The sequence below is a fragment of the Lagenorhynchus albirostris genome, chromosome 19 (assembly GCF_949774975.1).
Source record: "Lagenorhynchus albirostris chromosome 19, mLagAlb1.1, whole genome shotgun sequence".
NCBI lineage: Eukaryota > Metazoa > Chordata > Mammalia > Artiodactyla > Delphinidae > Lagenorhynchus > Lagenorhynchus albirostris.
The window spans coordinates 21819102-21890193 of record NC_083113.1 but is presented as its reverse complement, the minus strand read 5'-3'; the positions used below and the strand labels follow the sequence as shown (position 1 = coordinate 21890193).

Genomic DNA, 71092 nt, shown 5'->3' with positions numbered 1-71092 from the left:
AGCTTATCAAGGGAAGGTCCCCTTGATGCCCTTGAAAACATGGCTGTGACCCCCTAGAGCTCCTAGCACATGAGCATGGTCCTATGATCCTATATGCAGCGTGTGGGCACCGTGCTCAAACTTAAAATTTACCTGGGGTGGCTTTTACATTTACTTCTCAAAACGACTCTGGGAAGTCTCAGTCTTGTCTCACAGTGGAAAAAGACCGAGACTCAGAGAAGGTAATTAACTTGGACAGGGCCACCCAGCTAATACATGGAGCAGAGTCAACAATCCAGGAGGCCACATAGAGCCCTAATAGTAGAATATTAGGCACCAGTGACAAACTAAGAAAAGAAAGAATTCTTGGATCAGGATGGAACGTTCCCAAAAGTCCTAAATCCACACCAAGAGAGCAGCCCCAAGTGTAGGGGCTGGGTGGGCCTATTCGGAGATTAGACTCTGGGCATTCCCATCCAGACACCAGTCCCCTGGTTCTAAGGGAGGGGTGGTCCATGTAAGTAAAAGCCCGCCCCCTGCTCCCACCTCCACCTCTTATGCTTAATTATCAGGCACTTAATGTTAATACATGAGATGTTGGAAAGGGCTAGATGAATGGGAATGAAAGAAATCCCAATGTGGTCTCCCATCAGTCTTTCTGGTTGCTCTTAACTCTATTTTCTGGAGAGGATCTGTTGTAGTCAAGCTCCAAACTAGTCATTTTTTACCACCATCAGCAAAAACACACAGTACTTAGAGGCCAGCATGGGCCCTTGTGCGATCCAGGCAGGAGGCAACCCATGGGGTGGCTATTCCCCAAAATTGAAAATGGCTCTGGAAAGCCCTGCGGGTTTCTGTATACCAGCCTAACTACCAAGGTCCCAAAAGGGAAGGGAGGAAGGCTGGAGCCTCTGGCCATCTCCTGACTTCCTTCCCAGGACCCCTGAACCTGCCAACACCAGGCCTTAGCCCAGTACCCATACTGGGTAACTTCATCTCCTCTCCCCATGGGGCAAGCTCCCTCTGTATACCAGGGAATCCTGGGGCCGAGAATATGCCCATGAAGCAGGTCTCACCCGCCACACAGGGGATTATCTCAAAGCAGCAGGAACAATTACTCATTGGCATGGAACTGGGAGCCTCTGGGGGCAGCACACACTGCTGTACACATCTGAGGTTGCTCTCCAGATGGTCTGGGGTCCACTGTTCTCAGCAGAGCCTGATACCCCTAGGGCTGTAGTATCATCTTGACCCAAAACCAGGCTGCTTCTCCCTCCACTCCTCACACAGTCCTGCAGGGACCAGGCAGGAACAAACTGGGGACTCCAACTGGGGGTCCCTGGGGTGGTGGGGCAGCAGCCTAGAAAGCACATGCCCCTCTAAAAGGACAACCCCACTCAGGTTATAAGTGGGGTAGAAGCAACACCCCAGACAACTACATGTTACCCTAATGGTGGAATTCAGGCAGCAGCAGCAGGCTAAGGAGAGAGACAGTTAGGGGTAGGGATGGCTGAGTTTTGACACATGAGAAGGAAGGACCCATCACGCCAGAACTTCCAATTTTTCAATTTTTATACCAAAGTACTCAAATTTGTAACAGTGGCAACTAATTTTAAAAGCTCTAAATCTGTCTGGACCAAATCAAACAAGTACACAAGTTGGACTTGTCCTCGGGGCTACCATCTGGCTTGTGGGCTGGCTAGTGGCAGGTCCAAGTAATATACCATCACCCCAATAATGATAATAGAAGACAAGTCTCACTTATTCACTTGCCGCCATTGACATCAGTTTATGCTAAATCAACCCAGTTAGGTAGGGTCACTGGAACTTTCAGTGCCTCGCACCTGGTCCATCCCAGGTGTCAGCGGTGCTGGGGTGGGCGGGTCCACACATGCAGACACCCAGCCCTGCCCAGCCTCTCCACCCTCCTTCCAGAAGGCTGTCTTCTGGGGATGGAGGATGAAGTCTTCCAATGGGAAAGCTGAGCCAACGTTGGAGAGCCAACTGTCCAGAAGTGGGGTTCCCTGGAGACAAACTTCAGCCAAAGGGGGACGGGAATCAGTGGACAAATGCCTCAACCTGCTGGCTTTGGAGTGACAATTCTGAGGGCATTCTGCATGCTACTTTGCAGGGTCCCCAGCAGGAGGGAGCCTCGCTGCCCACTGCAACAGCCAGCTCAACAGGACACTGTTCACTCCCTTTTCCTCTTCCTTCCTCTCACCCCCTCTCCACGCCCTCACTCCTGCTTCCTGGCATCACCTCCAGGTGCTTGCCTGCACCCAAGTTCTTCAGTCAGTCTCTGCTTTCAGAGGAATCCAAATTAAGACAGATGGTTTGCAGATAAAGACGCTGAAGCTCAGGGAGGTTAAGTAACTTGCCCAGAGCCACTCAGCTGAGAAAGGACAGAGCTGGGGTTGAATAAAGACAGGCTGGCTCTCAAGTCCTGCCCTTAACCACGGCCCACTGTCTCCTTAGAGAAAGTCAGCCAGTCCCTTTGGCCTCTCTCCCTCTAAGCCCATGGCCAGTTCTCACCTTGTGAATCTGAACCCCTTGGTATACCCAGGGGAAAGTGTCAAGAATGTAGCACACCCACCAAAAAGCAAGAGTGTCTACCCTGGAACTGGGCAGAACTGGTCCACTGCACACCCCAGAGGGTCCAGGAAGAGTCCACTGGGAGACCCCACGCCCATGGGCTCAGGACACTGCCCCAGGCACCCTGGGAACTTACCTGCCTGCTCCCCCTTAGGAAGGGCCCACAGCACCCTCTAGGGACCAGCAAGACCCATTCGAGCCTGGAAAATCAGAGCTGAAAGAGGCCTGGAGGGCCTGAAAGCCTCTTTGCTCTACAGACAGAAAGGCTGAAGCCCAGACAGGGGCCTACTCTTCCCAAGACCGCCCCCCTCACCTCCACCCCAGGTTCTTGATGAACAGAAGGCACATAAAGAAGGAGTTCCAAAGGCTTTGCTTTCTCCACTACAGGGAGAGGCGGGCTCCTGCTTCCCGGGACTGCACACTCTCTCAACTGGGAGGGAGGAGGCCAGGCAGGCCACAGCCTGATCGCCTCAGGGGCATGCCAGGGAAGCCAGGCAAAGTTGGAGAGACAGGGTCCTGGGCACAAGGAAGTCAGGGAGGGAAGTGAGGCTTCCCTCCCTGCAGAAGGACCCCGGCTAGGAGCCCAGGCCTGGCTACAGAATTGGCTCTGGCACCCTCTGTGGAGCCCTGGGCCCACAGGCTCCTCCTGCATCTGTTTCCCACGTACCCAGCAATAACCACAATACCAACTAAGCTTTCCCTTGATGCAGGCTTTTCCTGCATCACAACAGCCCAATGGCTCACTGCTGATTTCCCTATTTTAGAGCTGAGGAAACTCAGGTACAGAGTGGTTACGAAACTCGCCCAAGGTCACACATCCTACCCACAGCCCTGTGGGCTCTCTGATTCCAAAGGCCATGTGGGCTCCCTTTATTTTTAGAAAAGATGGTCTTAAAAGGAGACTCAAGTCTAGCACTTTCAGGTTCCTTAATCTGCTGGATATGGAAGAAGGAAAACCCTAAAATGTCTGTGTTGAAAGCCTGTGCAGACAAAACAGCCAACCCTGAGCAAAAGGGGCAGAACACAGGCTGAGGCATCCAAGGGGGCAGTGAGTGACAAGCAGCCAGGCCAGGTCCCAGGATGCACAGGTGGACACGTCACTGGGCTGGGAGCTAGGGGGGCCTCAAACCTGGAATCCCTGGGCCTGAGCCCTGGGTTTGCCTGCAGACCCCAGGCCAAGCCACACCCTGAGGCCTAACGGGGTAAACCCACCTAAGGGCCTGAGCCCAAGCAATGAAGTCTCGGCGGCATGAGAGCAGAAGAGTCGCTGTGGGCTGCGGAGCCTAGGGCCACACTCCACATCCCTAGGAAAGCAGAAGGTCATTGCCAGAGGGGCCTGCTCCTGGCCCCATACACGGCCACAGCAGAGCAGAACTGCTGTCGGCCACACCAGCCACCTCAGGGCTGTGAGTGACCTGCACGGCCTTTTCCCATGGGAGTGGAGACTTCTCCAGCTCTCCTACACATCCAACCCCTGCAGCCACGCCAGCCAGGGTCCACCATCCATCAGGGTCCAAAACGCAGTCACTGACCTCAGTCAGGAGAGAAGTCAGCCCAGCCTCTGCTCTCTGCCCACCCTACTCCCCGCCCTCCGCCCCGCCCCCGCACACACAACCCGAGCATTTTAACCCCTTCACAAGACACACACACCCAGCTCCTTTGGGGTCCAGCCCCTGGAGAGAGTGTCAGTCCTTCCCAGGCTTGACTGGCCCCTCCCCCACAGGGTGGGTGCAGATTCTAAGAAGGAGGGGAGGGGCTTGAGGCCTCACAGGCGCCCTCACCGTGGGACTGGAATCCCTCTTCTCTGCCTCCGGGCCTGGAGCTCTGTTAGCCAGGGCTCCGCACACCGCGCCCCACACTATCACCTGTTATCTTAGCCTCGGTCCAGAAAAAAGGAGGGGAAGACGAGGAAACTGTCAGCTCACACAAATGAATCTCATCCATTTTGGTGAGGCCCTGTGAGTGGCCAGGATAGCTGTGCTGTCCCCGTGTTCCTAGCGAAAAGCCTGAGGTCAGACAGGGCCACATTGCAAAGCTGGGCCTGGAGCCCAGGCTCCTGACACCCAGATGCTTTGTCCCTCCCTCCTGTGTGCCCCGGTCATCACTTGGTTGTTCACACATCCATTCAACAAATGCTTGCAGAGCACCCAGGCCAGACCCCATCAGGCACTGACCGGCGCAGCTTGGATTCTAGCTGGGCCTCTGGACCGCCTTCTCCTTGGGGTCTCAGTGCCCAGAAAAGCATGCATGGTGCCTCTGGTCTGGGTCTTTCCCATTGGACCAGTCTCCCCACATGGCTCCAGCTCAGAACCAGCCCAGGGAGTTCTGGTTTGCAGAGACAAAGCCAAGGAGAACATCAGCTCCTCCATGTGAACAGGAGAAACCCTGATTTATTTCCCGGGTGGGGAGGATCTTGGAGGTGCCGTAGGAGCTCTCAGGAGGAAATGATTTCATGTCAGGGTGTTTCACTGGCTGGGCCACAGCGCACAGATTTACTGTTCCAGGAAGAACGGGAACAAGGACTGTGATAAACTGTAGGCCGGAGGCGACCAGAAGAGGTATGTGGAGAGAGCTTGGCATCAGGAGAGATGTGTGGAAATTTCTTGAAAACAGAAAAGAGCCCTAGTTTAAAATATACTAAATAATTCCCACCAGCATATTCCCTTCCCACTGTGCTCCCAGGAACACTCTTCCACGTCCTCCCAAAATCTGGAGAAACAGCAAGCCAGAGAGCCCGCCCTCCCAGGGGCCCCTCAGCACAGCGTTCCTGGCTGCTCCACGGCCTGGGGAAGCGACACTGACCATTATTTCACCGCAGAGCCTTTCCGTGTACCTAGCACATGCTTAGCGCTCCCACACACTAGTATTTATTGCCCACGTGGAGGCTCTGAAGACGGCATCTCTATTACCCCCATTTCCCAGGTGAGGAAACTGAGGTTGTGAGAAATTAAGGAATTTACTCAAGGTCACAGGACTTGGTTCATCTGACTGCAGATTGATTCTTCAAAGTGCTGTACCAGGCTGCCCCCAGCAGTGACCAAAGTGGCCCAGGATGAGGACCCTTACCTTTGAGAGTACTTAGGAGTCTCCCTGGGTCAGGATGGATGCTTGAGCGAGGGGGGCAGGGAGCCAACAGGCATCTTCTCCGTCCCTCAGAGCCCCTCAGTGTCATACCTAATCCTTCCCAAAGTCCATTCTAAGCCACCACTACATTTGATCCTGAGGAAGGAAAGAAGGTCTGTCCAGCCCCACTTTGTACATGATGAGGGGGGAGGGCCAGGGCCTTCCGGCAGAGTGGACACCATGCCATGCCTCTGGTTCCAGGCAGTGGAGAGGAGGTATGGGGGGACTGCGTGGGCCCTGGCCTGGTGGAAAGTGGGGTGGGAGCCCTAGGCCAGGCCACAGGCAGCAGAGGTGGGGATGCCTGGTGGGAGCCTGGCAGGTGGGGGCTCCAGGCGCTCCCAGCCTCTCTCCTGGCCTCATTTCCCCAGGTCGCAGCTGTGTTCCTTACATTCCTAGGGCCCGCTGACTGACTCTGATCTACCTGGTGCTGCCAATTCCAGCTCTCAGGTGCCCCACAGGGAAGTGGAGTAGTGGGGAGCCTCTCCTGGACCCATCATCCACTGAGCAGCTCACCCTTGCCTGCCCTGGGGCCTGGGTACTGAGGGAGGGCAGCGGGGCTGGGAGAAGCAGGGTGAACAGCCCGAGCCCGTGGGCCTGGGCACTAGGAACCTGAGCTCTTATCCCTCCTGGGCTGCCAGCTCTGGCTACACCCCTTTCCACACCCACATGCTCCCTGTCAGTGCAGGGGCTGCCAGATGGGAGGTCCTGCCTGGCTCCCATCTGCAGGCTGGGTTTCCCAGGAGCAGACTGGAAGACTTGGCCCAGCCAGGCTGGCCTGAGCAGGACCCCCTAAGTCAGAGACCAGAGGAAAACACCCTGTCTGGTGGAATTTGAGAGGCCAACAACCACTTAAATATGCCTGAAATGCACCATCTATGCATCATTTCTTTGAGTTATGCATGAGCCACCAGGCCCCCTCAAGCAGGAGGCCTCCGGTGGTGTCTCTTATCCAGCAAGATGGAAGGAGCAGCCCCCAGAGAGGCATGGGAGGAGGGACTATTCAGATGGGGAGAGAGGGAAGACACCTCAGCCTTCTCTCACCTGATCCTCCCTGCAGCCCTGCCAAGTCTGTGCTCATATTTTCACCCACAAATGGCCACGATGGAGAGGCAGCTGGAGCCAGAACTCAAATCTGGGTCATCTGACTTCTGAGCTCTTTTCCCACAAAGAACTGCAAGGAAGAAAGGATGAACAATACAGTAAAACTGGAAGTGAATAATAAATGTTTAATTTTTAAAACTTAATCCTTTGGAGCTTTTAAATTCTTTTAAATTTAAAACTCTCCCACAAAACTCTTGGATTAAATATTAATAGATTCTGCATGCTACTTAGAAAAGAACAACAAAGAGCTGTTCATATCACCATATCCCAAGCTATGGGATCCATCCAAAAGGAGACTCAGACGAAAATTAATAGCTTTGCTTGGTTTCATTACTAAACAAGAATAAAAGTAAATGAACTGAGCATTCAATTCTATACATTAGAAAATAATAGGTGAAATGTAGCATAAGAAAGGCAGAGAAAGGAAGAGGCTTCAATAAGCAGGCTTCTGTCCTAACCTGAGAAGGAGGGATATCCAGGTTCCCACTTCATGTAAACATGGACGCTTTGCATAAAATAAAACAATATGGATGCTTGAGAGTATTTTGTAGATGATTTTACCAATAGAATCTGTTGAAATACACATTGTGGGATACTTCCTTAGATTAAAACTGTTTTCTCTGTAAAATATTAAATAGATGCAGCCCTTCAATATGAGGACCAGACCAGACCTTGTGAATGAAGGTTACCAACCCGTATCCAGAATGACCCAGATCCAGCACTTTCTCTTGCTTACACTTTCTCTCTCTCTCTCTCCCCCCACACTTTAACTCCAGCTATCAGATTCAAAAACTAAAATGTCCTACATAAATGGTTCTTTATGACCAATACAGATTAATTGAAAAGGTGAATTGATGTTGATGAAAATGTTAAGGTTAATTCATGCTAGTAACTAATAATGATTAAATATTAACGTTATATTTTTTTTACAAAAATGTCTATGGGGCTTCCCTGGTGGCGCAGTGGCTAAGAGTCCACCTGCTGATGCAGGGGACACGGGTTCGTGCCCCGGTCCGGGAAGATCCCACATGCCGCAGAGCGGCTGGGCCCGTGAGCCATGGCCGCTGAGCCTGTGCATTCGGAGCCTGTGCTCTGCAATGGGAGAGGCCACAACAGTGAGAGGCCCGCAAAAAAAAAAAAAAAAAAAAAAAAAAGTCTATGGGCAGAAAAGACTATAATGAGGGCAGAAATTCTGAATCAGGTTCTACAGAAAGTCCAAAATGAGTGACTTTGAAGAACACAGCATGTTGCATGCATGAGTTTGAGGAAGGACCTCGCCAAGTTAATGCCGCCTCCCCTGAGGGCATCCTGCACCTCCAGCACTAGCCCTGTCCTCAGGAAAGCAGAGCAAGCTGGCTCCCCTGCACCTGTGAGCATAAGTCACATGATTAAAGACCATGCATCTCCTCTTGGGCTTCAGTGTTTGTGATAACGGCTCCTCTTCCTGCAGCCTATGAACTGCCAAGGGCAGAGGCCAGAAACTGGGGCTCATAGGACCCTCCAGGAAGCCCACTATTATGTTAAGCGTAACGTAAGTACACATCAAAGAATAAATTCTGTAAAACTTTAGCACGACTGGAAAGATTCCACCCCTAGCATAAACAAGGCCAAAAACATAGGAGATGATGAGGAAGGAGGAGAGGAAGAGACAAAGGGACAGAGGAAGGAAAGGAGGAAAGAAAGCAGCTCATTGTAGACAGATGGCTACCAGCGTTTACTTTGGACATCTCTGCCAATCAAATCTTAGGATCATTCAGTGTCCACCTCCACATTCCCAGGTCATTCTCATCCCATGAGATCTGGCCTGGGCCCACAGTAATGATTATCTCTATGATACATACATTTCCATATTTGACTATAATTAAATTAATAACTATTTTATTTTTTACCAGTTTTATTGATGTGTAACTTACATACCATGAAATTCACAGAAACTACTTGTAAAGAATGAATAATGAGCAATTAGGAGCTGAGCAAAGTTATTGGGCGAAAAGGAGCTCTGTGAAGTTGCTTGGGGACGTGCGATTCAGACACACATGGAATCGGACCCTCACTGAGGAGCGGCTTCTGTGCACTGGACCCTTTGATGACCTTCCTGAGCAAGAGCAAGGGCATGTGGATTCCAGGAGGCAGATTCATGTTTCCAAGAATTCCAGACATTCCTGCAGGTTGAAGAGCCCCATTTCATTGCACAAATTATTTCTCTGAAAGCTGTTGAAAGGGATTGAGGGCTATAATTAGAATAATGCCCTGCAGGATTACATTCACAAATGTAATTGCATAACCGTTTAGAGGTAAATGGCGCCAAGAGAGGACAGAGTTTCTCAGGAACGCAGGGAGGGAAGGTACAGGCACTTCTTGTGGAGCAGCCCCTTCCTGATGCCAGCTGAGCCAAGAGACAGTGGAAGATGAATCTGAAGATCCCTCACTCCTGAACCAGCTTGTCTTGGGCATCAGTCCACCACAGACTTCTCAGTGATGGTGTTATCGAACACAAGTTCATGTGCCCGATGCTCAGTGAGGCCAAACAAACCAAAATGATGGAATTTGGAGCAGAGAAAGGTTTATTGCAGGGCCGAGCAAGGAGAATAGGTGGCTGGTGCTCAGAAAACCCTGAACTTCCCAAAGGGTTTCAGCAAAGCATTTTTAAAGACCAGGTGAGGGAGGGGCATCCCAGGGTATGGGATCAGTTCATGTACAATTCTCTGATTGGTTGATGGTGAGGTAACAGAGTGGGTAACATTATCAATCCTTAGGCGCATGTAAGTCTGGCGGCTACGTGCTCATGATCATCAAATGGTTAATTTCTTCCATTTGATGGTGTCTTTTAGCAGCTGGAAAACTCAGGAAATACACATGAGATACTATTATCTGGGTACAGAGAGAAGCTACAGCAGAGGATATGGGGGAGGGGTCTGACCCAGGAAGCCCCAGAGGGTCCTGTTTGATTATAATGGGGAAACATTCAAATATGACCCAAACTGGAGTTTTCCACCAGCTCCCATTAAACACACCTCAAAAGAGATGATGGGTTTAGAATCCATCAGCTGCTTCTTATTGTGCTCATAGAAACCCCATCTGTGGCACATACATGGTTGCAAGCACAGTGCACCTACCTGGTCACATTTGGAAGGTACATAGAATCTGTTGTCTCTCCCCTGAAGCCTGGGGAGTATTCAACCCTTTGGAGATTCTCAAGCACTGTCTAGCTGAAGATAATGGATTGTTCCTATTTCATAACCGAGATCAACATGGTGACCACACACCTGGGCTTCCCAAGAAGTCCTGACCTCCTATCGCTTCATTCTATCTGCCGTGCATTATTCATATCTATTCAATGTGCCATGATTTCCATAACTTTGTAAGGTAGTCCGTATGTTTAAATGTGCAACTAAGAAAAATACATTTTGTTGGTCCAAGTGTCCTAAATTTTGGCCCAGAAAAAAAAAAAAAAAACATAGCTGTATAAGTAGACCATAGTTTTGAAAGCCATGACAATAAATCGTATTAATTTGGTCCCCATTAATGTGGAGTATGTGCTAATCCCATAGGCCTAGGAGGAAGCTTAGCTTTGAAGAAAGAGTTTGCTTTCTAAGCAAAGAAGGATGTGAACAAACCACAGTAAGCATAACCTACTTAAAAGCAGATGTTGTTCTTAAAGAAAAAGGTGCACATTAAGTTGTACCTGCTTGGGAGTCCTAATCTCCCAGGTCACTCTTCACTTTAGACATCAACCGACCCTCCTACTGCGGAATTTGGAACTCCAGGTCCCTCACCCATTCCAGCAGGCAAGTGCTTCCTCCAATACTGAGTTAAGAAAAGGATGTGCCCCTGGAGATCCACTGAGGCCCAGAGAGGAGAAGGAACCAGCCCAAAGTCACACATCCTGCAGTTCCACCCAGTTGTTAGCACCTCAAGCTTTGCCTCACACAGATCATGGTTCTAATCTCAGCTCTGTCTCCTGTGGTGTCTCTTAATGGTCTCCTTGTGCTCACCTATGTAAGGCAGATGAAGGCTGGAGCTTCCCCACCCTCTGAGGTCCAGATAAGATTGGTCCAAACTCCAACTCCACATTCTGTGAAGTGATCGCCCCAAGATCTCTGCAAATCCTGTTCCACTGCACAGCCTCTGTTCCTACTGCATCAGCTCTGTCAACTTTAATAATATAATAGTCAGATATTTTACCACCAAAAGCAAATTTATTTGGGAATAGCCAGAAGAATTGCAATTGGGGATATGCAAACTATGGTAAACCATAGGCAAATCCAGAGAACAAGGAAAGGGAGCTGGCTTTTATAGGGAAAAGGAAGGAGTTGGGAGGGGCTGTAATAACCAGAGTCCATTGAAGGAAGCTGGGAGCCCAAAATATGAAGGCTTCTCATTGGTGGGGCTGCTGCAGTCTCAAATTGGCTGGGCTGTCAGGGTGGAGAGAAGTTTCCTTCTTCCTGCTTGATAGTAAGGTGGGTTACACCTTCTTGTCAGGATGTAGGCATCCTGGGGGGGGCGGGGGTGCGGGGCGGGAGGCTATGACAGCTCCCTCTACAGGCCTTCTTGACTCCAATTTTAGCTGAGGTTTCTTTAATTCCACAACTCCAATGGAATGCCTGGCTCATCTTTGATTCGCACACACCCACTTGCAAATGTGCTAGGCTTTGCTAAAGGGAGTTCTCTTAGGTTAGGTTCCCTAGCAGCACAAGAGGGGGCCAGATTTTGCACCCCCTTTGTCATTCAGTCATCTGCTGTGGGGAGCAGGGGTGTGTAATCAGCTTGGGGCAGTTCCCCCGAGAGGGGGCAGCAGCTAACATTCACAGTTTGGGGGTGGGGGTGTGAAGCAGCAGCCCAGTAATCCTGTAGCTGGGTCTGGCCGGGCACCACCAGCATCTGAGACAGGGATGACATAGAATGGTGCTCTGAGGTTTCCGTCACAAAAACACAGCTCCGTGCTCAGCATCAGACACCCAGTTCTTACAGTGTCCCAGGCCCGCACCTCAGGGTGTCCCTCAGCCACACGACTCCACCTTCATACCCTCCTGCCCCTTTGCTCCTGTTTTCCGCCCCTCTTTCTGCTATTTCCCCTCCCTCTCTGGAAAAAACAATTTTCATTTTCTTCTGTAGAACAGCTTAATCATTCTTTTATTCTTCTGTTGCCTGAGCTGCTGCTAACACCCTCTGTATATGGTGACCACCATCCTGGTTCACCAGTTTTAGGACTAAAAGTCCCACATCCCAGAAACCCCTCTGCCCTGGGCAATGGAACACTTGGTCACCCTCCAAACTGCTCTTTCAGCCACTGTGACTTATCAAGGCTCCCTCCCAAATGGACATTAAGTTCGGTGTTTGCTAACATGGCTAATCATCTTTTCTTTGGGATCAGGAATGAGTGGTGAATTACATCAAATGCTGCTTCAACCTGTATTAAGAGACTCACATGATTTAATCTGCCAGTGAAGTAATCACATTAGTATATTTTCCAATGTTGAATGGTCCCCTGTTGCCGGAATAAGCCATAGTTGAACACACTATATGTTTCTTATGATCTCATTCTTGATTTGATGATATAGTAATATTTTGTAGGTAACTTGTTTCTAAATGAGGTTCATCTACACTTTTCTTTTGCTGCCTGTGTCTGATGTTGGTGCCTGGAATAGACTCACCTTGTAAGCTAAGCTTGGGAACCTTTCCACTTTTCTCACACCCACTTCCTTCCTGCTCAGCCTGAGCACATGAGTGAAAAATGAAAGAAGAGAGATATTCAAATATATAACACAAGATATTTTCCTCAAGATGAAGAACTTAATTTTTGCACCCAAAAGGCACAACATGTTCAGGAAAAATTGTGTTAAAAGTGATAGATATCAAGAAACAGAATAGTTAATAAAGAGAAATAATTCTTTGTGCATTCATAGAGGAAAAAGTCATTTTCAGGAGAGAGGTTCATGAAATCATACTGGGTTCAGACTTTTCCTCAGCAATTTTCAATCCAGTGGATAAGAGAGAAATGTCTACAAACTGCAGTGAAAATGTGAACCTAAAATGCTATGACCATTCAATTTGTCATTTGAGCAAAAAGAGCAACAAACATTATGAAAGAACATGAAGGGACTCAGTAAATATAGCACCCAGGAACTTTTCTTTAAATATCTAATTGACAGTTATATATAGGCAAAGTATATCCAAAGGAAAAGGAAACTGGAGAAATCATGATATTAGGGGAAACAATATAGAGAGGTGGGAGGGGTTGGTGTAACCTGGGAGTCTCTAGAGCATAGCTGAGGAAAGGCAGCTTTAAAGGCAAGACTGTATATGTTTCAGGTTGTCCTTGAAATATAAAATCAAGAGACAGGCATTTCTTAGCATGGAGAACGCAGGCAACACAGCACCAATGATTCTTGAAAAGAAAAAAAAAAGCTATTTCACAATAAAATAGAACATCAAAATAGAAAAAAAAATTTAATGGAAAAATAATGAAAAAATGACAAGCACTGAATATAATAAAATATAGAAATAAGAAACCCTGTAGAAGAGAATTCAAAAGTTATAAGCATAGACAAAGTAAAAGAATAATTTTGTGAATAAAAATTGGCAGAGAATCTTCAGAAGAAAAAAAATCTGCTAATTTCCTCATCTTTTAGAATCCAAAGGCAGCTCAAATTGTCTAGAACTGAAACATCCTTAAAATAAAATGACTCCCAGCTTATATTGTTTTTTGTAACTTTTTTTCTTAATCTGAGGCACTCTTTTAGGAATGATGGATTACGAGGTAAAGAAATATTGTTTCCATTTCACTTCAGGTTCTTCATTGCTGCTATTAAATTCAAGTAAAATCTGACAATTATATTTTTAAATAGCATGTTGAAATAATCTCATTTTATCAAACTTTATTTATGAATCTGTACATGTTCCTAGAGAGATATCTAGAATGACAACCACCTAATTTTAACAGTTATGCCTGGATGGAGAGATGTTAGCTCACAAACAGGACTTCTCTTTTCCTCTTCTTTTTTTTGGCCTCTCTCTTTTGCTTGAATTGTTTGTGATCATGCATTATCTTTGTGAAATCAATAAAGCCATTATTCTTAAAGGAAAGAAAGCAAGAGAGAAGGAGAGGGAGGAAGGCAGGGAAGGGGGATGGGAGGAAGGGTTCGGGTATAGAAATGTGACTCAAATTGGTTGATGGCACTCACTCCTACAAGTACTGCTAGAACCACTGGGGAAGGGGAAGGGGGTCTCTTTCTGCTTGAGCAGCTAACCTGGTCAGATGACAGCACATAGACAAAGGGGGCATCCACGTGGGGGAGCATGCAAGGGGATTAAGCTCAGAGAGAGGAAGGCAGATAAACACATAAAAATAGACAGCAGTTGAGCCCCTGGATCAAGCCATGCCTGAAACCTAAGCCTTCTGGTTACTGAGTCAACAAATTTCCCTCCGTCTAATCCAGGTATATAATGATTTTCTACTGCGTACAACTGCAAGCATTCCAAAAAAGCAGGCTCCGAAGGCCCTCCTAGTTTAGATTTGGGAATCCCTTTAACCTCTAAACACCTCCCTGCTAAGCTCCTGCCAGTACTCCTGATTAAGTCTCAGCTGCACATCCTGTTCCCAAGGCTAATTGTCAAGTAAAGCAGTAGTAAGTGGCAGAGGCCCACTGAGCTGACACTGAGGTGGAATAGGAGGCTGCATGTGACAGTTCCCACATGACCAAGACACCACTCACCAGCCTCATCTAGACACTGCCCTGGCAGGCCTTACTCTGCCTCAAAAGAACTTCAAGGGAGGACTTCAGCTCTCCCACCAATTTCCAGGAAGAAAATTCTGGGGTGGAAAGCAGGAGAAATTTAGGCCAAGCATCAGTTTGAAGGTGACTTTGATAAAGATCCAGGCTGACTTCCCCAAGGAAGATGGTCCTGTGGGAGTGTTGCGTGCTGTCAGCCGCAAAGGCTGCCCTTGGTGAGGACAGTGAGTTAGGAGCTCGAGGCTCCCAAGGGTCCCAGAAATTGAGGAGGGGGGTGAAGGTGAGAGGCACCAGCCTGAACTTCCTCCCGTGGCCTGCCGAGCCCCACACTGCATGCAATTCCTGGCTCCCTCCCTGCTTTCCTTGACTTATCATAGGGGCCTACCGCTACCTCGGAGTAAAGAGCTGAAATCTCAGAACACCTTCAGCCTAGCCCCCGGCCTAGCCCAGTGCTCAGAACTGAATGAACAAATGAATGAGTGAATGAATCAAGCAGGTTCTGTGTACCTGGCACTATTCTTGGCTCTGGAGATTCCAGAAGTTTAAAGCAGGCAGGGTCCCTGCTCCATGGTGCTCACATTCTTTCAGATCACACATCTAACTGAGAGAAAGAGGCCATCTGGACAGGAGCCTGGTGTTGGGGACATCAGACCGCCTTGGGCAGTCTCTGCCAGTGAGAATTGCCCAACCTTCTAACTAGTGCCAAATGTTTCCTGTCCAAGCCAATTTCTTCAAGTGTCTGCCCCAGGAGACAGGGGCAGCTTTCCCTGAGCAGCAGAGCTGATGCAGGGAAACAGAGGGAAGAGACTTGGGGACAGGAGCCCAGGAGGAAGCAGCCCTCTTCTTTCCTGAGATCCTATGGTGACAACTCAATCTGGTCTCAACTGTCTGTTTCAGCAATGGGCTTTTCCATAGAGTCCTCACGTGCAGATGAGTGTCATGATCCATTTTACTGGAATCTAGAACCCACTGCTATGGCCAGACTTGGGTGTGACACTTCAGGGGGTTAGGGCTGGGGGGGGTGTCTATTCAAATAAGTCCCCTCTTCCCCGGCAACCAGCCCTGGGGCTATGAGGCCAGAGGAGCAGGTCCTGAGGGACCCCTTCTGCAGGGCCACAGCATCCCCCTCATTCTCTGTTTGTATGATAAGAGGGCCACTCAGGTGCTCAAGGTCAAATAAGTTCAAGGAATTTCTATGCCCATCCACAGAGAGAGAGAGACAGCTGGCCGACCCTCCCCTTTAAAAAGTGAGTTGTGCGAGCTTCCCTGGTGGCGGAGTGGTTGACAGTCTGCCTGCCGATGCAGGGGACGCGGGTTCGTGCCCCGGTCCGGGAAGATCCCACATGCCGCGGAGCGGCTGGGCCCGTGAGCCATGGCTGTTGAGCCTGCGCGTCCGGAGCCTGTGCTCCGCAATGGGAGAGGCCACAACAGTGAGAGGCACGTTTACCGCAAAAAAAAAAAAAAAGTGAGTTGTGCATCGAAGCATCCGAGATGTAGTGGGGGAAGGGATCTTGCTCCCCAACTCACCAATGGAGAAACTGAGGCCCAAGGACGGGAAGTGATTTCCCAAAGGTCATGTAGAACCTCCTCTGTGGACTCCTGGCCCAGTGTTCCTCCCTGTGCTGCAACCTGGAAGATGGTGGATCTCTTCCTCTCATACTGAAGTCACTAAAACAACCCAGTTGTCAAAAATATCAGGTGCAAGAAGAGGCAAGAAGATTACATGCAAAAAGTAGCAAAATTTGGTGATTCTCCAAAATTTTCTAGTTATTTGAAAACTACTCCCTTCTCTAAAATTTCCCCATGCCTAACATGTTACCAAATTTTTTAAAGTCACAGATCAAATTGTTTCTGATATTTATTTTCAGAAGCTCCATGTCAGAAGTTGATGTTAATATTTCGTGAGAGACAGGCACAGTGGAACAAATGCAAAATCAATGTCAACTGTCTTCAGGGAACTACTCGAGATTCCAGACATCAGAAAAGCCTGATGCAAGCAGCTGAGGAACGATAGCCCCACAGAAGCATGGGAAGATGGAAAGGGAAAAGATCGGTTTCCGGTCAAGAGAAATCCTTTGATTGTTAAAAACAAAATTAGTGAGATTAGGCCATTTCTGAATGATTCTTCCTTCTTTAAAATCCTCAGCCCAAAAACAACACATTATAACACATTCAACACATTTTGAAGCAGGATGGCATGTGGTCAGACAGCAGGAGAGACTTCCTCAGTAAAGAGATGTGGAGTTCAGGAATAAGAAATCCAGTGAGGGGCTTCCCTTGTGGCGCAGTGGTTGAGAGTCCGCCTGCCGATGCAGGGGACGCGGGTTTGAGCCCCGGTCCGGGAAGATCCCACATGCCGCGGAGCGGCTGGGCCCGTGAGCCATGGCCGCTGAGCCTGTGCGTCCGGAGCCTGTGCTCCGCAACGGGAGAGGCCACAAGAGTGAGAGGCCCGCGAACCGCTAAATAAATAAATAAATAAATAAGAAATCCAGTGAGGCTGATCAGTGTGAATGCCCATTAGCCCAGGGCTGGGGAACCGCACACGATGGCCTCCCAGGGCACTTAGAAGCCAAGTCTTCCTAGAAGGCTGGCTCGGCAGGTATACAGTCAGAAGCCAGCTCTGGGAACTCGGGCACAGGGAATGGTTAGAAAGGACCTGAGGACTCACAGACTCACCAGTGAACCACCTGGGCTTGGGAGATGGGCCAAGGTGGCTCCAGAAGTCCCAGCTGCAGGACGCACGCTCCAGACCTTAGTGGGGACCTAAGTGTGATGATGGCAAGATGTGTGTGAATGGGGAGCGAGGCGCAGATTTCAAATCAAGGGAATTCTGGCCCGTGGGTGTCCTCATCACAGCCATGGACCGTCTGGCAGCCACGCCCCATACAGCTCTGTGTGCTCCAGTTTCCCTGCGTGTCAGCGACATTTGCTGGCCGGGCACACAGAGCATCCCCACCCCACGGTCCCAGCTCCTCCATCTGTCCAGATCAGGGTCTCCTCTCCCAGACAGTGCTGAGTGGGTGCCATGGAAGGTTAACCGACAGCTCCCCCCCGACACCATTTCCTCTAACCATGTGTCCCACGGCAGTTGAAGGGGCCACACCTCTTGTCCCCTTCGCTCTCTTTTCAGCCTGGTTTCCCTGAGGACTGCCTCAGTCCTTGATTGGATTGGGAGCTGCCTCAGTCAGAGAGCCCTTTGGTCGTAAATGATGTTCACTGAATGGTTGAATTGGAGCAGATCTGCCAGGACGGGCTGATCTGCAGGACGGGCCGCAATGCTGCTGCATCCATCAGGGGTACAATGAGCAAGGGAGCCTTGGTGGCTGGACGAGGATGTCTCAATGTGGGTTGACAGGACCCAGGGTGACAAGTGACAGAAACACAATCCAAGCCAGATCCGGCAAAGAGGGAGGATGTGTGGGCTCAACGGCAAACCCCAGGAAGGGTGTGAGTCCAGAGGGGCCTTGGGGATGACCTGGGTCCTCAAGACTCTGCTCCTCTTCTCACTCTGGCTCTTCCCAGGTGAGCAGCATTCTGTCAGATACGCAGCCTCCACGTGGCTGGACCGTGGTAGCCACAGCTGCCGGGCTCACAAACCCCCAGCTTTCGTAGGGATGACGGGGTGGGGATGGGGCTCTTCCCTTGGCTCCAGATCGAAAATTCCTCCTGGCTTGCTGGCTTGGTTCGCATACCCTCACCCCAGGAACTGCACGATGGAGCGAGGGGAGAAGTTCTCCCAAAGAGGACGGGTGCTATTGTTAGAAAAGAGGCAAAGGTACCATCCATCCAAGCAAAGTGAAGGATGCCCATGAGAACCGGACTCCAGCACACACTGAGGAACCAGCTCCATCAGGGCTCCCACACTGGCAAGAGTTGGCCCTGGGTGTCAGTTATACACCCTCTATTATCTGGCCAGGGGCTTTTCCTGGCTCCATCCCAATCCATGGAGCTGCTGGCAGCAGTGGAGAGTGGGTAGTGGGGCTCCCCTCCCCACATGTGGTCTGAACAGGGCCCTCAAAGCTTTACTGTCAGCTAAACACAATCAGCTCGCTAAGCATGTGTATTCGCCAGCGGGAGCCACCACGACAAAACATCACAGACTGGGGGTAACAGACATTTATTTTCTCACAACTCTGGAAGCCAGATGTCCAAGGTCAAGGTGCCAGCAAGGTAGGTTTCATGCTGAGGCCTCTTGTGGTTTATAGGCAGCTGCCTTCTCTGTGTTTGCTCACATGGCCTTTACCCTGTGCTTAGGGTGGGGAGAGAGATCTCTTTTCCTCTTCTTAAAAGGACACCAGCCCTATAGGATTAGGACTCCAAACTTATGACCTCATTTAACCTTATGACCTCCTAAAGACCCTATCTCCAGATACAGTCACATTGGGTATTGGGAATTAGAGCGTCAGCATATGAAGCTGGGGGGCCCAGTTGGGTCCATAGCAGCATACCAGGCACCAAAATGAGTGGGGGCAGTGGAAGATGCCTGAAGGCAATGTGTTCCTTATGCCCTTCAAGTCCCAGGCACTTCCCAGCCCTGGCACCAGGCTGAGGGCAGGTACACCTCTGAGTACACTTCCAGGCACACGGTCATGCGGTCAGACCCCGCCCTACAAGTTGTCCTCCATCCTCTCCAACACTCTGACCACCCATGAAGCAGACCTGAGCCAGGGCTTAAGCTCCAGTAGTTCCGTTAGGGACTGGCAAGGAGCAATGCAGGATGTGGTAGTGAGCAGGTTGCTGCTGTGGGCAGCCCACTACAGACTGCAGACCACATGTCAGAGCTGTCCTACCCAAAAGGTGAGGAAGTTGGGGTGTTCATCCATCAACGCCCACTTGTCACTGCTGAAGGCTGCTCCTGGGGGCATCAGTTCCTGTGTATCTCCAGGCACGTGCTCCATGGCTAGAGGGACAAGCAGGCAGAGTGGCAGGTACCCACAGCAAGAAGCTGCTGGTGAGCAAAGCAAACATGAGTGACAAGGAGATACAGGCTGGTCACTACACTCTCCAAGCAGACACCTCTATGGGGAGAAGGTAGGCACCCCACAGGGCTTAGTCTCTATGGACAAGCCCAGGCCTCGTTCAAAAATGACCAAAAGCCACCATGGGGACCTGGGCGCCTCCCGAGGACTCCTGACCTCCTGATGCGAGTGTAGGAAGCCGTGTGCCCAAGTTGGCTGCTCACAAGTGTCTCTTCCCTTCCCGGGTCTGTGTGCACAGCGGGACCAGGACAAAGACTCAGTCTACCAAGTTAAATCAAGTTAGATAATTCTCTTGTCTGCATCATAATTTACTTTCTTCAGAGGAGCACATTATGGCAAAATGTTGGGGAATTTTTTTAAAGAGAAGCCATTTTTCTCCCTAGTTTTATTTTTAATGAGCTAAGTGGTGCTAGTTTTTAAATTGTAAGAGAGAAAATACACACACACAGAGTAGATGACAATTTTAATTTTCAACAATTGTGATTGTGAATAAAGCTACTAATGGCTTCCACAGTGGTTCATATTCATTTGCCTAAAAGCCAAACCCCAAACTTCCATATTGAAGAATAAAAAGATGACTTGGACCATTTAGTGACGGTCTTGTGCATCTCGCCAGCCCTTCTCTGGAAAATCATTCTGTGATATACCCATTTTTCAGAATCATGAGATGTACTGGGGACCTTTACTGGGAAGTGGAACAGTTTGGGGGAAGAGGTTAAATTTAGACCCTCTGGCTCATGACCTGAATCAAGCATAAATTGGGGCTCGGCCATTCCCTGCAAATGATACTCCACTGCCAAGAATATGAAATGCTCCAACACAAAATAATCAGATGGAGGGCAAGCGGCAACCAGCATGCTGTGGGCTCCTTTAAAAACAAGCCCCATGTTCCCCAACTATCTATTAATAGCTTTAAAGAATCTGCTCCTAATTTGGTCTTCTCAAATCAAGAAATCTTCCCTTCGGTTCCCTCCAGGGCCCGGAGGAAATCAATCAGTCAAGCAACGAAATTTATCAAGCAACAGGCACACTGTGGCCCAGAGCTCGGAGCTGTCTGCAGTCTGACCCAAGCCATCCAAAAGCCCAGGTCTGCAGGGAGCATGCACCCTTTCTCCAGCCCAACATCCTTCATCCTGCACACTCAAGCAGTGCAGAGACCACTAAGGGAGACCCCAGTGTTGGCAAGGCCCACCCCCTTCAGTACCCAAGAGCCCTCTGCTCCATCTCCAAGGGTCGGCTGGTGCACCAGATCCTGACTCCGAGCATAGCCCCCATTGGACTCTGCCAGTAACAGGCAGCTCATTGCTTCTCGGGGTGATTCTTCTCATCCCTGAATATCTACGACTATTAAACACACCTAAAACCCATCTCCACCAGTAGGTCTAATTCTGCTCTCAGGGGCCACGTATAGCAGATCAATTCTTCCTATGATAGTCCTTCAGCTATTTGAGGAGAGATGTCTGCCTGTCACTACAACTCCTCTCCAGCTTTGATACCTGGGTAGCAGGGGGCTGTTATGGACCCAATGCCAAGACAGGACAACTGAGTCTAGTGACATAAAGAAACAGGGTGGCTTTGCTTCATTTCTGGGCAGCACCCCCGAGTGTTCATGTATCCCCCCTCCACACCCCTCCTGCAGTCCCACACCTGCAGCTCACCTTCCCTGCACGCCATGCTCACTCCCACCCAGGGACGTCGCCAGCCCTTCTCTCCACACAGCATGATTTCTCTAGTTTCTACATTGCCATGTAGAAATAGTTTCCCATCTTTCAGGTCCCAGGTCCACAAGCAGCCTTCCCCAAGCTCCCTGCTAAAAGGTACCCCCCATCATGCCCAGGCACACCCCTCTGTTTTTAATTCTCTATAGCAGTGAACACTATCTGCTTTATTTTTCTTCCTTTTTATTCACGTGTTTATTATCTATCTCCCCCTCTAGGATGTAAGACCATGAATAAGCACGGGGTAAGAACTCAATAAATGGTTGTCATTTGAATAAAGAAAACAGCTTTCCAGGCAGAACAAACAGCAGCTGGAGCCAAAGCGCCCAGAGAAGCGGTAGAGCCTTTTGATTCTGAGCACGGGCTTTGAAATGAGAAAGATTCAGGTTAGCCAGCTGTGTGGCCTTGGGCAAGTTACTTGACCATCCTGAGTCTCAGCTTCTGCACCTGCAAAGCGAGGACAATAACAGCACATGCCTCCCATTGCTATGAGTGACGTGGTGTCTGGGGAGCATTTGGCAAAATGACAGTTCAGAACAAACTCTCCACCTATGGGGCTATGGTGAGTAGTGGGGGTGCCCAAGGAGCCCTGCCCTGTGGAGGGAGATGAGGCTGGGCTGGGCAGTGCGGAGGGGACAGCACGGTGGGAGGAGCTACCCAGCCCGTGGAGCTGAGGGTAGAAGAGCCAGAAATAAATGCCACCACTGAAGCCCAGACTAGGAACCCAGCCCCGACCCTGTCAGCTGTTTCCCACACTTCTCCTTTTCACCCCTTGGAAGAGCCTCAAGCCCACTGGTGGCATCAAAGTCAGGGAACGTGGCTAAAGGGGAGCAAATCCACAGCCATCTCATCTGCTGCTCACATCCCCCAGGAGTGCAGAGGCCAGTGAGAAAGGAGCCAGGCCCAGCACTTCAGACAGAGCCTTCAGCACCCCTTTCAGGAGGCTCAACGCCCTCCCCCTTGGCCAGTGTTGGCTCCCTATGGGCAGGGCTGTGAGAGAAAGTGGAGGCCCTGGAGAAACAGACTCCCTGAGGGCCCCGCCTCCAACCTCCCAGGCCCAAGGCCCCCCACAGGTCCTGGGCCAGAGCCAACGCACTTCCGTTGATCCCTGCTTCCCCAGGACACAGCCAGGATTGTCTGGCCTGCTGCAGGCGCCAAGCCACAGCTGAGGGGACAAGGCCCAGCTGTTCCTGGAGACAAGCAGGCAGCTTTCTTTCCACAAGAAAAAAGAACCTGTGTCCCCTGGGGGAAGGAGAGGAGCAGAAGGGAAGGGGCCAGGGCAGACCCAGGCGGGGCTGTAAACATCTCCTCGGGGTCCCCACTGTGCCCTGGAGCAGGGCCAGGAAGGGGAAGGCAGCAGGGGTCCTGAGCAAGCTTCCCAGCCTCCTCACAGCCGTGGGCTCAGCCCTGCCGGGGGCCAGACAGCATGCCAACAGGGTTGAAAGATGAAACTGTGAGCACACAAGCAAGGGCTTCTAGAAGGGGGGGCTCATTTATGCTGGGCCTTATTAAAATCAGCAGTAGCTTCTATTTAATAAGTAATTTTTAACTGGGGATAAAGACCTGGACAGATACTGCCGGAACTCTTCCAGTAGGAACTGACAGAAAACTGCACTCCAACTGGAGTGTACAAAGGAGGGTAATGGCCATGGAATTGAGGAGTCTGGGGGTGCACCTCCTTCCAAGTGTGGCTGCACCAGGGACTCGAGCAACTTCGTAGGATCAGCTGGATGTCTGCTCTGCCTTCCCCCCAGAGGGAGGTGGCTCTGGCCATCTTCACAGCCCACCATTCTGGAGAACAAGGAGTGCTGCCCTCCCAGTAACTCTGGCCAGACTCCTTGTCATGACATGGACATTACCTCCAGCCAGGGTCCTGGGCATCCCTGGACCTAATCTTGTGATCAGGAGCCAGAGCGTTCTGATTGGCAAGATCTGAGTCACATTTCTACCTCTGAAGCTGGGGAATGAGGTTAACTCCACTCATCCAATAAGGATAGGCCGTGCAAGAAAAGGCCATGTGGAAAAGCTGCAGGTTTTTTCCTTTAAAAAATCAGCCATTGGCTATAAACGTGAACAGCACGCCAATATCACCCTTCCCCACATGGAGGGGGAGGGGTTGGGGGGTGCAACCTGCAAGAGTAGAGGGAATGAGGCTAACATGCAGAGAAAGAGCCTACAGAAAACAGACAAGAGTCCTGATAAATCCATTTGTGTCCCTCAGTCAAGCTCTGCCTGAAAGCCATTCCAGTTATGTGAGTCAACAGATTTCGTTTCGTTTGCTTGTTTTAAATAGTGTGAATTGTTTTTCTGTCACTTGCAACCAAAATGAAAGTACGTTTAAATGCCTGCCCCTCCCACCTAGATGGTGAGCTCCGAGATGAGACAAGACACCATATCTTCTCCATCTCTGTACACCCACCACCTAGCACAGGGTTTGACATTGAGTAGATGCTTAAAGAGTGCTTGTTGGACTGGCCCCAGCAGGCTGTTGGGCGAGGCCAGGTTGTGTCGCTAAGGAGCTGGAGGCCGGCATCAGCCTCCCTCAGTGGAAGGAGCTCCCAAATATGGCTGCTGCCAGGATAAGCCCCAGTCTCCCCGCCTCAACCGGAGACCTTGCAAGACCAGCAGGTGCAGCACGTGGGATCTTCATTGCTGCCTGCGGGATCTTCAGTTGAGGCATGTGGGCTCTTCGTTGCACTATGTGGGATCTAGCTCCCTGACCAGGGATCAAACCTGGGGACCCCTGTACTGAAAGTGTGCAATCTTAACCACTGGACTGCCAGGGAAGTCCCTGTTTGTTTCATTTTTAAAAATAGCTATTGGCTTCCCGCTTCGCCGCCCCACCTGCTCTCCCGCGGGCTCCACCGGCCTTCGGACTTCTCCGCGCAGCACAGCCTAGTTTGGACACCTCCCTCTAATGGCGGGAAAAGCGTTGGGGACCCGACTCCGGATAGTAGCCGTGTGGAGGACAGGCTCGTGGTGCTCCAGCCAGGCATCAGGCCTGTGCCTCTGAGGTGGGAGAGCCAAGTTCAGGACACTGGTCCACAAGAGACCTCCCAGCTCCACGTAATATCAAACGGTGAAAATCTCCCAGAGATCTCCATCTCAATGCCAAGACCCAGCTCCACTCAACGACCAGCAAACTACAGTGCTGGACACCCTGTGCCAAACAACTAGAAAGACAGGAACACAACCCCACCCATTAGCACAGAGGCTGCCTAAAATCATAATAAGGCCACAGACACCACAAAACACACCACCAGATGTGAACCTGCCCACCAGAAAGACAAGATCCAGCCTCATCTACCAGACCACAGGCAATAGTCCCCTCCACCAGGAAGCCTACGCAACCCACTGAACCAACCTTAGCCATTGGGGACAGACACCAAAAACAACAGAAACTACGAACCTGCAGCCTGTGAAAAGGAGATCCCAAACAGTAAGTTAAGCAAAAGGAGAAGACAGAGAAACACACAGCAGATGAAGGAACAAGGAAAAAAAACCCACCAGACTTAACAAATGAAGAGGAAATAGGCAGTCTACCTGAAAAAGAATTCAGAATAATGATAGTAAAGATGATCCAAAATCTTGGAAATAGAATGGAGAAAATACAAGCAACATTTAACAAGGACCTAGAAGAACTAAAGAGGAAACAAGCAATGATGAACAACACAATAAATGAAATTAAAAATACTCTAGAAGGGATCAATAGCAGAATAACTGAGGCAGAAGAACGGATAAGTGACCTGGAAGATAAAATAGTGGAAATAACTACTGCAGAGCAGAATAAAGAAAAGAATGAAGAGAGTTAAGGACAGTCTCAGAGACCTCTGGGGCAACACTAAATGCACCAACATTCGAATTATAGGTGTCCCAGAAGAAGAAGAGAAATAGAAAGGGACTGAGAAAATATTTGAAGACATTATAGCTGAAAACTTCCCTAATATGGGAAAGGAAACAGTCAAACAAGTCCAGGAAGTGCAGAGTCCCATACAGGATAAATCCAAGGAAAAACACACTAAGACACATATTAATCAAACTATCAAAAATTAAATACAAAGAACAAATATTAAAAGCAGCAAGGGAAAAACAACAAATAACACATAAGGGAATCCCCATAAGGTTAACAGCTGATCTTTCAGCAGAAACTCTGCAAGCCAGAAGGGAGTGGCAGGACATATTTAAAGTGATGAAGGAGAAAAACCTACAACCAAGATTACACTACCTAGCAAGGATCTCATTCAGACTTGATGGAAAAATTAAAACCTTTACAGACAAGCAACAGCTAAGAGAATTCAGCACCACCAAACCAGCTTTACAACAAATGCTAAAATAACTTCTCTAGGCAGGAAACACAAGAGAAGGACAAGACCTACAATAATAAACCCAAAACAATTAAGAAAATGGGAATAGGAACATACATATTGATAATTACCTTAAATGTAAATGGATTAAATGCTCCAACCAAAAGATATAGATTGGCTGAATGGATACAAAAACAAGACCCATATATATGCTGTCTACAAGAGACCCACTTCAGACCTAGGGACACATACAGACTGAAAGTGAGGTGATGGAAAAAGATATTCCATGCAAATGGAAATCAAAAGAAAGCTGGAGTAGCAATTCTCATATCAGACAAAATAGACTTTAAAGCAAAGACTATTAGAAGAGACAAAGAAGGACACTACGTAATGATGAAGGGATCAATCCAAGAAGAACATATAACAATTGTAAATATTTATGCACCCAACATAGGAGCACCTCAGTACATAAGGCAAATACTAACAGCCATAAAAGGGGAAATCGACAGTAACACAAACAAAGTAGGGGACTTTAACACCCCACTTTCACCAATGGACAGATCATCCCAAATGAAAATAAATAAAGAAACACAAGCTTTAAATGATACATTAAACAAGATGGACTTAACTGATATTTATAGGACATTACATCCAAAAACAACAGAATACACATTTTTCTCAAGTGCTCATGGAACATTCTCCAGGATAGATCATAGGTCACAAATCAAGCCTTGGTATATTTAAGAAAGTTGAAATCATATCAAGTATCTTTTCCAACCACAACGCTATGAGATTAGATATCAGTTACAGGAAAAAATCTGTAAGAAATACAAACACATGGAGGTTAAACAACACACTACTTAATAACTAAAATATCACTGAAAAAATCAAAGAGGAAATCAAAAAATACATAGAAACAAATGACAATGAAAACACAACGACCCAAAACCTATGGGATGCAGCAAAAGCAGTTCTAAGAGGGTAGTTTATAGCAATACGATCCTACCTTAAGAAAAAAGAAACATCTCAAATAAACAACCTGACCTCACACCTAAAGCAATTAGAGAAAGAAGAACAAAAAAAACCCAAAGTTAGCAAAAAGAAAGAAATCATAAAGATCAGATCAGAAATAAATGAAAAAGAAATGAAGGAAACGATAGCAAAGATCAATAAAACTAAAAGCTGGTTCTTTGAGAAGATAAACAAAATTGATAAACCATTAGCCAGACTCATCAAGAAAAAAACGGAGAAGACTCAAATCAATAGAATTAGAAATGAAAAAGGAGAAGTAACAACTGACACTGCAGAAATACAAAAGATCATGAGAGATTACTACAAGCAACTATACGCCAATGAAATGGACAACCTGGAAGAAATGGACAAACTCTTACAAAAGCACAACTTTCCGAGACTGAAGCAGGAAGAAATAGAAAATATAAACAGACCAATCACAAGCACTGAATTTGAGACAGTGATTAAAAATCTTCCAACAAACAACAGCCCAGGACCAGATGGCTTCACAGGTGAATTCTATCAAAGCTTTAGAGAAGAGCTAACACCTATCCTTCTCAAACTCTTCCAAAATATAGCAGAAGGAGGAACACTTCCAAATTCATTCTATGAGGCCACCATCACTCTGATACCAAAACCAGACAAAGATATCACAAAGAAAGAAAACTATAGGCCAATATCACTGATGAACATAGATGCAAAAATCCTCAACATAATACTAGCAAACGGAATCCAACAGCACATTAAAAGAATCACACACTATGATCAAGTGGAGTTTATCCCAGGAATGCAAGGATTCTTCAATATATGCAAATCAATCAATGTGACACATCATATTAACAAATTGAAGGAGAAAAACCATATGATCATCTCAACAGATGCAGAGAAAGCTTTCAAGAAAATTCAACACCCATTTATGATAAAAACCCTCCAGAAAAGAAAGAGGGAACTTTCCTCAACATAATAAAGGCCATATATGACAAACCCACAGCCAACATCATCCTCAATGTGAAAAACTGAAACCATTTCCACTAAGACCAGGAACAAGACAAGGTTGCCCATTCTCACCACTATTATTCAATACAGTTTTGGAAGTTTTAGCCACAGCAATCAGAGAAGAAAAAGAAATAAAGGGAATCCAAATTGGAAAAGAAGAAGTAAAGCTGTCCCTGTTTGCAGATAACATGATACTATACATAGAGGATCCTAAAGATGCTACCAGAAAACTACTAGAGCTAATCAATGAATTTGGTAAAGTAGCAGGATACAAAATTAATGCACAGAAATCTCTTGCATTCCTATACACTAATGATGAAAAATCTGAAAGGGAAATTAAGAAAACACTCTCATTTACCATTGCAACAAAAAGAATAAAATATCTAGGAATAATCCTACCTAAGGAGACAAAAGACCTGTATACAGAAAATTATAAGACACTGATGAAAGAAATTAAAAATGATACAAATAGATGGAGAGATATACCATGTTTCTGGTTTGGAAGAATCAACATTGTGAAAATGACTCTACCACCCAAAGCAATCTACAGATTCAATGCAATCTCTATCAAACTAACACTGGCATTTTTCACCGAACTAGAACAAAAAATTTCACAATTTGTATGGAAACACAAAAGACCCCGAATAGCCAAAGCAATCTTGAGAAAGAAAAATGGAGCTGGAGGAATCAGGCTCCCTGACTTTAGACAATACTACAAAGCTACAGTAATCAAGACAGTATTGTACTGGCAAAAAAACAGAAATATAGATCAATGGAACAGGATAGAAAGCCCAGAGATAAACCCACGCACATATAGTCACCTTATCTTTGATAAAGGAGGCAAGAATATACAATAGGGAAAAGACAGCCTCTTCAATAAGTCGTGCTGGGAAAACTGGAGAGCTACATGTAAAAGAATGAAATTAGAACACTCCCTAACACCACACACAAAAATAAACTCAAAATGGATTAAAGGCCTAAATGTAAGGCCAGACACTATACAACTCTTAGAGGAAAACATAGGCAGAATACTCTATGACATAAATCACAGCAAGATCCTTTTTTACCCACCTCCTAGAGAAATGGAAATAAAAACAAAAAATAAACAAATGGGACCTAATAAAACTTAAAAGCTTTTGCACAGCAAAGGAAACCATAAACAAGACCAAAAGACAACCCTCAGAATGGGAGAAAATATTTGCAAACGAAGCAACTGACAAAGGATTAATCTCCAAAATTTACAAGCAGCTCATGCAGCTCAATAACAAAAAAAACAAACAATCCAATCCAAAAATGGGCAGAAGACCTAAATAGACATTTCTCCAAAGAAGAAATACAGAATGCCAACAGATACATGAAGGAATGCTCAACATCATTAATCAGTAGAGAAATGCAAATCAAAACTACAATGAGATATCATCTCACACCAGTCAGAATGGCCATCATCAAAAAATCTACAAACAATAAATGCTGGAGAGGGTGTGGAGAAAAGGGAATCCTCTTGCACTGTTGGTGGGAATGTAAATTGATACAGCCACTATGGAGAACAGTATGGAGGTTCCTTAAAAAACTACAAATAGTACTACCATACGACCCAGCAATCCCACTACTGGGCATATACCATGAAGAATCCATAACTCAGAAAGAGTCATGTACAAAAATGTTCTTTGCAGCTCTCTTTACAATAGTCAGGACATGGAAGCAACCTAAGTGTCCATCAACAGATGAATAGATAAAGAAGATGTGGCACATATATACAATGAAATATTACTCAGCCATAAAAAGGAACAAAACTGAGTGTTTTGTAGTGAGGTGGATGGACCCAGAGACTGTCATACAGAGTGAAGTATGTCAGAAAGAGAAAAACAAATCCCGTATGCTAACACATATATATGGAATCTAAATAAAAAAAAATGGTCATGAAGAACCTAGGGGCAAGACGAGAATAAAGATGCAGACCTACTAGAGAATGGACATGAGGACACGGGGAGGGGGAAGGGTAAGCCGGGACAAAGTGAGAGAGTGGCATGGACATATATACACTACCAAATGTAAAATAGATAGCTAATGGGAAGTAGCCGCATAGCACAGGGAGATCAGCTCGGTGCTTTGTGACCACCTAGAGGGCTGAGATAGGGATGGTGGGAGGGAGGGAGATGCAAGAAGGAAGAGATATGGGGACATATGTATATGTATAGCTGATTCAGTTCGTATTAAAGCAGAAACTAACACACCATTGTAAAGCAATTATACTCCAAGGGAGATGTTAAATGAATGAGTAAATATTATTAATGATGATGAAGTTTTTGTCACTGTCCTCTGCAAACTCCTAGAATTTGTAGAACATGTTCATCTATTTCATTGCACCTGAACATACAGCATCTTCCCCAGCCCCCACAATGTCTCTGGGACTCAGGTGGGGCAGCTGGCCTGGCGCCCTTTCTACAAGAATGAGGGCTGAGGAAATTACCCAGCCTTCTTTCCTCAGGGACTGTCATTTTTTGTGTGCCGATTAAGATGTCTTGGAGAGGCCCGTTCACGTTACTAGAGAGCCACCTTTTGGACAGGTGGTGTCCGTGCCTCCTCAGAGGGTATCCCATCTCCAGGGTCTCCCTGCAGAGCTAGTGAGGCACACAGGCACCCATTGATGTGGGGCTCCTGCAAAGCAAGGCAGGCAAAGCATCGGACATGTTTTAAGAGTGAGACGGAAGTTGTTAGCTCCCATTTTAATTTAACAAGCCCAATTTTATAAATAAGAGTAAAATTTCCCAGGCTATTATTTCTAATTATGCATTTACATCAATTCACATTATGCGGCTGATGAAATGTTAATACCAAAGGCAATTTTCTGCTGACGGGTGGCATGGAGAAGAGCTTTCTTCCCATTACAAGTCAATATTTTTGGAAATAATTACCGAGTTGCTCACCAACGTCTGCACTGACTAACCCACAGCCCCCAACTGGAGATACTAAGAGGGGAAATCCCCCAACGGAGAAAGGAGGAGGAGACCAAGTACAGGAGGAGCTGAGCCAGGGACCCTGGACAGCTCCAATTGCTGGCCTCTGCTGGCAGAACAGGCTTCCCTCAGCTCTACCCAGTACCAGAGCTGTGCACTTGGCTTATGTTACTAAATCGCTCCAGAACTCAGACTTTTCATCTGCATAATGGGAATGATAATAGTAACTCTCCCATACGGTGTTAACGCATTCATGCCTTCATTCATTTATTTGTTCAGGAAGAATTTATTGCAGATCTACTCTCTGTTGGTACTCAATAAATGGTAAGAATGATTATGAGGAAAAGAAGGAAACGCACTGGACTTCCTGACAGACCAGGCTGGTGGGTGCCTCTCAGTCCTAAGTGACAACACATCTCAGGACTGACGGAGCCTTGCAGGAAAGAGCCAGAGGCCCACCCTTCAGCACAAAGACCCAGCAACTTCACAGAGCTTCTTTCACAATAGAGGCAAATGCTAGGTGCGGGAGACCTCAGCATGGTCCAGGGATGGCCAGGCCAGTTACTGAGACAGAGATGACCACCACATTCGCAGCAGACCAGGCTTGTGGAGGGAAGTCATGAGCCTCAGGTGGACATCATGAGGATCCTTTGTGACATCTACATGGAAGCCCACAAAGACAAAGGACCACCTCCATCTGAGCCAGAGAAGAGGGCCTGGGACCAAGTTGGGCGGACTCCAACTCAGCAGCTTGGCAAAGATGAGCAGCCAACAAGGAGACTGAGGGGGTGTGGCCAGAGCAGTGGGAGGGAAGCCAAGAGACAGTGTCGCAGAAGCCCAGGGAGCAGGTGCTTCAGGGAGAAGAGCATGCCAAGCCATGTTGAATGTGCTAGAAGGTCCAGATTAGGACTAAACAGTGTCCCTTACATTGGAGAATCTTGAGGCACTGAGGTATCTTTTTGGGAGCCATTGCAATGAAGGGGTGAGGCCATGCTGAGAAGGACTGGGCAGCAAGGACACAGACACAGAGCTGCCCCAAGGAAGGGAAGAGAGAGGTGGATGGTGGCCCCTGTGGGCCTCTGCAGGAAGGCCTAGGAACAAGACATACCATCTGCCCTCCCTAGCCTGAGACCTTCCATCCCAGGAGCGGGGGCACAAAGCGGGCAGTGCAGGACCTATAGGCCAAGTTCCTCCTTTCTGTGTGTGAACCCAGCTTCCTCACCTGTAAAAGGGACAGGAATTCTAGACACAGGGTTGCTGGGAGGGTGAAACAAGGGAACAGAGCCTGACTGGCACCAGCTGCACTTCCCACCCCTCCAAGGCCACTGCTTCCCTGCAGCCAGCACCTCCCCAGACAGTCTTTGGGCTCAAACACTCTGGCACCAGCACAGGTAAGAGGCCTAAGCAACTGAAAAAAGAAAAAAGCCCGATTCAAGAATAACATTCTCACCTGAACTTGAAATGGAGAGAAAATTCAGGTGAGTCTGAAAACTCCACGAGTGCCGTACCTCATAGATACCTCCGGTCTCACAAGCGTCCCCACAGCTGGTACAAGGGTGTCAGTGTCAGTCCTGCGTCAGTGTCTCCACAGTTCCAGTGGGAGGGTGAGGGCCACATCAAAAGTGTCTTGCCTCTGGGGCCTCGGCTGGGACTGCTGATGAGGCATACTGGACCCCGGGGTCACATTTAGCCTGAAGACCCCGTAGGGTTTATTTTTGTTGTGAAATCAACTTTTAAAAATTAGATTTTTCATAAAAACCTGGATTTCTAGCTTCATCTAAAACACTAGAACATCAGGCCTCTCAGGGTCTGCACTGAGCAGTGCCCCCCACCAAGGTGGGTTGCCCTGTCCTGGGTACTCCCCAGCACCTCTGGGACCAGCTGCCTCACCCCTTCCTCGTCTGCCTGGCCCCGCAGGCCGGAGAATGCACATGCTGAGCTTCGGGCCTCCAAGAGAGGCCTGGGACTCAGCATGAGGGATGAGGGAGTATCCATGCTCTGCAGGCAGGTGGGCCCTCTTCTGGCCACCCCAAGCCTGTCCAGAGTCCCCATCCACTCCCCCAACCAGAGCCGCCAGGCACAAGATGGAATGGCCCAGAGGAAGGAGGAGGAAGGGAAGCTGGCTCAGATTTGCAGTCCTTGGAGAGAGGAGAACCATTAAAAGGAGAAGAGGAAGGAAGAAAGGAGTGAGCTAGAGTCAAGGGAGGGAGAGAAAGAGGAGGAAGTGAGGGAGGGGGAGGGGAGGCAGGACAAGGAGAGCAGAGTCTCCTGCTTCCTGTTCGCCAGCCCCCTGGCCACAACTTGCCTCCCTGCCTATGTGTGTACCACACAAATGCTCCACTTGCACACACACTGTGCACACACTGTCTGGGCATAGGCACACCATTTACACACACCCATGCTGTCTGCTCACACCAGCTGTCACTCATCCAGGCAAACGCTGCCCGTGCGCACAGAGGGCAGTCTGTCTGTGCACAAGTGCCCCATCCACACACACAGACACACACACATCCTCCCTGCACATAAACACACCCAGCATGTGCCTACCACCCCTGTCCTGAGGGCGCAGCCTGGGACTCCAGTCCGTGGAAGAAGGGTTGGGGTAGGAGGTCAGGCCCATCGGAGACTTGTGGAGACAGAGGCTGCAGGATGTAAGAGGACGCGCACAAGCGATAGGGCCTGGCCATGCTGAAGGCGGACGTGGGGTGGGCTGCCGCCCCAGTCTGAAGGCCAGGCCCAGGACTGCAGGCAGGTGTGGGGAGAGCCATGTTCCTTCGTCACCCCACCCCGGGTTACTCCAGGTGCACGCTGCCATTCTTTCTTACCACGGAGCACTGCCAGCTCCTCAACCAGAGCGCCAGACCTTTCACAGCTATACCAGCCCCTCAACCTGGCCACCCTGGTCTCCCTCCACCACCCTCAGCCGGGTGGGCTCTGGAAGCCCTCCTACCTCAGAGAAGGCCCACAGTGGATGCTGCTGCGCTCCCGTGGGGCCAGACCTCCCCGTCCCCGCACCAGGAAGCTCCACACGTACTCAGAGCCCCTGCGCCTGCTCCTCTGTGTCCAGGCTTGATTTTCCCCCACTGGGCCATGCACACAGCAGGTGCTCAGTAAACGCTTGCCAGGCTGAGCTGAGTCTCTAAATACCACCTCTCTAAATGCCACGGCACAAGATCAAAACCTGACAAAAATTCTTGCACCCATACTCCACCCTGGAATGAGTAGGACTGGAGAGGGCAGGGCCAAGCCAGAGAGAGGAGGAGAGGGGCACAGGCTAGTGAGGGTCGGGGCCTGGGGTCTCCCCAACTCAGACCTCTTCCCAAACCAAGAATCTCATTCAACAGTTTTGTTTTGGTTTTTTTGGAAAGAGAAAAATGACATTTTGAAACATTACTGTGAAAAATTAATTTAGGTCTGAAGCATCAGAGACATTTTGTAAACAAAACCAGGGCATTTTGTGGCTGGCCACTGCCTGAGTTTAACCCCCCAGGTGCCTTGGCCCAGCCATGAGTCCCCACAGGGAGAAGCAGCCGCACCCATCCGAAACTGCTCTCCTGGGGAAAGTGCGGCCTGACTCCAGAGCCCAGGGGGACAGAAAAGTAATCACACACGTTCGAAGACTTGGCAGCCCCTGGCTCCCCAGGCAGGGTGTCCTTTTGTCAGCTTCGGACAGGAACACAAATCTACCTACCATCACTCTGGATTGGCCTTGATTGGATCAAAATCCCATTGGAAAACAGGGGTGGGGAGACAATAAAACCTCCAGAATTGATATTAAACCACTGACATTTCACAAACCGAGCAGCACAATGGCAGCTGCCAGTCTAACGGCAGGAGGAACTCTAAAGGGGCAAGTCAGGCATGAAGGTCAGCGCTGTGCTGTGGAGCCTCTCCCAGGCCCAGGCGTTAGCACCGAGGGGGCTAAGGGCTTAGATGGCCAGGGTGGGAGCTCCTGCATGACAGATCTGTCCCTTCTGCACCCTGTCTGTGCGCTTCCCCAGGTGCACCCAGGCAGGGGACGTGAGCTGACCTCCGGAGTCTCCCAGACCAGACGCTCTGAGGCTCTGAAACCAAAGATGATGTTGAACTCAGAACTTGTGCCCATTCCCTACTGTACCTACTGTAGCCCCAAAGTGGGGAGGGGCCACCATCTAGTATGAAACCGGGAAAGGTCCTTCAAAAACAGCCTGGCTCTGAAATTCTCCGCGAGCCGTGCAACTGCCCGAGCTTCCTGCCACATGCCAGGCAAAGTGTCCAGGCAGGTACAGACAAGCGTTCTTTTTCTGCAGATAACTCCACTTGGGCAGGAGCAGGGAGGCAGGCTGAAATATGGTGCCACCAGGACCCTGGCACCGGTCCCTGCCGCTACAGTGAGCCCTCCGGTTCACTCCCAGGCTCTGCCAATCCCAGGCACAGACCTTCGTGTGCTGGCCTTGAGGGGAAGCAAGAAGAGGAAGCTCTGTCCAGAGGTCAGGGAGCCCAGGAATTCACTCCAGAGATGGCATATCCCCTGCTCCCTCTCAGTGCCCCCATGCTGTTGGCAGACGTCACCGATCCATGACAGCACGCTTCCCTGCAGAACCCGGCTGTGCACCCCTGCTCTCCTCAATCAGAGCCCCAGCAGGCACCACCACCTCACAGGAGTCAGCCTGTGAGATGAGAGCAGGTCTAGGCCTTCCTGAGAAGAGAGCTTAACCCAGGCACGATGGACAAAACGCAAGGGCAGCCAAGGGGAAGGAAGAGACCATGAAGAAGGCTTACTGGAGGAAGAGGGTCTGGCTGGCTGGAATCAGCCAGAAGAGTGGGGTGGACAGGCAGGTGAGCAAGCCTGAACTGCTCTGGCAGGACCACAGGGGGCTGTGAAATGGGACTCGAGTCAGCATCCTGAGCTCAGCCTTGGGGCTTCTAGGTGGGGCCAGAAGTGAGCCTTCCCCCAGATCTGCAGGGGCTACCTCAGCCCAGGATGGTCTCAGTGATGGAGAGCCCTGCTGCTTCCCCTCACCCTTCAGAGCCAGTCACGACACCAAGTCCAGCACCACTTCAGCCCACCCTGCAGGAAGGGAGAGGGAGCCGCCAAGCACCCGGGAGCCTCCTGTGGGCCACAGTGCCTCTCATTGGCCCCAAGGCCCCCATAGGGATGCTCTGGGCTGAAACTTCTAGGTGGTGGCTCAGAAGGATGTGGAAGGAAAGATGCCAACACCTTAGGGACCTGGAAATGAAGCCATCTGTAAGCCAAACTGGCATTTCCTGAGTGGCTCCTGAGACCCAGAAATGCAGAGGATACCGGACCATAGTCATCAGCATAAATCCCCCACCATGACAATTCACAAAGCTGCTTCCCAGACTTCAGCTCATCACTTCCCACAGCAGCCCCAGGAGGTGGGGATCCTGGTGACCTCTGACAGGGGGAGCCGAGGCTCAGCTCAGCATGGCAGAGAAACAGCCAAGATTCCCAGCTTTGACCATCCCATCACTGCCTCCATAGCACTGTGCCCCAGGCCTCTGGGCTCTGTGCCTGTCTTGGTTCCCTGACTACATGACGCCGGGTCTTCAGAAGGCTGACTGGTCAAAGGTACTGGGAGGTCACCAGAGGGGTCACCTCTGGCCCCCAACAGCATCTCCAGTGGAACCATCAAACAACATCTCGCCAAGGGGGAGATTCTCATGGGTCTAGAGAAAGCATTGGAGCCAGAGACCTGGCCGGCCCCTGGTCATTATTAGCCAGCTCCATGTTTTCTAATCACCATCCTCACCATTAAGGTGAAGAACACTCATGGAGAAATGAGAGTTTTATCTCAAGCAGATCGATCCACTCAGATCCATCTGCCCCAGCCTCTTAATTCTCCATAATGTCAAAGCAACTTTTGGTTAAGTATACAGTCTGTCCTGTACTAAATTAAACTAATAGATCCAGTGGGAAATAAAACCCCAAGTGTATTGCGAATATTAAAAAACACACAACTCTCCGTGGGTCTGTAAGATTTACTCTGGCAAATAATTATGTACATAACACACACAAAGGCTATAATAAAATCCATTAGAGGACACTCAGCTCTACTTATCACCTCCCCCAATAACACCATCCCTCCCAAGTGCCCAGGCTCAAGGAGAGCCAGTCAAGACCCTGAAATCCCCCATCCAACATTGTCACAACACCGAAGTCAGATAGGCATGCACTTTAAAATGTGAACTGTTGCTGTTAGTACTACATCCCAGGTGCTGAGTGATCTGCTGTAAACACTTTATCTTAAAATCAATCCTTCTATTCACCCTCTGCAGTCAGCACGGCTGGTATACCCTTTTTACAGATGGGAAAACTGAGGTTCCAAGAGGGCCAAGGCAAGACCAGGATCTGAACCAAAGCCCATCTGACTCCATAGCCCTGGACACCACCTTGCTCTGCTTTGTTTTGTTTTGCATTTGTCTTAATTTTCCATTGAGCAATGGATAGCCCAGGCCATGAGGATGATGCTCATCAGAGATGGTATCTAGAGGCCCTGGAGCCTGCCCACATACTACTATTCCTGCCAACTCTGGCCTAGCACCATGGGCATCTCCATGGAAGGTGGGGGAGGGAGAGCAGATAGGGCAGAAATTAGAACCCATATTGCAGTTGGAGAACCCGAGGCTTGAGGGCTTTCCCAGCCAAGCCCAGAGGTCCAAAGATCTCAGCAGGTCAAGGACCCAGGAAGGATAGGGTGAGGCACTCTGCTGGGGACTCGGGCACCATGTGGTTCACCTGAAACCCTCACACCTTTTTTGTGCCAGGTGTGCTGCTGTTTTGTCAGAGCCAACTCTCAAGTGCAAAGGGAGTGGAGAGAAGAGAACAGTGACAGGTGAGGACTCATCAAAGGACCCTCCTTGGAGCTGTGTCCAAACAAGGAGCGGTCTGTGGCAACTGCCTTGCACCTGCTCCCAGCTTCCAGAACTTGTCCATCTTTGAGACCTCCAGTTTCCCTGCTCCCACCCCTACCTCATGCTGCCATCAGGGTCAGATTTCCTCCTTGTCACCTCCAAGCCCAAAGCCTTAGCCTGTCCTGTCCCTCAACTCCACCCGATGATGCTGTCACTGGACTCTTCTCTTTGTCCCCAGACCTGCCACCTCCCATCCTTGCACAGGCATCTACTTTGGGATGCTGACGCATCCAAACCCTGCCCCCACACTCAGTCAAAATCCTGCTCTGCGCTCAGGGCTGAGGAGTTCAGGAAGTCTTCCCAGGTGGGATCCACCTGCCACCTCCCTGAAGGTCCCCTGCCAGGGCTGGGGTCACTCTGGACTGGATTTGTATCCCCACTGGGCTCTGAGCCCCACTCTTCTAGGCCCAGAAATCCTTACTGTGGCTACAAGGCCCCGCATGCCCTCACCTGCCTGCCCCGCCTCCTAGCCCCACCTGAGCCCCTCATTCACCACGCTCTGCTGCCTCATACCCTCCAACCCCCTTTACCCTACCCTTGGCCTCGGCATTTGCCATGCCTTCTGCCTACAGCACCCTTCCTCTCCCAGGTCTTTGCCTGGCTGACACTTCACATCTTCCCTGACCACCAGGACTCCCACTGTGTGTGTCTGTGTGTGAGAGCATGTTCGTGTGCGGGCTGTGGGCTGCACGTTACACATCACTCGCTGAGAGGATAAGGCTTAGTTTTTGTTTCCTCTTTGCGGGTGTGTCTCTGCCCCCTTCCGGGCTGAAATGCAGGCAGGATGAAATGTAGGCAGGATGCTGTGGGCTCCCCAGCACTGGGCACACAGTTAAATTGGTGCCCACAGATATGCATTGGCTAAATGAATGATGAGGTTCTCAGGACACGTTGGCTAAATAAATGTTTGAGGTGAAACAGGCTCTGCCTGGAGTTTCTCTCCCTTATTCCATCTCTCCAGACAGTCTCCAAGTCCCAGCAATCCTGTCTCTGACAAGCAAACAAATAGCCCCAGGCTCAGGGAACCCAGCGTGGTGACACTGACACAGCATCCATGGGCCAGACCCTGGGGCCTGATAGCTATGGGTTCCCAGCTTCTACCAACCCAGAACAAGCTGACTGCAAGTCAGGCCCACTTTGTGGTGTGCACACAGGCAGGGGCGGGCTCACCTCCCTGGCGGCCATGAGGCCTGTGAGAGCAGACAGTCCTCACTTGCCTCTGTGCCATTCAGGGGCTGACGCCCCACTGTCTTTCTCCTGGAATTCAGGGCAAAAGAGGGCAACAGGAACCCGAACTGTGAGCTTCCTCACTTGCCCTCCCCGCCTCGGAGGCACTCCATCATCAGCTCCCTCTCATCATCCAGGACAGAGACCTCCAGGGCACAGAGAGGGCCACGCCACTGCCACCCCCACCACCCCTCAGCTGCAGCAGCTGACCTGAGGCGTGCCCTTGGAGGGGAGTCTCCTGGGGCTAGACTTCAGGCCTTTATCCCCTGACACTAATGGCAAGTGAATGACTAAACTGGCCAAAAATAAAAGTTCCCATAAATCTGATCTTTTCCTTTAAGCTGTAGGGTACACAGAGTGTGGCCGGGATTATTGATGGAAAAGTTTATGGATGGACTGAATCTTAAAATCAAAATACATTACGCAAAATCAATGTTGCTGTACATGGTATGGGGAGGACAGGAAAGGTCAGCCGAGAGAAGACTATCGAAACCAAAACTCCAAGAGGGCCTGAACATTAAAATAAATTTTGAAAGTGAGTTCCAGGAAAACCATTTACTCAGGGCTGTAATTTAAGGGTGCTTTCATGAGAGGCTGGGCAGTCTTTCTAACTAGCGCTTTTGAAGCATCTTGGAGAGTCCGGTGAATTCATCCACAAAATGGTATTGACAAGCACTGCATACCTCAACTCACAGCCCGATCAGAACAGCGTGTGCTGATGGTGGGCGTGAGTTAGAGAGCTGAGGATGGGCACAAGCAAGCCCCCCGGCACTGCCGGACCATGGGTCAGGTGGGTTGAGTGATTATTGATCACATTACAGGAGGGCTCACCTCCAAGTCCCTATACACAGTGATTCTGAAGGCATTTCAGAGCCTGTGGATGGAGAGAGGGAGGGAAAAACCTTGTAGCCCAAAGGATGGTTGTCACTACCTACTGATGAGCACTCAGGGCTGGGGATGTAACGGTTCTGAAATGCTCTCTCACAAATCCATCTGTGGGAAACCAGCTTCATTTCACATGGCCAATATTCCCTCTAAACAGGGCATCTTTGTGGAAACGCAAGGGACACTGGCAGTTGGTAGAGTTGAGTAGCTGTGTCCCCAGAGAGTAGTTTTCCTTAGGAGAAGCAACACACATACTTCATCACAGATGCCTTCCTTAGAGCTTCCAACTGAGACCACATCCCACCCTGACTCAGTGAGAAGGAATTGGCTTCCTTGCAGGAGCGGGGGCCAGCCAGGCATCGGCAAGGACTGGTGGGGGCTGCTGCCTGTTTTCAGCTCACTGATCCTCCAAATGGCCAAAGGGCTATAGGTGAAAGAGACAGAAGTCCCTGCCCTGCCCTTCAGGAAAGCAGGAGCAAAGCACTGCTTCTCGACACTTCCTAACAGTGCTCCTGGTTCCTACATTCACGGAGCCCTACGTGTGGGTCAGCCCCAGCTAGGAGTTAAAGACACAGAGAAGAAAGATGCAGCCGTGGCCTCACAGTCTACGAGACAGGACAGAAGAGCAAACAGACCCTTTCGATACAGAGCTGCTGTGCACCACTGAAAAGCAGGGAAGAAGATGCACAACTAGCTCAGACCTCACCAGGCTGCCATCAGTCAAGGCAGAGGGGCCTTACCTTCTATACCAACTCCAGGTACAAGGACCACAGTCTCACCTGGGGTAGGGGTGTTTGGGTTAAGAATTAGGACCCCAGAGTAAGACAGACTTGGGTTGAAGCCTTACTTAGCTGTGTGACTTTGGGCTAATTCCTCAAGCTCTCTGAGCTCAGCCACCACATCTCTAAGATGGGTAAAATCACAGTGTCTACCCACTGTTATAGGGTTTAAATGAGCTCATTCATTCACTCCACAACTATTTACTGAGTGCCTACTGTATGCCAGACCCTATTCTAGGTGCTGGAGATACATCAGGGAACAAAGCAATCAAAGAGCCCCACCTGAGTAGAATCTACAGACCACAAACAAGAAACACCATAAATAAGGATATTGGATCGTATGTTGGAAGGAAGTTAGTGCTAAGGAAAGGAGAAAAAGAAGAGCAAAGAGGGATTGGGAGTGCTGGAGGTGGAGGGTGGAAGAGTGCAAATTGCAATATTAAAATGGTGGTCCCAGCAGGCCTTATTGAGAGGTGACTTCTTAACAAAAATCAGAAGAACGTGACAGAGTTAGTGAACCAGGTATCCGAGGAAGGATCATCCCAGTCAGACGAAACACCTGGTACAAAGGCCCTGTGGGTGGGAATACACCATGTGAGTGGTATTGTAGGAAGGAGGCCAGTGCGGCTAGAGGAGTGTGATCAGGAAAAAGACAGAAAACATGAGATGAGGACAGAGGAGGTGGAGGTGGAAGGCAGATGGTTTGACCTTATCAACCACTGCACGGTCACTGATGTTTGTCCTGAATGAAAAGGGAGCCGCTGCAGGGTTTTGAGCAGAGGAAGAATAATCTGAATTCTGTTTGAGAAGCATTGCTCAGTTGTCATGTTGACAACTAATGCATGGAAAGTGCCTGGTACATGAAGAGTATGTAAAAAAGTATAGCTATTATTCTTATTAATAATAACACCAACTCATGCAGTGGGAAAGAAACACCTTACCCCACAAGGTGGTACAGGTTTACAAGATTCACAAACCTTAAAGTAAGCGAGGTATAACTCCCTCTAGCTGCAGGAATTCTCCCCATGCGCATCCCTGATCACTGGCCATCCAGCTTGACTTGGAGCTGGTATCAGGACAGGAGATCGCTGCATCTCCAGGCAGGCCACTGCACAGCAGGCAGCTCTTGCCATCATAACCCTGCTTGGAATCAGCCCCCAAATGAATCTGCTTTCCTAGAATCCCACTGGTGTCCTGAGTCTGTGTAGTACAGTGCAAGTCTGCCCCCTCCCTTTAGAAGTTGAGGACAGCAATGGGGCCCTGCAGGGTTTTACATTAAGCGATCCAAGGGTAGTTTCTAAAGGAAGGTGGAATTATCAAGGGAAAGTCCCCTCTTGGGGTGTGGGGGGTGCGGGGAGTTGAAAGGGCAGAAGGCAGCTGGCAACTGCTTCCTTGGGGCACCTGGAGAGAAACTGTAGGAAGAAAAGGAAGTCCCTAGACATTCCTCCCTTCCTAGCCAGAGACCTTGGCTAACAAGGGCTCAATAGATGAGCAACAGTGGTCTGAGTGGGTAGGAATGACTCCTTGGCCCAGATGAGATGCTGAAACCCAGGCCTAGGAGGGGTAAATGGCCCTGCCCAGGGCACCCCGCTGGTAAAGACATGGCTTAGAAAGGGCCTGCGGCTTCTCCCCCCCCCCCCACCGTGAGCATCCTGGACCAGGTCAGCTGCTGGAAAGTATTTGCCCAGTCGTTTTCCTTCTCCTTAGCTCTTGGGGAGCCCTCTGGCAGAGCCTTCAGGAAGGTTAGTGAGCAGGGATAGCAGCCTCGTGAATCTGCAGGAGCTCCTCTCACTCCAACCTTAGGTCAGAGCTAAGAGGTTAGAGACCAGGGATAGCGACAGAGATACTGAAATCCACGGACTGGGGTCTCCCTTGAGGAAGGGAAGCAATAGAGAGCCAAGCCGAGGTGTGGGAGTCGCCCCTACAGCAAGGTGCCCCTCCAAACCACAAGCCCACCCCACGCTTCCCTTTGGGGACCAGACTGCACCCCCGTAGACGGCTGAGGAGGGAGAAGGCTCCGGGTGAAAGCTGTGAGAGGTGCGGGTTGCGGGGGGATGCGAAGCCAGGGGATGGGCTCCGGAACGCGGCTGTGGACCCGACCTTTGCCTCCTGCCTCTTCGGGATACCCCCCTGCACCTGGTAAAGCGAGGGCCGCGACCCGCGAAGAACAAGTGGGGACGCAGGGGTCAGCGAACAAGGTGCAGGAACCCCACCCCCGCCCGGAAACCTCCGGGGCCTTGAGTCGTGCCGGGCGCTCCCTCACCCCACCCCACCCCCGCCGCCTCTGCCGTCACTCACGGCTGCTGCTCTCTGGCTCGCTCTTGCGCTCTCCGCGCCACTGGCACCTGCTCGCCGGGCGCTCTGCGCTCACTTCTCGTTCGCACACTGCAGACTCCCGGCGCTACCGCCGTCACCCAGCCTCGTCCCCGGCCCAGCACAGCGCTCCGCCCTTCTCCCGGGCCCACGGCGCCCACCCACCCGCCATGGCCTGGGCCTGGGACAAAGAGCGGGGCAACTTATTGCCCAAACCGGGGTAAGAAGTTGAGGGCGGGGGTCTGCGGAGAGGGCCTCGGAACCCGCGGGGCGCAGGGATAAGCGGCTGTCTCCGGCTCTGGAGGCTGGAAAGAAGCAAGGGAGAGTTTTGGTGGGAGGACCCCCAGCCAAAGCGGGTGCGGGGCGCAGCTGCGCTCCAACCAGAGAGACTGTGGTCCCTCCAAGCGACCGGGGTTGGGGGGGCGCTCCGGGGCGGGGGCGGTGCCTGCTGTGGAAGGGGAGAGGAGGGGAGGGGAGGGGAGAGGAGGAGAGGTGAGAGGAGTGGAGAGGAGGGGAAGGGAGGAGAGGGGAGGAGAGGGGAGGGAAAGGGAGGGGTGATGCAGCGGTGGAGGTGGCACAGTGCCCAGCCACTGACAGCCCCCTCCCTTTCTCTTTCCCCTCCCCCACTCCTGCCTCTCTCCGGCTCTGGGTCGGCCACGCCGGACCCTCTCTCCCCGGCGCTGCGCTGGGTCGGACGCCAGGTCTGCGCGCCGCGGCTGAGCGCCCACTTGCCTTACAGAAAGAGCCGAGGAGGGACCGGCGGAGGCGACAGCGGGAGGGCTGGGCGGGAGCCGGAGGAGGTGGCAGTCGGGAGCCAAACCAGAAGGAAACTGAGAGGCAGAAGCTCACGGCTCCGAGGCGCGCACTCTCTTGGCCAGGGATGGGTCCCGGGGCGGCCCAGCCCCTGACCGGCCCGCCCGGCAGAGACTGAATTGCGGGTCCCCATCGGTCCAGTGTATAACCAGAGAGAGGGAGGCACGGACCGATCGCCAGTAGCCTCCCGGCGGGACCTCGCGTTCTGCGCACCCGGAGCAGCGCCCCCAGCCGGAGCCGCGCCGGGCAAGCCGGCGAGGGAGCGGGGCTGATTGGCGGCCGCCGGCGGCCGGGGGAGGGAGCGCCGCGCGGGGCCATGGCAGGCTCGGAGGCGTCCTAGCCCGAGCCCGAGCCGGATCCGAGCCCGAGCTGCCGCCACAGCCGCCTCTCCGCGCCCGCGCTCCCATCGCCGCCGCGCCCCCTGCGGGAGATGGAACAGAGGAACCGGCTCGGTGCCCCCGGATACCTGCCGCCGTTGTTGCTGCACGCCCTGCTGCTGTTCGTGGCCGACGGTGAGCGCGGGAACTTTGCTGCCGCTGGGGGCTCGGGGGTCCTTGCCGGGGCCGCCAGAGCCAGCCTGCCCTTGTCGCCGAGGACGAGGAGAAAGAGAAGGGGAAGGCTTCACAGTCTCCAGCAATCCCGGTGTGCAGCCCGGGCCTGGCAGGGTAGGGGGTGGAGAGAGGCAAAGGGTCGCCGCATCGCTGGCGCCCGCGCCCGGGTCGTTCGGAGCCGGACCGGGGCTCCAACTGCGGACAGGCTGCTTGCGGGCTGCCGGGAGCTGGCGCGCCCCAGCCTGGCTCTGATAGTGCGGCCAGGCGCGGGGAAGAAGCGTAAGCCGCCCCTGCTGCCCCTCGCGATCTGGAGGGAAGCAGCCTGCAGCTGTAGCCGGTCTCCCCTGCGGCCCGGCAGCTGCTCGACCGAACTTTGCCAGCGCCTGGGCCACACTAGTAGCTGGGGGGTGGGAAGCACACGGCCAAGCGAGCCGGGGACCGACCGTCTCTCCTGGGGTTGCCCCAGGCCTCCGCCCCACAGCTGGTCACGCCTCTCTCTTCCCCCGCCCCCAGCTACATTTACTGAAGTCCCCAAAGATGTGACAGTACGGGAGGGAGACGACATCGAAATGCCCTGCGCGTTCCGGGCTAGCGGAGCCACCTCGTATTCGCTGGAGATTCAGTGGTGGTACCTCAAGGAGCCGCCCCGGGAGCTGCTGCACGAGCTGGCGCTTAGCGTGCCCGGCGCCCGGAGCAAGGTAACCGGCCGCCCACGCGGCGCCCGTGCTCACCCGGCTCGTGTCGGGCGGCTGGGGTAACCCGGGCGAGGAAGGCAGGGCGCCGCCCTGTGGTGCAACCCATTTCCTACCCTCCCCATGCCCACAGCACCTTCAACAGCAGCATTTGTTACCCCCAGATCCTGTTAATTCACTTCCTTCGCCGGAAACCTCCCCGAACTCCACGCCTAGCACCTAAGAAGCCGCACCTCATCCAGTTCGCCTGCTTTTACTGGCTGCGGGCCCAGAGGCTGATGGGTGCTGGGTGTTGAAAGAAGACCCCTTGCTGGGGCCGGGCTTTCCCTGCCCTCTGCCACTTTGAGGTCCCCAGGGCACAGGGCCAAGGAGTTAAGCTCCTCTGGGCTGCGTTCCAGAGGCCGGCAGAGCACGGTGTACAGGTTACCTCCAGCCCCCGCTGGATCAGAGGGACTTCCCCCACTGCCCATCTGCCTCTTAAACCACAGTCTCTAGCACTGGCGCTCTCTCTCTCTCTCTCTCTCTCTCTCTCTCTCTCTCTCTCTCTCTCTCTCTCTCTCTCTCTCTCTCTCTCTCACACACACACACACACACACCACCTACCTACCCTCTACCCAGAGTCCCACCCTTAGTTACTGCTCACGTCTCCCACTGGGTCCTGTCCAGATACACCAGCCCCTCCATCCAAGGGGTTTAGAGAAACACAGCAGGGAATGAGGATGCTCCTCCGGAGGGAAATTGGCCTTTCTTCCCACCGGGTGGCAATCCAGCCTCCCCTCTTTGGCAGGCAGGTGTGCTAGGGCAGCCCCTCCTTGGCCGGGCGCCATGCTAGCTGCAAGCCCTGCTTCCTTCAGGGTAAAACTCCTGAAAATCCTGATGTCCTTCGTGCCCTCAGCTGTGGCTACCTCCCGAGCGGTTTCGAGTCCCAGCCCGCCTGCGGAGGATCCTCCTGCAGGAGGCTCATCTGAGTTCCCTGAGCCTGAAGGCCGACAGCCTAATATCTCTCTCTCCCTCTTTGCATTTTAGGTAACAAATAAGGACGCAACTAAAATCAGCGTAAGTGTTGAGCCCAGCGCGGCCCGCGGGAGACCCCTTCTGGCCGCTTTGCGCCCCGCAGCTTCCTCCCTTTTAGAAAGGCTCAGCGGACGTGCGGTGTAGGGCCCTACTCACAGCCTTGCACTGTCGGCTGCTTGGCGTGTCGGGGCGCCGTCTGTCACCGGTAGCGGATAGGGTTCTCTTTCGTGTAAATCAAGGGTCCCAGGCCTGAATCTCCTTCCTCCTCTGTACAGTCACCTGTAAAATTCTCCTTCAGTCTCCTTGCCCTAGCTGCGACCAGTGCTTAGGCTTGTGGCCCCCACTCGTGCCCTGCACACACCCGGCGCTCCGCTGCAGCCCTCTCCTCCGCCTGGGTTGCGGGTCGCGGTGCTGGGGTGTTGTGGGCTGGCTTGGGGAGTTGTGATAGGGGGAGGAGTCTTGCCAGTGTTGGGGAGGAGACGTGCCCAAGCTTTCCCAGCTGGAGCGTGGAAGTATCAGGGCCTGGAGACGACCAGGTCTTATGCTCGGTTCAGAGGTGACGGTTCTCTGGGCGCTCGGTGAGGGCTACAAAGCTGTTGCTCCCTGGCGTCTCCACCAGGCGGCAGGGAGATGAGCTTTGTCCGGAGCTTCATGCTGCCGCGGAGAGGCAAGTTCATAAGTAGCAGGGACTGAGCGGGTCCGGCAGCAGCCTCTGCATCACCTGCCTCCTTGGGAGGGCGGAGGGTTAGCTGAGAAGGGCTGGAGCCGGGAGCAGGTATATATGCGCACTCTGAGGGCAAGGCGGCTTTCCTACGGACACCACCCCGGTCCACTGGATTCTAGAATTAAGGAACGTTAGTGCGAGTAGATGTGGAGGACCGGACGTAAGGCCATAGCTCACAGTGGATGCGGGGCCGAGCCTGAGGTTTCTCCAAGGTACCAGAGGGAGGAAGAAGGGGTGGGTTCTGCGGCTCTGAAGGGAAAGCTATGGGAAGACGCGAAGGTAGGTTTGTATGAGCAGTGGGTGCAACCTGAGGCACTCCTTTAAGATATGGGGCAGCTGGAGACTCGATGCAATGGGCAGGGCCACCCAGGGTCCACTCAGAGTTGGGAGCTCCATACCACTGGGGAGCCACGGGGGTGAAGGAAACCTGAATCGTGATGATGGGCAGAGCCGGGTCTGAGAAGTGTTGGGGTGCTGTGGCCTGGGAGCGCCCTGCGGGGCTGGGCACAGCTGCACTACGCTGGCCAGGAGCGCGGATTACGGGCCTGCCCATCCCGGCCTCTGACCCCAGCCCCCGCTCTCTTGCAGACCGTGCGCGTCCAGGGCAATGACATCTCGCACCGGCTGCGGCTGTCGGCCGTGCGGCGTCAGGACGAGGGCGTCTACGAGTGCCGCGTGTCGGACTACGGCGACGACGACACGCAGGAACACAAGGCCCAGGCGCTGCTGCGCGTGCTCTCACGCTTCGCGCCGCCCAACATGCAGGCCGCCGGAGCCGTGTCCCACATTCAGAGCAGCGGCCCGCGTCGCCACGGTCCCGCCAGCGCCGCCAATGCCAACAACGTCGGCGCCGCGGGCCGGGCCACCTCGGAGCCCGGCCATGGCGACAAAAGCCCGCCTCCCGGGAGCCCTACCGCCGCCCCGGGTCCCGGAGTCCCCGAGGCCGCCGCCAACTCCGCGGCCCACGCAGCCGCCACCACTGTCGCGGCCGCGACCGCTGCTTCGTCAGCGTCGCCGCCACCCCGTGAGGCGGTCCTTCTGCGCCAGAGGCACGGCTCGGGTAAGGGCGGCGCCGAGAGGGCGCGCTCGCGCGGGGGTGGCTCTCGCCGGAGGGGCGGTCCAGCTCGGGTAGTTTGCGGATGTAGAGTCTTTGGTGGTTCATCTGGGTGCGCCCAGGAGCGTTTTCCGCAGCCTCGCTCCTGCGCTCTTCCTGCTGTTTTCCTGCCTTCACTGTTGGCCGCTTGGAGCATTCGGGACGTGTGTTTATGAGTGTGCGCGCTGCCCAGCCAGCGACTTCCCGCTACACACGGGCTGGAGGGAGGGGAGCCCTCCTTGCGTTGGGAGAACTGAACCCTGCGGGCTGCCCTCCGACGGCAGTGGGCCTGCTTTTCTCCTGGAACCCTTAGCGCCTAAAGGGTGGGCACTAGCACCCAGTCTAGAGTGAGAGGAGGTGGTTACAACTCAGGTCTGGTAAGTCTGGCTGGTGCCTGACTGGACTGAACAGACATGCTTTGTTCAAGCCAGCAAGGGTGGCCTGGCTGTGTAGGCTCTGCTCTCCTTGGCTACCTCCAGGCTGGTCCTAGACACAAGCTCTGCTATAACTCACCACTCCAGTCTGCTTTAGGCCCTCGTGGTGGGGGGTTGGGGGTGAGGATGGAGCCCTACTATTGTTAGAAGGGCACCCAGAGGTTAAGGCCTGCTCTCCTAGGGAGCTGAGAGGGTTGGGGGAAGGGGAAGGGAGTGATGTTGAGAAGGGAGTCAGAGAACAGAGAGTAAGGACAATGGACTGACTGCAGAGCAGGCAGGTCTGGAGAAGGAGGGGCTGCTTAGCAGTGGTGGGGTTTTATGGAGGGTGGAAGGGCCTACTGCCCAATGTGCCCTTCCTCCCAAGGCATCCCCCACTCCCAACTCAAAGATGGGGCCTCAGAGATGAGCTCAGCCCCAGTGCTCACTCTCTGTGTCTGACTTTAGGCTCATCACTCCCTCTCAGTCTTGTTTGATGCATAGTCCCATAGAGAGCATCTCTACTGTCCTTGCATCACTGGGAGGCTGGGCTCTGGGGCAGTCGTATATAAACCTACTGGGGGGCAGGGAGCACACTGTCATGCCCTACTCTCATGGTTCTTAAAGTACAGACCACCTGCCACCAGCATCAGCACTTTATAGGGATGCAGGCTCCTGGGCTCTCCTGCTGAATCCGAGGAGACAGGCATCCCAGCCTCCCTCCCTGGCTGATTCTTAAGCCTTCAGACCCTGCCAGTTGTCTTCCACATCAGTTCAGTTGTTTCTCACGAAGTTATACTCCCTGTGGGAGCTTCTCCATGTGGCTCAGACTGCTGGCTACATCTGGAGGCCTCGTCCCCCTTAGGGTCCACAAGACCTTCCCCCAGACTGTGGGGGAAGGTGGGTCAGCTGGGAACCTGTGGAGGTCCTCTCCCCAAACTCCCCCACCTGTCTTGGAGCTTTCTCCCATATTAGTTTAAGATAATACCAGTTGCTGTGCAAAACCTCAAAATGCCAGAGGCTTAACACAATTCAAATGTATTATTTCTGGTTTACATCACTGGGGGGAGGGGGAGGGGGGGAGGAGTGGCTCTGTTCCATGCAGTCATTCAGGGACTCAGGCTGACAGAAATTCTACCATCTTTAAGAGGTGGCTTCCAAGCTCACTCTGGGCATCAACATACAGCCCACAAACAAGGGAAAAGAGAATGGAAGCAGCTCTTCTCAACCCAGTTCCCTGAGCAAACCAAGCCCTAGGGCTCTAAGGCACACATTGCATGTGATGAAGTGACTTCTTTCTTATGCATTTAGAATGGATCTAGTTGTCTGTCATTCTTGTAAGATTGAGAAAATGGCCACTCAGATCATTTTGGTAGGGCTTAATTCTCTCAGAGAAAAGCTGATATGGAGAATGACAAAGGAAGTTTTTAAAGGCCAGGCCTGGTAAATGTTAATTCCACCCTCATCCATTGGCCAGAATTCAGTCAGATTGTTCAACAGATGCAAGGCAGGCTAGAAAATGTCCTCAGCTTGGCAACTGTTATCCAGCCTCATCTATTCAGGGTGGAAGAGGAGCCTGAATCATGGGGCACGTAGCCATCTCTGACTAGCACACAGTACGTATACTGGAAAAGCGCTTACTCACTTGCAGGGTGACTGGCTTAGCTGATGAAGAAAACACCCTTCTGCCCCATCCCCTTGGGCACTAGCAAGTAAACATGTGTGTCTTGAGCTGGAATATTCCTCTGGGATATCCCATAGACCATGAGTAGAGCGGCAAAGCAGAGGATTTGGAAGGCCAGAAGCCCAGATATGCATTGTGCCTCCTTCATTTACTGGCTGTGTGACTTTAGGCAAGTGGCTTACCATCTCTGAAAGTACTTCTTTCAGAAATACTTAGTAATCCCTGACCTCAGAGGGAACTCAGAATGGAAATTGCTGTATAAGGCTCGTTGTTATCACCAAGGCCATTATCTGCTCTGGCCAAAGAGGAGAGGTTGAGGGAGATGAAGCTGAGTGGCTGGTGGTTGGCAAGCTGTGGAGGGCCTTGAATGCTGAGTGGAGCACCAGGGATCATTAAAGCCTTTGGTCAAGGAAGCGCTATGTGAAAAGAGATCATTCCTGCTTGAATCTCCCTTGCCCCCTGGCCAGAGCCTGACCCCCTGAGCCTAACCAAGGCTGTCCTGACTATGCCTGCCATGGCTGGTCAGATGTCCAGTCTCTGGGCTCGACCACAAGGAGGCTCCACGGTAACTCATCGCTATAGCAGGAACCCAACCATGGAAGGTGGCATGGACAGTGCCCTTCTTTCTGGAAGGTCCTCAGGTTAGCCCAGTTCTGATGGCACCTGCCAGCCACAGGACAGCATATTAATGCCCACATGGATAAGGGCAGCAGCCCAGGCAGGCGACTCCTCTGCCCTCCCTGGAGAAAGCACAGCCAGCTGGGCTCCCACCAGGGCTGACAGGGCAGCGCAACTAGGATAGGGGTATGGTGGCCCCTAAGGTCTCTGTTGCCCCAAAACCATTGCTAGCTCCTGAACAGGCCAGTAACCATGCAGACATATCTCAGAAAGAACCCCAAATTTCTCTCCATCTCCAGTTTGGAAGGCCAGTAAGGTGGGGCCTTCAGCTGGAAGACCAAAAGGCTTGTAACCTCCACTCTCCAGGTGAGCTCTTGGGAGAATCATTGTGCTGTGGGCCCCTCTGTGTCCCACTCTGGGCATGGAGAAGTGGATTAGAGGACTTCTAATCCACAAACATACCTGAATGGCTTGATCCCAAGGAGGGACCCATACCATCTTAAGTGCCCCATCTCGCCTCACCACTCAAGGCTGCCAAGCCTGTGGGCTGTGGACGGAATGAAGACTGCAGACTGTGTTATGAGTCACAGCATTAGTAACCTTTCTATAGGGCTGTGTTGTCGAGCAGCGCTTGGGCCTCCCGAGCCTCCTTGGGATGCAGCAGCCCAGCCAATCACTCAGAGCCACCACCAGCGTGAGTCAGAAAGGCAGCTCGAGGCGGTGACCTCAGTCTTGCTCCCGCCCCCCGCTGTCCCCACTCTCCTCACCCCACTCTCAGTTCTTAGCAGCTTAGAGGGGAGGGGACGAGGAAGGACTATTGCCCCTTGGTTACCAGGCAAGGGTGTTTGCAGAGTATAGCAGTGAGGATGCTGGCAAAGCAGATGGCACACTCAAGCAGAGTCATGGAGGAGAGGCAGCGAGAGTATTTTTTAAAGGTGTGAACAAGGTTAGGACAGATAAGGATGAGAACTGGTCCCCAGGGCTAGTAGCACTGAGAGCCACTGGCCTAAAAGGGCCTGAAAGGGGCAAGGGGAGGGAGCAATTAGCAGAACCCAGAGAGGTTAGCTGGACGGAGAGGCCTCCCTGAAAGAGCTGAGGCCTTGGGAGAGGGACACAGCCGACCCACAGTAGCCCAGCAAGAACCTCACTCTTCTCCTGCCCTCCAGTTCCCTGTCAGGGCCTCCCATTGGCCAAACCTTCCTGGGCACGGAGGGTAAGGGTACCAGGTGATGCAGGCTATACAAGCCAGCTTCCAGGGGCTCAAAGCAGAGTGGAGAAAGCCGACGGGTGGATCCGGAGGGACAAAGGGAATAACCCAGCTCTCAAGGGAGGAAGATGAATTCTGCCCCACCCCAACTCCAAGACAAACCTAGAACTGAGTTTCTAATTAAAGAGGTCACATAAGGCCTGGGTTGAGTGGATACACTAGCTGTTTCAGATTGGCAACCTCAGAGTTGGTCCCAGCCCACCTCCCCAGACAATTGTTAAGCAATTGCTCCTGGGAGGAAGTCAGAAGCCCCAGACAGCACTGTGTTGCTGTGTTTTTTAAGCAAGCCTCTTTACTAACGCTAGGAAAGGGATGAGGGTACTCACTCAGAACTTCATACTTTAGCTACCGCACAGCCAGGCCAGAAAAGCCTTCCTATGCTCCATACATGCCCAATGTAGCCAAATACATATTTGCACTAAAAGTTTATGTGCAAAACTCATTCATTTCACATCTCATTTGTCAAAAGACATTTTGATATTTGTGCTTAAAAATAACATGGGCTAGATTAACACAGCAGAGCCAGCACAGGAGATTGGGCTCCTCCTTAGCCATGTTCATAAATCTGACTCCTAATTAATCTGAACACTGAAAATATTTCATGAACACTTTGTTGCTGCCTGCCATTTCCAGAAAAAAAAAGAAAGAAAACAAAACGGTATCTTCCAGATAAACCCTTCTAGCTGGAAAGTTGCCACAATGAAGCCAAGTGTGGCCTTAATAGAATACAGTTTGCAGCTGAAATGCCTTGTATGTTGGCAAGAGGTTCCCCTCTGCAGGGACCTGGGGATCAGCTCTGTGGCGTGTGAACCTATAATTAGCCTTGGGGCTCCGGCTTCGAGAAGAGCCACCATGGCCCCTACAGAGAACCAGCTGGATGTGGCAAACTGCTGCCTGGTGCCCACACAGAGAACTGGCTCTCAATATCTCAATTAATAATGAGAGAAAGACAACCAAGGCCATAGGTGTGACAGCTTTAGAGAAACTGTTACTGCTGGGAGCCATCAAGAGGAGCGTCCTTGGGTGTGGCCATGGCAACCGTAAACCATGACCGAAGGGGACTGTGGATAAGGTGAAGGCACTTACTCTCGACCCATGCCCCTGGTGGATGACAAAGCTGGCGGAAACAATGCCAGTGTGACCAGGGAGAATCTCCTTGCAGTGGGAAGGGTCTCCAGCTAGGCCAGCAAGCCAGGCGGCAGTCACCTGGTCTTCCCATCTCCCTAGGCCCACAAGGACCTGAAAACCATCACCTTAAATAAACAATCCACTCTTCCCTCAAGCTCTGATGTGACACAAGGATCATAATTAAAGAGAAAATAAATCTGGCAAAAATCGTCCCAGAGAAGAGAAAGTGAGGCTGTCTGAGCATCCTGAAAGAGAAAATTAAAGGATTTCATAAAGGAAATGGCTGAGCCTCACAGCTGACAGGAGGCACCCACATCAGTGGCAAACGTGTGTGATTATCAACTACATGGTGTCCCCTCCTTCGTCTGCCAGTCCCATGGTTGCCATGAGCAGGAACCAGTGATTGCAGTCACAGACTCAGCTCAGAGCATCAAGGGCACCCGTGGAACTCCAGGACAAAGCTGTCTGTGTCAGTGGAAGTCCCGAGGGAGGATAGCCCCAATCCAGCTGAGGCAATCAGAGGAGGCCTCCTGTAGGCAGTGTGTGATTTCAGGCTTGAAAGAGGCTCCTGGGGCTTTGTCCTCCTGCTTAGGTCAGTCCTGGGGAAGTTTCTGGAGGCCTCTCTTTTCCTCCCCACTCTGTGCCCCATGGATTGAGAAAGTCACACCAAATGGAAGGGCCTTTGTCCATCACCGATCAGTCAGTCGGCTCACTGTGCGGCTGTTCTCTCAGCATCAGGGAGACCCCAAATTAAGGACGAAACAGCTGCACTAAGGATTGTAATAATGATAAATAATACTTGCCTTTCACTGAGTACTTAGTGTATGCCACACACACATCTCACTGATGTCCCCCCTTTCTGCAGTTCCCCATGACTCTTTCTGCCCCACTTCATCCAACAGTCCCCTCCGCAGAGCCCAGACCCTTTCTTCAGCCAGGGTGGCAGCCCCCTGGGAAGGGCGGAGAGCCAGGCTTTCTAAGTGTCACCGGGAGCCGAACCCACCAAGAAGCTTCTCATTAAATATGCCAGGCACACATTTTAAAAGCTCTGAATATTAAGGATTCCCCAAGCATCCATGGGAATAAGTGAGGTCAAGAGCTTTTGTAATATGATATTGATTACTTCTGCCCCATGTGGACAGAGGCAAGGGCTCGGCTGTGGGCTAAACCTCTAAGCTTTATGGCAGATGCCAACTTGGTTTTAAGACACCTTTGCGGCACAAGGAAAAAAGAAGTCTCATCTTTTCTATTCCCCCATGCTTTGCTGACGGTTACTAGGCATCTCTTGGAAACTCCAAAGCAGTGAGAAGCTTCATTTTGTCTTATGTAAGGGCTGCAGGAGAGTTTAAGATTACAAACAAACAGGACCAGCACCTACAACTGCTGATCCCTACCTCTTCCTTATGAAGGATGACAAACCTCCTCCCCTGGGATGTAGCTTCTGGGGGAAACAGCCTGCTTGGTGGTGGTTTTGGTGTTCTCAGGGAAGGTGTGCTATAAATACAACATGGATTACCCAGTTCGGCCTCCTCTGGGTTAGGGTTTAGCTGCCATTGAACAGAGAGCCGTGCAAGCGGCTGCAAGGGGTGCTGAGCATCAGCGAGGGTGTGAGGCCGACCGGGACCTCACTCGGGCCCCCTCTCACGCCACCCCCTCCATGAGACAGCCCTTGAGGGGCAGGCCTTGTGAAGCCTTGTCCCTGCATCTGCAATCCTGGGTGAGGCTATTTCTGGAAAGTACTGGTTGTTCCATTCCATCCTTACCACCCCCCAGGCTGAAATATCAAAGCTACTCTGGACTGGCTTCTGGTCTTGTGGTTCAAGGAGAGTGTTTTGGGGGGCCCCACCATTCACCCACTCAACCACGCCCTCAGGCTCTGCTCCGTCCATCTCAGAAGTGACCACCCTTCCAGAGGGCTACTCATGTGTGAAGGCCAGCTGTGAACAGGGCACCTCCCGAGTGCACCCAGCTGGACACCCAGCACTGTTAAGGGGGGAGACCATGGTCAGTCAGGGCCTAGACAAGATCTCTTAAAGGAGCTGCCCATGATGGTGGAAAAAACAAAACAAACCTGAGAGAGGCTGACAACAGTTCAGGAGAAAGTGTTACCACTTTTCCAACCACTTAATTCTTCCTCTGCATCTCACACATTCAGCTAGCTGTTCAGCTAGCTGGCTAGTAGGCAGGCCAGGGTTTGAATGCCAACCAATCTCCCTATTTCTGGGACTTACAGAGCTCCAGCCACCCAGAAGTCACAGTACATGCCTCATTCTCTCACCCTTCGTAAGTACTGTGCTTCTCATTTTCCACATGAGTCCAGCTGCTTGCATTCGAATCCTTGATCCAACGCTTCCTGCCTCCCACATGCAAGTTTTCACGCCTGTTATCATCTGGATGGCACCAGTGACCGGTGCCAGAAGGCGAGGGGCGGGATCAGAGGAGATAATCCACAGAAAGAGTGGAGCTCAGCACAGGGCCTGGCACCTAGAAAATGCTCAGTAGATGCTGATCTTATTATCAGCGTTATTCGTGGGAATGGCACTGACTGGCCAGGGTCGTTTCATGAGGCCTAGGGGCTCCGATCTTGAGACTTCGCTCTGAGACGTGTCTCCCTCCATGCACAGTGCATGTCATGGGGCTAAAGGAGAGGAGCTGATGGAGCTTCAGAACAGAAAATGCCCTCAGATTGCCAGTGGCTCAGTGAGATGCTATTTTTGTCCTTTCTCCCTCCGTGCCATTTGGAGGGGGGAGGAAAGGAAATGGGGCTGATGCCACGTCCTCATCCTTGTGTGGTGGCGGCTATTTTGCATGAGTCAGGAGCTCGTTGGTGAGCAAGGACAGGTTCACTATGGTTCCTCGTGTCCCACCTGCACATTGCACCATCACATCTGTGCACCTGGACCCCTAGTGACGGTCAAGCAGCCAAAGAGCCTCCAGGGCCGGCCTAAGTGGAGAGGAGGTGCCCAGTGTCCTCCTCACTGGGACTCTTAGCATACGAGATGGAACCACTTGTGTGGGGAGGCCGGCTGCCCCGCAGGGATGGGTGTGTCAAGTGATGGGGCTCGGGCCACTGTTGCCGGCTCAAGCCTGCACTGTCTTCCACCACGTGCTCTTGCATTTTGTCTTTCATATCCATACCTGCCTGGATCCCTTCGCTGTGGCTGAGCCTGATGACTGCCAGTGAGGGTGCTGCTTGGCACCCAGGGACCAATGGGGAGAGGGTAGGATGAAGAGCGGGCTGCATGCAGAACCAGGAGGCCAGGACCCCTTCAGGCCCCACATGAGGCTCATCAAGAAGGAGGTCTGCCTGCCTTTAACGGATGGATATAGCCAAAGGTCCAGAGCCCCTCCCTCTGCTGCCACACACCCCCCCCCCCACCGCTGCCTTCGGCTCTCCTCAGGAAGGTCTTGGTTTTCTTTAAGCCAGGAAAGCCCAGCTGCAAGGTCAGTCCCCTTACAATGACACTTATTACAATTGATTATCACACAAATGCCGCTTAGCCCAGAGAAAAGATCCTTAATAAACCCCCGGGGAGATGGAGCTGACATAGTTCCAGGGCTCATTCTGAGCTGGGGTAGGGGTTCCTAGCTAACTATATCTGGTCTGGCTAGGGCCAAGGGGTGGGGGCTGCCCAGGGCATCAGATAGACCCCACCTCTGCCTCAGGGAGGAGCTGATGGCCCAGCAGTGGTGGCCAGACTGAGCAGCAGGTACTCTGAGAATGAACTCAGGGCTCAGCTGGGACACAAAAGGGGCTCAGAAAAGGTGCAGCCAGGGTGGGTTGGTAGTGGGGGATCACTCCACAGAGGGAGGAAGTCTTCCTAACCCTGCAGCCCAAGGGGTCTCATCCATCCTGAGCACTCAGAAGGGCCCCACTGCTCTCTTAGGCCCCCAACGTTTCCCTCCTGTCCTGGAGTCAGTGCCTGACTGAGCACCCCATCCAGACTGATGCCCTGGGAAGGCAGGCCCAATTCTTTCTCATGTCTGTATCCCTACCACCCCACATTCACATTCACTGGGCATGGCACTGGTTTGTTCAATCATTCATTTACTCGTTCATTCAGAAAATGTCCATTGAGCATCTTATGTGCAAGAAATATGCTAGGCACTGAGAACACAATGTGAATAGGACCAACAAGGTCCTGGGAGTCAGAAGAGGGAGAGACAGACATTGATCAAACGGTCACATAGCAAGTAAAAATTTGCATCTGTTGCTGGCACTCTAAATGAGGGACCCATGGGCTATGGGAACTAAGAATAGGGGGATGTGACCCAGTCAGGAAAGGGTCCCTGAGGGAATGACACTTAAGCCATAATCTGGGAGATGATTAAGAGTTGGCTTGAGAAAGAGAGAGAGTAGGGCCTTCCAGGAAGCAGGGACAGCATGTGCAAAGGTCCTGTGGCAAGGCCTGACAAAGAGTTACTATGACTAAGGCAGAGAGAGCAAGAAGGGGTGCAGGGGGAAATTAAAGTCAAGAGTAGTTCAGGGGTTAAACCCCACAGAGATGGAGGCTTTGGCTTTTGGCAATGGATGGGGAGCAAGTGGCTGGCAGGGCATGATGCTTTTTGAAATGACACCCTAGCTGCAGTTGTGGAGAATGGAGAGGTAGCAGCAGAGTGGATGTGGGGAGAGCACTTTAGAGCCAGTGATCCAGCCAAGAGATGGCAGGGCTGGGACTAAACGTTTGGATGGATGAGTGACGGGATGGATGGATGGGTAGCAAAATAAGTATCTGATGAGTGAGTGAAGGGAAGGATGTGTGACTGGATGACTGAGGTTGGGGGTGGGTGGGAGGAAGGATGAATGGACATGTGGATGGGTAGATGGATGGAAGGAATGTGTGGGAAAAGGGTGTAACTGGGTGGATGGATGGGTAAGTGGGGGATAGAAAGAAGGATGAGTGGATATGTGCATGAAACACGGATGGGAAGTTGAGTGCATGCGGCATGCAAGATGGGCCTTGCAGGAGGAGTGGGGCTGGGGCTGCAGACGTGCCTAGGGTTCACATTCCCCACACCTGCACTCTGCACACTCAGTCCACGTCCTCCAGGAAGGGGAGGCCACAAGGAGAAAGGTCCCAGGTGGTGGCATGGCACAGACTGGCTAGGCCCAGAATTTCACGCCAGGTCATGCTTCTGCCTGCTGTCCCAGGCCACAGAAAGGACGGGTAGAGCAAGGGGACACAGCCAGTCCCCAGCCTGCCCCAGATCCCCGAATCCCTCAATCTTCAGAAGATACCTCTGTCACCCGCTGTTGAGGGGCAGGAGCAGGGGACCCCTCCTTCTGCTGGACACTGGGCACTCTGGTGGATGTAGCCTGGCCAAGACTTGATGACTATTGCACATGTAAAAGTTAATATAGATATATTTTTTCAAGCATTTAAAAAATCAAATCTCCAGGTGGGCAGATGAATAACTGTAGTCACGTTAAAGACTAATGTAACAAAAAATACACAAGGCAATAATTCATAATGCATTCTATTCTACAGAGTCATATTTTAATGTGTGACATATCCTGGGCAGCTCCTCTGTGCTAATTTTTTTTTTTTTTTTTTTTCTTTTTGTGGTACGCAGGCCTCTCACTGCTGTGGCCTCTCCCGCTGCGGAGCACAGGCTCTGGACCCGCAGGCTCAGCAGCCATGGCTCACGGGCCCAGCCGCTCTGCGGCACATGGGATCCTCCTGGACCAGGGCACGAACCCGTGTCCCCTGCATAGGCAGGCGGACTCTCAACCACTGTGCCACCAGGGAAGCCCACATGTTATAGAATTTTCAGAGCACTATCCCTGGGTAATTAAAATGTGTTAACCTTTTCAGTTAAATTGTTTCTGAAGAAAAGTCCTCAGTGTGAAACAGAAAGAAATATCCAGGTGTCACCGAGGTGGAATCTAGAGGAAGGAACTGCTGTTGTGTCCTTGCTGTGCTGGCCTCAGGGACCTGCAGCCCTTCTCCCCTAGCCTTGAGCTTCCAGTCTGTCATTCCTGCTTTTTCTTGGCCAGGCCCAGCTCCACTGAGTGGGACAAGGGAGACTGAGGCCTGGACCCACACAAAGAGAAGCCTGCACTGAGCAGGCATTAACTGAGTGTTCACTGTTTGCCTGACCTGGGGAATTTGGGGCACACTCTGCCTCAAGGGACATAAAGGCTATGGAGGGGACAAGTGGGATTTAAACAGGGCTGCAATGCTCCAAAGAGGGGAAGGGACCACTCACTTGAAGCCCTGACAGGTCTCCCTTTCCCCATCTGTGTAATGGGCACCCCAGCACTCCAGCATCTACAAGTCCATGAGTTTTAGGTCTGGAAGGGGCCCTGGAGAGTCTCTAATGAGTGGTTCCCAAACTTTGTTCCTTGGAACCCTGGGCCGCCAGCCCTACCTCCAGCTTCAACCAGAGCAGTTCTGCCTCTAATTTTTTTTTTGGGGGGGGGGGTTGTGTGGGTTTTTTCCCACACCGCCCGGCATGTGGGATCTTAATTCCTCAACCAGGGATCGAGCCCACACCCCCTGCACTGGAAGCACAGAGTCTTAATCACTGGACCGCCAGGGAAGTTCCCCCTCTAATGGTTTTAAATATTGGGGTTCCACGCAGCATTTAGCTTGAAAAAGGAGTTCCACTGCTTTAAAAGATTTTAAAACAACTGATTTAGACCAAATATTTATATATATATATACATGCAAATATATAAATATATAAATTATACAAAATATACAAATACATTTTTATATTTTTATGTATATAAATTTTTTTCTCCTAAGGGAAAAATTTGAAGTGGTTTATAAAGCTGCACGTGGCATAATAGAACAAAAATTATTTAATGAAGAAATTGGAATAAAGGGAAAATGGTGAAATTCATTTGAGAAAAGGTAGACAAAGAGATGTGTGTACACAGTCTGGGGCAGTTGAAAGGTCAGATAGCGATGGGCCTCCAGCCCCAGAGTGTATTTGGAGATACAGCTTGTGTTTAAGATGACAAACATGAAGCATCTGGCCGATGCCTGGCGCACATCATGCCTGCTTAGACTGCTGGGGGCGTCTAAGAAAGACTCCCATTCATTCGTTCAACAAATACATTGTGAGCACTGCAGGTGTGGGCAGGGTGCTAGGTGATGATGGGTTTACCCACTGGCAGAGGAGACAGGGGAGACAAGTCCCGGCAGGATTGAAGCTGCTTCCCTGAATTTGCAATTCAAAATGATCATTCACCACAGGACTTGGCAAAAAGAGGACTCTACCCCTGTCTTTAGATTTACAGTCTAAAGACAAGTAAACCGCAGTGGCTGCCCAAACACAGCCCAGCGTAAATGTGACTTGCTCCGGAGCCCATGGGACAAAGGGAGCCTCCAGCAGGGCCAATCCAGCAGGGCCAAGGAGGACGTGGTGTCTGAGGGAGCCCCATGGAGGGGAGGGGCAGGTGGTGAATGAGAGGACAGGGGGTAAGCAGTGTGGAAGGATGCTGGACCCGGCAGGGAGAAGTAAGGGTGCAGGGGGGCTGAGGAGGGGCCCAGTGAGGAATTAGGTCTTCAGCCTAGATGAAGCCTCTAGGGGTTTAGCAGGGCGGGGGTATGATGTGTACTTTGCATTTTAAAAGGGCCTGGCCTCTGGCTAGGCAGTTGCCTGGCTAGTTGGGTTAGTGGCTGTGGAGAGCCCAGTCAGGAGTACTGCGCGGCCAACCTGAGCGCTGATGTGGTAAGAGGGAGGGTTAAAGGACCAGGGCAGGGGTGGGCCTGGGGCAATGTGGGTCAGGGCTGAGAAGCCGACAGATTAAGAGCTGTCTTGGAGGTCACCTTGTGGGTGTCTCTGGGCTGAGCTGCAGAGGATGGGTGGGTTCTGGGCAGGAGGGAACAGGAAAGGGCTGTCAGCACCAACAAAGACCTGGGGGGGCAGGAAAGTGAGGGCACGTGTGGTCTCTGTGCAGCAGCCCAGTTTGCCTGGGTCTTGGGGCACCTGAGGCAAGTGTGGAGGCAGGTGAGGCAGACCTTTCCCCGAGGGTAAGGTCAGGAAGGTGTCCTGGACTTGATTCGAAAATACCAGGGAGTAAACTAGAGATAACTCCTCTACTGCCTACCAGCTGTGCAACCTTAGGCAAGTCACTTTACCTCTCTGTCTCACCTGTGGAAGGGCATAGTGGTTCCTACCTCCCAAAGCCTCCTGAGAGGGTTAAAGGAAAGAATTCTCTCAGCACCAAGAACAAAGAACCACAGGCCTATTTGCATCCCGCAGCCTCAAAGTTTAAAGAATATGAATGGGCAGGTGGGAGATCCTCCCCTGAAGACGAGCCTCAGAACTGAGAGAGACCCCCCCCCACCATCCCTGCCTGGGAAGTACCCTGATACTGTGGTCGGGGCTGCCCTGGCCCTGCAGACACCAGCCGCCTAACCGTAGGGAAAGGCCTGTTAACCATTTTCATTAAGTGGCACCATTAAAGGATCATCTGGGGCAAGACTTCATTTCAAAGGAATTAAGAAGCTGGAAAGGAGCTAGCAACAAAGTTGACCACATTAAAAAGCCATTATAAATGTTAAAATCCAAAAAAAAAAAAATCTCATTCCCATGCTCTCTCCCTTAGAAGCAGCCTGGAGCTGTGGTCTAGCCGAGGCACTGTGGGAAGAAGAGTTCTGGCTCTTCACCCCTGAGAGTTGGTGTGTGTGGTGGTTACGTGTGTGGACAGAAGCCAGATTGTCTGGGTTCATGTCCCAGATCTGCCATTGATTTTAGTGTGGCCTTGGTAGGGCTGCTAGATTTAGCAAATAAAAATATAGGATACCCGGTTAAATTTGAATTTCAGATAAACAGTCAATAGCGTTTTAGTATAAATATGTCCCATGCAATATTTGGGATCAATATATACTTAAATTATCAGTTGTTTATCTGAAATTCAAATTTAACTGGTCATCCTGTACTTTATCTATCAACCCTAGGCTTTGGGCAAGTCAGTTTACCTCTCTGGATCTCAGCTTTCCCATCTGTAAAATAGGGATAAAATAGTAATTCCTGCAGTAAAGAGAATGGGATTTCAAGTAACGTGCTTGCCACGGTGCCTGGCCCCAGCAGGAGCTAGCCAGGTTTGCTATCATTATCCTGAAAGTGCTTGGCTTGGTCTACTTGAGCCCCGGATGTGGGTGGGGCTGCTTGCTGGGGGCAGAGGAGGGGAGGAGGCCTGGGGCCAGCCCTCTGGCACCTGTGGTTCCACCATGGCTGGAGAGGTAGGACATGTGAGGAAGCCGTTTATGGGGCTGGGGGAGAAGGGGACACGGGCAAGGGCCATATGAACACAGACATTCATTTGTGCCAAGCCCTCTGTGTCTGGGTGCTCAGAAAGGGCTGCCTGGAGGAGGCGCACTTGTTCCAGGCTTAAGGTACAGGTCAGACCCAGACAGAGAAAAAGGAGAACTCAGTGGTTCTGCAGGGTGAGCCTGGAGTGCACTCGAGGTGCTGGCAGGGAACAGTGGATCAGAGCACATGACTGGTGGCAGAGGAGCAGTGAGGGTGAGGTTGCTGGGGAGGATTACGAAGCAGCCCCAGCAGTGGCACTGACATGGTAGCACTTTCTCCTGAGGGCAAAGAGAACCCATTGAAGATTTGCCCCTTAGGGATAGTTATCCAGGTGCGTCAGAAGGTGGGAAATAGGCACGGGGTGGTGGTTGAGGCAGGAAAACACTTTAAGAGGTCACTGCTGCACTGGGGCCATGGCAGGGGAGAGGGCACAGTGAGGCGTGGCTAAAATAGGCGCGACCCCTGTGTCTGCCCCCTTTCAGCCTGGGAGCACTCAGGCTCCTCCCACTGCCTAGACAAGGAGGCTGCCCGTGGGCATCACTCCCAGTAGGCATGCTGTCACCCACCAGGAGGACAGCTTGTTCTCAAACCCAGGAGCCAGCTGCCTAAGGCTGGGGTAGGACAGGCCAGCAGAGCAGGGTCAACACAGGACTGAGGGACCCACATCTCATCCCTTCTCTCGCATCTCCACATCCCACACTTCCAATTTCCTTTAAAACCCAAGGCCATTTGTTGCTCCTAGTTTTTGCCCTAGTTACCAGCGCACATTAATCTTATGGCAGAAATTAATTCTGTCCAATTCCATTAGTGCTTGATTATTCCTTGCTGACTCCCTTTGAATAAATATCCATGAAGAGGCTTAAATTAAAACATCAACAACGGAAGTAGCCTCTTCCAAGGTGGCATCTTCCCACCCAGCTGCAGCTGGGCCACCTGACCTAACCAGCACAGCGTGCAGGGGAGGGCAGAGAGCCAGAGTAGGATGGGTGCAGGTGGCCATCAGGAAGCCAGGAATGTCAGGGCAAGGAGGGCTAGCTCCCCATCATCACACAGTGGTGTAGGTTTGAAGTCGGCTTGAAAGCCAGGCCCCCTGGATCCCACACCAGAGCTGGCTCCGAGGTTGCAAACTCAGTCAGCCACAAAGGGCCAAGTGTGGGGGATGGAGGTGAGTGAGGCGGGTTGGGAAGGGAGGCCTGACTGCACAGGGGGCCAGGGAGGTAACTGGAAGCCTCCCTGTGCCCAGCTGAGGGTCAGGAGAGAGCAGTGAGAAGGAGATTCCTGCAGAGAAGACAGCTGCTGGTCGTGTAGCTTGGTGACTAAGCAGGCCCAGAGCTGCTGTGTCTTGGGCCTTTCTAGTAGACATTCGGATCTGTGCTTTTAGGTAGAAGTCTCCCACATTTTACATGTTGGATTATAATTTACAGTTTTTAGAGCTCTGTGTGCACCAAGTCAGACCCTTCTGCAGTCCGGATTGAATCGTCAAGTGGCGACTTGGTGCCTTTCTGTTGCCCCTGGGCTCTGTGACCTTATGCATCTCCCCTGCAGATAATGGCATGGTGCTAACCGTAGCCAAGATGACTCCTAAGAGCTCTCTCTGTTCTACTCCACAAGCCCCTGCAAAGCACAGAGAGACTCCTTGTACCCTGGCCCCAGGAAGCTCCAAGGGGAGCCTTCCTCTTTGGCTAGGCTTGGCCACCACCACACTCACAGCGTGGGTCCAGGATGGAGCTGGGTCAGGGCTGAGGGTGCAGGGCCAGTGATGGGAACAAGGTGTAAGAGCTGGTCTCTACCCAGCTGCCCCAGGCAGACAAACCGTGGTTTCCATGATAAGCGGATGTCCAAGTCCAGCCCATAAAGGCCAGCCAAGCTCAGACTGTTGCCACTTGGGAGGTGTCCATCTTCTCTCATTCTCAGATGGCAGCAAAGGGGGAAAGGAATAGAATGCAACATCCACGCTGAAAGAACCTCATCCAGGGCACTCCACTTGGTTTTCTAACTTTTTTAGCCAAAAAGCACTTATTCAAAAGACATGTCATGACAGCACAAAATGCTGAATGGACATAAGTGGGCTTGCTCTTCTTGACACAGAGGAGGGATCTGTCCTCCAGACCCTCATCATAGTCCTGATGTTAGGATATCCATGCTTACCGGTGGAGTGGCTTTGTCCTCTGAGACTGGACTAGTTCTCTTCTGGCTACCTGTACTCAACATGGGAATATTCTAGTGCAGCGCTGGAGGGGGCAAGGGCAAACCCACAGAGTGAACCTCCAAATTTGCTTAGGTCATAAGAGCAGAATCAGCCCGTTAGCCATTCCTGCATGTGGAACCAGACCTCAGATGTATCTTAGTTTTACTTACTCTTCTCAAACCTGAAATAAATTTTTAGTTTTTAAGCTATAGCCAAAACAAACAAAACAAAAAAATACAGCCTTTGGGCAACACCAGACTCTGAGGGGCACTGTTTGCAAACTCCTGACCCAGATTGGCCCCTCGGCTGCAGCTCCCAGGCCTGCAGTGGGGAAGCGGAGAGGCTGCCGCTCTCTCCTATCCACAGCCTGCATGACAGGTGCTGCAGACCACAGCTGGGACAGAAGTTACCCTTGCGACCAAGAGAACCATCCGTGATCCTAGAAGCGTGGGCTGGGCAGGTGGAGGGAGGGCAGTGTCTGTCCTGGCTAGCCATCCTCACTGGTCAGCTGGGGAGCAGCCCACCACGATTCTGATGCCTGCAGAGTGCGAGTGGTCCCCTCAGTGCCCTCAGGCCTGTAGGAGTCCAGGCCAGAGTGGGTGTGTCCAACTACCACCTCTGCATCCCCCCAGGAACCAGACTCACAGGCTTGGCCTCCAGACAATGTGGGCAAAGTGCGGATCCCAGAGGGTGGCTGGAGCCAGGCCTCCTCCTTCACCTTCATCACTAGGTGATAAACGGCCCCAGAGGTTCCCTGTTGTTTTCTAACATGGTCTTTGGAGTTTTGCCATTGCTGGGTAAATAGAGAAGCAGGATTTTCCAGTGGAAGCTGCTTGGACTGGCGCCTTTGCTGTGCCCATGGGTCTGGGTGAGCCCACATTTTTGGGAGCTCCTTTTAAATGGCTCTGGCGTGAGTCTTATCCCACTCACCATCCACATGATAAAAGTTTATATTCGCAGAGAAGCTTTGATTTCTTTAAGAATGATTAACAACGTGGTGATATTTGTTTCATATAAAGAGTGAATCAGCTACTACTCCATCAGATGCTTCCCTCACCTCTCAAGCAGCCTGATTTTCCAGCTTAACCATGACATAAGCAAGCTTCTGTGTGTTGTAGAGCTGTCCCTGGTACGCCTTAGGAAATGGGGAAATAGATGATTGTTAGCAACCAGTCATCACAGCAGCCTCCACGTCCTCGGGAACACCAGGAACACAGACCTCTCCGTGCCGCATGATAAAAGAGGCCAAGATAGGAGGTCCTGCCTCAACTGAGGCGCCAAAGGCACCCTCCTGGCCCCTGCCCTGGAGGGTCGAGGTGAGCCCTGACAGCAGTGGGCAGTCCTAGCTTGCTCCAGGAAACAGTGAGAACAGGGACTAGGACAGCAGACGCTGAGGGGTCGGGGGGAACAGCCAGGTACTAGACAATTGTCAGTGGCCCTCCAAGTGGATAGTATGTGGGGAGGGGGACAGTGGGCTGCCAGACTCCTGCATTCTAACCCATTCTGATGTGAAGACCCCTCTTCCTCCAGGAGCAGCCTGGAAGCCAGTCTTCCTTGGTCTGCCCTGGCTCATTTGGGTATCCGATGGGTGATGTAGCAAGAGGTTCCAAAACCTGAGTCCTCCTTTGCCCTGAGGTCCAGGCATGTCGGTCCGTCTTGAAAACAAATGCTTGGGGAGATAGTTTCCCCTGCTTATTCTATCTTGGAAAATGTTTCTCTTAAAAGGAGGACAGGGCTTCCCTGGTGGCGCAGTGGTTGAGAGTCTGCCTGCCGATGCAGGGGACGCAGGTTCGTGCCCCGGTCCGGGAGGATCCCACATGCCGCGGAGCGGCTGGGCCTGTGAGCCATGGCTGCTGAGCCTGCGCGTCCGGAGCCTGTGCTCCGCAGCGGGGGAGGCCACAGCAGTGAGAGGCCCGCGTACCACAAAAAAAAAAAAAGGAGGACAACCCTCAAAACTGGTTCTTCTCCAACACTTTTCAGGAAACGAACTGTGTTGCCCGTTTCATTGACATTTTATTCACTTCCAGACTGTTTGAGGCCCTTTTGTTTACATGATTGTATCTATCAATGAGCTTTTGTTGTGTAACACGAGACCTAAAACTTGGTGGCTTTGGTGTGACACCACAGTCATCTGTTTAGGTCATGATTCTGCGGGTCAGCTGGATGTTTCTCCTGCTGGTGTCTGTCAGGCTCATTCATGCATCTGTGGTCATCTGCCCTTTCATTTGGGGGCTGGTTGGTCTAGAGGGACCTCTGCTAGGATATCTCTTAGCTCTTACCCTGCAGCAAGCTAGCCCAGTCTTCTTCACATGGCAGTGGGTGCCAAGAGCCACAGAGAAAGGGCAAGCCTCAGTGCACTTTTCAAGCCTTTGCTTGTTTCACATTTGATACTATTCATTGGCCAAAGCAAGTCCTGTGGCCAGCCCCAGCGTGAGTGTGCGAGGGCACTGTCATAGAGTGTGGACACTGGGGGCAAGTAGATGAGGGAGGATGGGGCATTTGTAGCCATTTTTGAAGTCTGCCACTACGATCTTGCTAATCTGGACCCCAGCCTGGTGAGACATGCCCTGCACGTACTCGTTTCCTGGAGCCATGCATATGCACATCCCCATTTTATGGAGTGTGCCACAGGACCCAGAGAGGTGAAGGGTGTTGCCCAGGTCACACAGCAACCTGGCCTGGAAGCTGTCCTGGTGCCAGCCCACTGCCCCATACCACCTCCCTTAGTCCCCTGTATGGTGATGCTGGGTCAGAGAGAGGATGAAGTACCACCCAGGAGCCAAACCTAGCTCCCCCCACCCCCAGACATCCACCAGCAGAGACACTGAAGACCCTGGTGTCCACCCTCCCCAGATATTGGCCTCTGGGAGCCACCAGTCCCATCCTCCAAGCCCCAGCTGCTCCCCCCTTGGCCCAGCACAGTGGCAGACTGGTTGTTTCAATCCAGGGTCTTTTAAAAGTCTCGTGCAATTTTTAAAAATTTTAAATGTGAGTAGGTGAGACTGTAATAGTGGAAAAGACAAGTCAACAGTATTTGGAGGCAAATTAAAATTTCTCCTCCCTTTTCCTGTGCCCATCGTTCTGCAGTGTTCACCTTGCCTGGCTCGCAGCCCATTTGCCATGCCTCCTGCCCCTGAGTGCCTTGAGGATCTGGAGTTCTATTGCACACATACATCTGCTTTTAAATGCCTCACGTGCTTGTTTCTGTCTCGCCTGCATGGGCCAGAGTGTCAGGGTTTGCAGGAGCAAAAAGATCGGCACCAGGAGATGTGGAAGCCAGTGGGCCCGGTCTGGCCACATGAGCCCTGTGTGCCCAGGAGCCAGTGCTCTGCTGGCTACATCCCTGTTTCCATGCATCTGAGCCTCGGTGAATCCACCCAGGCATCTGGCCATCCATCAACTAGTCCGTCACTGCATCCACCCTCGTCCTTCCCAGAGACACGTGGCAATGAAGAACAGCAAAAGAAGACCCAAGTCTTTGGAGTGACCACACCGTGGTCCTCCCCAGTGACAGATGGCAACAGGCAGGATGTCGACTTGGGCCAAGCTGCACGGAGGGCCAGGAGTGACGACTGTGTGAAAAATTAATACCCCAAGGGAAGGTTAGCACGTTTGGATTCTCCAGTCCTTGTGCTTCTCAGTGGGGGCTCAGAACTATGTGCAGAAATGATTGACCTTGGATAAGACAGGCACGGTGGATGGTCTATGCCCTCTTTTATTTCAGATCTTCAAACACAACCCTTGTTTTTTGAAAATGAACAGATGGAATCCTGGCATCTCAAGCCAGAATGGTCCTGGATCATTTGTCCAACCTCCTCCTTGTACAGAGGGAAGACTGGGGACCAGGACACAAGAATGATTTGGGATTGAGGGAAACACCTTGGATAGAAAAGACAAATGGCTCTTCCACCTGGAAAGGGGAGGAAGTTGTGGGTTCAGGCCCAGCCTTGTCAGGGAAGCCACAAATCTGGCCAGCCTGGCAGCAGCTCCTGCAGGTGGCTAAGTGGAAGTGGCCACAACCTCTGGTACCATCTGCTTGGCACAGGGAAGGGCCTCCTGTGTCTCTCCTCCCAGGTACGGAGCTCCAGCCCAGCTGGCTAGGTGGGGTGAAGGGAGGACAGGCCTCCATATGTTGCAGGTGAGCAGGGTGGGGCTGGAAACTGCTTCCACGGATGCAGCCCGATTCTATGCAAGTTAGTAGTGATGTCCCCAGGGTTTGGGCAGTACCTGGGGCGTGCACGGTGCTTCTACATTGGCTCCTCTCGGTAACCCTGGAGGGAGCATCCCACTCCCAGGTGAGAAGCCTGGAGTTCATGGGTAGGCTTTCGCCCAGTTACACAGGAGGTCTTCCAACCAGAGGAAGACCTTATGACAGACAGATGGGGAGCTGAGCAGGCAGCCCAGGTGAGGAGGAGGAAGACACGGTGTTACCATCCCAGGAGTGGGCCAGAAGCTTGGGTTGGAGGCCACACTGAAGGAGCAGATGGGAGTGACCTCCCAACAGGACAGTGCTTGGGTCACTCCTGGGGGGCCCTGGCCCACCCACCTCTACCAGCCAGTGATTGCTGAGCACCCCACTGTGACCCCAAGGGCTGGACTGACAGTTTGTGGAAAGGACTCATGCACAGACATCCGGATGCCTCAAGCGGGCTGTTTGTGAATGCAGAACTGTGCAGTTCAGGCAGGAGTTGGAGGGGCTGGAGTTGTGTGCAACCACGGAGTCTCTCTGGAGGAGTGGGGAGCTGGGCCTTAAACACTGAGGCCACTTTGCAGCATAGTCTTGTGGGTGGGGGTGGAGAGGGAGCATATTGTCTTCCTATTCAACTAAAATAACGTTTGGATTTTGGATCTACTATCTAGCGCACGCCCTTCAGGCAGGGGCGCCCCTGTGTCTGACCACGGTCAGCTCCTATGCGGTCGGTAAATAGGAAGCGAGCGCAGAGCAGCTGCGTGCCAGCTGAGTACCAGCTGGGTGCTGACATCAAGAGCCCAGCCGGGGGAGGGCTCATCCTCCCCCATCTGTGCATAGGCCACTGGGTTCTGGTGAATCAGGTGTTAACCCTGTCCCTCTCTCGTCCCCTGCAGGCACCGGCCCTAACTACGCCGCAGACCCACTCCTGTCCCTGCTCCTGTTAGCTGTACATAAGTTCCTCCGCCTGCTGGTGGGCCCCTGACAGACTCGCCGTCCTGCGCTCCTGAGTGGGCCCGCGTGGCTGCCCAGTCCCTGGGTGAGGACTGCGTCGCCAGACAGACGCAGACAGACTCAGAGAAGCATGACCAAGTCCACGTGGAAAATAAATAAATCATATTTTTGGGGAAGTTACACAAATGTAGACCACCTAAAATAATGCATCTAGTTTCCAAATAAGATGGAGTTTGGACCATGCAGTATGCATGGGATCAATGATTTCTCTATTTTAATGTATTTTTCTTTTCTAAACTTTTCCTCCAAGTCTTCATTTTGCACGAACTGTTGAGCAGTTATCTTTAGGATACTATGTAAAAATGTTGGGTTAAAGCCTTTCTGACAAAGCAAAATATTTTTAGTAGATTATTGTGTTTAGGAAATTTTTAATTTACTTTTTCCTTTGGGGGCTTTTCTCTTTTTTTATTAAAGTAAATTATTTCTTTTGAGACATTTTGATTAAAAAAGATACATCTTATCATAATTAAAATTCACTGTCAATAATATTTATTTTTAAATAAAGATTGGAAACAAGGTCAGACACTTGTTTATAAACTGTATTGTATAATGCTGAATAACAGTTGAATAAAAAACAACTTTGAAATAACCTTTCTACAGACATGTATGAATGTTAAGCCTTGGTGCCCAAAGCAGCCCGAATGCTGAACGCCATGACCTCATGGTTTCTGATGCCAGCTGCACCCTCGGCTGGCTGTGGCCCAGCCTGGAGGACAGCTCAGGGCACCCGGCCAAGGCCACACTGAGTAGACCGGAGTGCTTGCCCAGCCTCTGCTAGGCACAGGGAACCGCATGGAACCAGGAGTGAAAGGCACCCCCGGCCTGGGTCCTGAAGGAAAGGAGTTCCTGTCCTGGGAAGAGGTGTGATATAGATCAAGAACCATTCTCTTCCCTTTTGGCTTAACTCTTTGTGCAAATGCATTTGCCCAGGTAGAGATTATGCACCCAGGTGTGATTACCGTTGTTGGACTCACTGCTAGTTTGAGGAGAGCATCTGGGGAGAAGGTGGGGCATTCCACACTCTTTCTTCATGCATCCAGAGATTGCTTTGAGCCTCTGAAATGTGTGTGTTTGGGGCAGGTTACACATGTCTTCAAGAAATAGACAGGCTCTAGGCTCAAGATCACATTAAAGCACCAGATCCCATGGATTCGTTTAAAACCGAGCCAGTTTTCAGACAAATGTGCTTGTCACTGATGTTGCTCACCAAACATCTCTATCTCTTCACTGGCTGGCACGTGATTAGGACTGTGCCTCTTGGTATCCTGCGTGGGATACCAAGAAGGTGGGGCCGTGTCACCAGCTCTGGCCAGCGAGTTGTGAACAGAAGGGGCATGCACCATTTCCAGTCCCAGACATTGGTTTGCTAATGCAAGAAGCATTCTTTTACCCTAATAGGATGACTGGCAACTTTCAAGACAGTAAATGCTCTGCCAGCCAAGGTCCCAAGTTTCTATGATGGGCAGAGCCTCCTCTGCTGGCCAGCACTGGAAATGCAGCATGATGAGGTATCAACCTTGGCTGTTTCAAGCCTCTGAGCTTTGGAGTTGTTTGTTATTGCAGCATAATCCAGCCTATCCCTACTGATTTAGCAAGGTACTGCCATATTTATTTGAGAGGAAAGAGAAAATAAAAGTGAGTTTGGACAATCCTACATGTGCAGAGAGCCCCAGTGTGGAGCTGACATACTGGGATACCTGTGAGAAGACAACCCCGGGCCAGCTGTTTCTGGTGGCTACGTTAAGCTGATTCACATTTCATTTATATTGATCAGCACCAGTTGAGTTGTAAATTTAATCATTTTGTCTGGTGGGTAGTGATTCTG

The 71092-nt window shown here is 51.5% G+C and overlaps 1 protein-coding gene across 1 annotated transcript; it reads left to right on the top strand.

Annotated features, from left to right (window-relative positions):
* Positions 1-42653: 42653 nt before the first annotated feature.
* VSTM2B (V-set and transmembrane domain containing 2B) lies at positions 42654-69816 on the top strand. The gene is made up of 6 exons (XM_060130563.1): positions 42654-42832; positions 43314-43937; positions 44490-44674; positions 45695-45724; positions 46995-47466; positions 69150-69816. Exons 2-6 carry the CDS (start codon positions 43856-43858, stop codon positions 69236-69238), a joined length of 858 nt encoding a protein of 285 aa, XP_059986546.1. The 5' UTR covers positions 42654-42832; positions 43314-43855; the 3' UTR covers positions 69239-69816.
* Positions 69817-71092: the final 1276 nt, after the last annotated feature.

Excerpts from the sequence above, each read along its gene's own strand:
- VSTM2B (XM_060130563.1), top strand. The coding sequence starts at position 43,856 with ATGGAACAGAGGAACCGGCTCGGTGCCCCCGGATACCTGCCGCCGTTG. Across the intron at positions 43,938-44,489 it reads GCTGCTGTTCGTGGCCGACG|CTACATTTACTGAAGTCCCC; the intron begins GTGAGCGCGGGA and ends CCCCGCCCCCAG. Across the intron at positions 47,467-69,149 it reads GCGCCAGAGGCACGGCTCGG|GCACCGGCCCTAACTACGCC; the intron begins GTAAGGGCGGCG and ends CGTCCCCTGCAG.